The 63,850-nt window shown below is 53.3% G+C and overlaps 3 protein-coding genes and 1 long non-coding RNA gene across 17 annotated transcripts; 3 read left to right on the top strand and 1 right to left on the bottom strand.

The window, feature by feature from the left end:
• The first annotated feature begins 1,617 nt into the window (after positions 1–1,617).
• Positions 1,618–9,935, top strand: TOR1AIP2 (torsin 1A interacting protein 2). 4 transcript variants are annotated; one of them, XM_033004472.2, is made up of 7 exons: positions 1,618–1,776; positions 2,052–2,156; positions 2,742–2,951; positions 4,692–4,979; positions 5,127–5,429; positions 5,824–5,988; positions 6,826–9,935. In XM_033004472.2, exons 3-7 carry the CDS (start codon positions 2,918–2,920, stop codon positions 7,590–7,592), a joined length of 1,557 nt encoding a protein of 518 aa, XP_032860363.2. In that variant the 5' UTR covers positions 1,618–1,776; positions 2,052–2,156; positions 2,742–2,917; the 3' UTR covers positions 7,593–9,935. The 4 variants fall into 4 exon arrangements, with proteins under 4 accessions (XP_032860363.2, XP_032860362.2, XP_042641667.1 ...); XM_033004471.2 differs by lacking the exon at positions 2,052–2,156; XM_042785733.1 differs by lacking the exon at positions 1,618–1,776 and having other exon boundaries at positions 1,801–2,156.
• A 6,303-nt stretch (positions 9,936–16,238) lies between these two features.
• On the top strand, positions 16,239–38,376 carry LOC104365263 (ADAMTS-like protein 2). 7 transcript variants are annotated; one of them, XM_042786288.1, is made up of 19 exons: positions 16,239–16,478; positions 23,278–23,420; positions 25,525–25,600; positions 26,111–26,213; positions 27,189–27,334; positions 28,078–28,201; positions 29,439–29,519; positions 29,944–30,119; positions 30,397–30,820; positions 31,444–31,450; positions 31,595–31,864; positions 32,700–32,806; positions 32,993–33,122; positions 33,471–33,684; positions 34,320–34,475; positions 34,851–35,021; positions 36,748–36,924; positions 37,585–37,729; positions 37,834–38,376. In XM_042786288.1, exons 1-19 carry the CDS (start codon positions 16,413–16,415, stop codon positions 37,950–37,952), a joined length of 2,835 nt encoding a protein of 944 aa, XP_042642222.1. In that variant the 5' UTR covers positions 16,239–16,412; the 3' UTR covers positions 37,953–38,376. The 7 variants fall into 7 exon arrangements, with proteins under 7 accessions (XP_042642222.1, XP_042642205.1, XP_042642200.1 ...); XM_042786271.1 differs by having other exon boundaries at positions 31,444–31,864; positions 32,996–33,122; XM_042786266.1 differs by having other exon boundaries at positions 31,444–31,864.
• A 175-nt stretch (positions 38,377–38,551) lies between these two features.
• Positions 38,552–56,104, bottom strand: FAM163A (family with sequence similarity 163 member A). Of its 5 annotated transcripts, XM_042786330.1 has the most exons (6): positions 54,646–54,689; positions 44,121–44,243; positions 43,487–43,583; positions 42,928–42,950; positions 42,306–42,420; positions 38,552–41,608 (listed from the first exon to the last, which is right to left on the bottom strand). In XM_042786330.1, the coding sequence occupies exons 5-6, from the start codon at positions 42,396–42,398 to the stop codon at positions 41,195–41,197; spliced, it is 507 nt and encodes a 168-aa protein (XP_042642264.1). In that variant the 5' UTR covers positions 42,399–42,420; positions 42,928–42,950; positions 43,487–43,583; positions 44,121–44,243; positions 54,646–54,689; the 3' UTR covers positions 38,552–41,194. The 5 variants fall into 5 exon arrangements, with proteins under 5 accessions (XP_042642264.1, XP_042642272.1, XP_042642271.1 ...); XM_042786338.1 differs by lacking the exons at positions 44,121–44,243; positions 54,646–54,689 and adding an exon at positions 55,904–56,104; XM_042786337.1 differs by lacking the exon at positions 44,121–44,243 and having other exon boundaries at positions 54,646–54,676.
• Positions 51,557–52,770, top strand: LOC116964552. The gene is made up of 2 exons (XR_004408791.2): positions 51,557–51,793; positions 52,521–52,770. It is a non-coding gene; the product is annotated as an uncharacterized LOC116964552 (long non-coding RNA).
• Positions 56,105–63,850: the final 7,746 nt, after the last annotated feature.

The following is a 63,850-nucleotide window of genomic DNA, read 5'->3' as shown; positions in this document are numbered from 1 at the left end:
GCCTCTGCTGCACCTGGTGAGAGGTTGGCCGTGATAAAGAAAAAAAAAAAAAAAAAATGTGCTGACTCTTCCCCGGGGAAGTGAGTGGACTCTGTCCCCTCCTGGCCACCCCCAGCAGGGTGGCTCTGGGGGCCACGGAGGAAGCCGCTGCCTTTCTGCGCTGCTGGAGAGAAGGTGCAATCCTGCTGCCGTGCCCACGCTCACACCTCACGCCGTCCTGATACCACCCGCGCCAGTGTCGATGCTCGTGGGCACGCTCACCCCTCGTGCAGCGTGGCACGTGCGTGTCTCATAACCGAGCGGTTACAGTACGGTCAAGGGACGGACGCAGAGTTGGCCGTAGGGCGGGGGACAGCTCGTGGAGGTTTGGGGAGAGAGCGAGAGGAAGCAGGGCACCCTCTGGCCAGCCCTGCCCAGGGCAGGGGGGGCACACAATGGCGTCTCCCACTTCCAGGTGCAGCCCTGTACTAACTGCTTATCGACCTGCTGCCCACAAATGAGACTCGCCCTTTTTTGAACCTCCTGACACTCTGCCTCTGTGGCCCCTGCGCCAGGAAGGTTTCCTGCACGCAGCATAAAGAAGTATGTTGGGTTTCTGCCCATTTGAACCCAACCTTCTACCTGTTTTACAAGCGTCTTGAGTCCTAGTGCTGGGGGGCTTTACTGAACTCATTAGTCAAATCCCACCCTTCAGCTTCCTGCTCTCTAAATTGAGGAGTCTCAGCCATTTAGTGCCTGCTCCTTACCAGCTTTCAATGACCTTTCCTCATGCTTCATCTCAGCCATTTGCCACTGGGCTGCTCTGGGGATGTCAGTGAAAAGGCTGCAAGCTGAGTTTGGGGAGGGGGGGGGTTGCAGTCTCTGCATTGCTCTTCCTTGTGCTGAAGCTTTTCCTGTGACATGCCCTGCTCCATGCTGCCTGCTTCCCGTGAAATGTGTCCTGGGCAGGGGGGGAATAGGGAAGGCGTTGGACCATACCTGTCTCTTGTGCAGGCACAGTAAGGCACAGCATAATTTTTTTTTTTTTTTTTTTAAATCATTGCTCAAATGAGGCCAGGAGCAGCTACACACACTCTCTCTAACCCTCTGCCTGTTGCAGTCTCTGGACCACACCAGAAGGGAGATCCAGGGGGTCTCCCCATCCCTTGCCCTCCGGGCTGATGCTAAACACACTCCATTTCACAGCACGCAGCTCCTCACCCTCCCTGCACTTGCACAGCATGACATTTTCAGAGTCTGGGGCTTTCCGGCTAAGTGTTCGGGTTGTTTTTCTCATCTTTTCATCCTCATAAATCAGTTCTCAAAACCATTCCCGCCTCACTGCCATTTAGTTGTTTAAATCTGCAACGCTGTTACTTAACGCAAGCAGCAGCCCGTCATCCAGTTTGCCTGAAGGAAACTCTGCGTGACTACAGAGTTCCTGAAATACAGAACAAAAAAAAAAAAAAAAAAAAAAAAAAAAAGTGATAATTTCCTGAATGCTCTCAAGAACGACTGCGGTTCACTGGGGAAAAGCTGTCTGCCTTTGGCGAGGAGGACGGAAGGAAAACTATTAAACTACACCTCCCAGCAGCCTGCCGGGTGTCTGTGGAAGGGCAGAGTTCACCCTCACGTTGACAGGGGAGGATTAAGGGTGTGCGCTGGGGGCACGGGCTGTCCTGCCACCAGCAGAGCCAAAGGGCCTCTGTGAAGGGCAAGTGGAGGGGACTGTGCTGGCCACTTCTTGCTGCCCCTCTGCTTCACTTCACCGCCCTGACCGGCTCTGAACATGCCCGGGTAAGCGTCCGACTCCTCAAACCACTTTATTCCTCTGACTTCCTCCTTCTGCCAGAGCGTCACCAGCGGGAACAGCACAGGGAGGGGAGGGACGAGAGAGCTGGGCGGCAGAGAGCAGCAATTATACCCCCCCACCTCCAAATCTTGTATTTAGCAAGAAAATTCAGCTGTAGAGACAGCGTGGGTGGGGAAAGGTGCCCCCCTGGGCCAGAAAAGCTGCTGGGAAGGCTGGGCTTGAGATTTTTGTACGGAAATCCACATGAACCGCTCTCCAGCAGGGAAAGTTTCCTGGGAGTTTTCCATGCTGACTAATTTTCTACGGGCAGGCATCGCGTTCACTCCTGCGTGGCTGTCTGGTCCCAAAGAGCTTTAGCAGAGGGGTAAGTATTGGGAGGGGGTGTGGGGTGTGGGGGGGTGTGAGTGCAGGAGGGTCAGGCTGCAGCTCCAGGTTCACAACACCCAGCCAGGTCACTGCTCGGCCCTCTTGGATGGGCACGAGGTCAGGTGGGGGTAACGCTGCTGCACAGGGGCTGGGCAGTGTTTTGGCCAGTGACTTCGCCTTCCAGCATCACCATCTCCTGATTCGACACGCCGGAGGCGGGAAGGTAAGGTGGAGCAGGTTCACTGCTCTGTGCCGACCTGGCTGAGAGGTACCAGGTGCCCAAAAGCACACGGGGCAGCCTGCCGAGCCCCAGGCACCAGGCCTGCTGTCTCGAAGCACAGACGAGTCCGTCCGGAGGAGAAACCAGTGCCTCACCCCACTGGCTTCTCCCAAGACAACTGCAGTTTGTGTTAGCCCCTGGACTGCTTGTAGCCTGCCAGGAAGCAAAAAAGCCAATAGCCCGTGGGCTGAAGGTTCACAGTTACCAGTGGCATCCATCCACTCTCCCATCACCTTGGTAATCGTGGAGGGAGGAACCTCCTTCTCCACCATAAATCATTGCTCCTGTGTTTCTGCTTATCAGGTTTATGGGCGTTTAGTTGCAACTCCCAAGACCAAGACGGGATGGTGTCTGTGAGGGAGGTAGAACTTGGTCAGCCACTCAAACAGCAGGGAGATATGTCTCCTTATGACCGAAGGAGAAAGTGAAACATAACGGTGCAGAAGCCAGAGAGCTCCAGAAAAAAAAAAAAAAAGAAAATGGAAGAGAATCCAAGCGTGGATCTGTCTGAAAGTAAGTGAATATTATGCTTACTCCATCTACTAGGAAAATCCCTTTGCAAGAAGATTCACCAGTGACGTGGGAAACCTAGGCAAAATAAAAATAAAAAAAATAAAAGAATCCCCTCTTTTCCAGGCCAAGAATAGCAAACTGCCATCTTTTTTTAAAGGATGAAAGATTAACAAGTTACTTTCAGTTTTGGATTGCCATCTGCAACAGGCTTAGACTCTGTGTCCAGGATGGCAGCACGAGGAAGGCTAAAGTTGGAGCTCCAGGCTGGGAGAGCTTTCTTCCCTGAATCCCAGTGCTTCCCATCTTCAGATGCTTAAATAATAAGCCAGTTTTCTACCACCCATGGATGGGAAACTTCTGGAGGAGGCAGGGCAAAGTACTGTTTCTGCCCAGCTTGAATAGCGAGATTCTCCCAGGTTCATATTTCAGTTTCTACCATGTACTTCCATTCTCCAGGTGCCTTGTTGTAACTACTGCACATGAGTATTTCAGTGATACCCTGACGCTGTCACCAGATCTGTCCTAGGCAGTCAGAATTGTTCCCGTAATACTCAACAACAAGGAATGTAAAAATCACGGTCCGAAGGACGGCGTGTCCTGACATTTGACAAACACAGTTTTTTCTCTGCTTTCAAAGTAGTAGGAAGTTTTTTTATGAGAGCTTCTACTCTAATTTTAGCATAATAATTTCTATGTCGCTGTAGTGCTTGATCATTCATTAGCAATTTTTCACCTGAAATTTGAGCTGCACTGTTTGGTTTTGTAGGTTTCAGAATATGTTGCAAATGCTTATGTTCAGCATCAGAATTTCTCTAAATTATGCTCCAGTGCTTGCTTATTAACTATATATTACCACAGCTCTTTGGGAGAGCAGCTCCAGAACAGGAGCAGAGAAGGAGCACAAGCAGAGCTAACATTTACAGATGGATGCTTGAAGTGCATTGGTTAACTGTTCTGGCCAGTACTCAACAGCAGCCTTAGAAATGCTTCATATCCATCACCTTAATATACCAAGCTAGGAAAACCCACTGCCTGTGGAAGATGCAGTAACATACCTACCAGTCAATGAAACAATTGCCTGCCCACCCCACATGGGACAGTGTGGGACATAGGCTGGGATTGAGTTAACTTTCCTCATAGCAGCCTGTACAGTGATCTGTTATGAATTTGTGGTTTTTTTTTTTTTTTTTAAAAAAAAAGTGTTGATAACACAGCAGTGTTTTGGCTATTGCTGAACAGAGCTGGCACAGCATCGAGGCTCTCTATTTTTCCCCATTTCCCCCTACCAAGTAAATAATCAGGCGTGGGCAGAAGATCAGGTGGGGAACCAAGGTGGGCAAAGGAATATTCCATACAGTATAAATACCATCATGTTCTGCAATAAAAACTGGGGTACAGGAAGAAGGGAGGGGGGGCTGGCTTCCCTGGTGGCCACTGCTTGCAGACTGGCCTGGCATCAGTCTGCTTGTAGGAGGTGGTGAGCAGTTGCCTTTGCATTGCTTGTGATTCCCCCACCCCCTTGCCTTCACCTATTCAACCGTCTTGATCATGACCCATAAGTCTTCTCACTTTTGGTCACCCTATTCTCTTCCCCATCTCACTACCTCACTCCCCCCCGCCTCACAGCGGGTAGATGTTTCTAAATTGCAAGAACTGGGAGTTTGACAGGGTGGTGGTAAAGCACTGGGTATCTTTGACTCCTGTACAGCTAGCTGAGCTTGTGAACTCTGATCCCAACAGCTGGGCCAGCCCCGGGTGAGGGGGGGAGCAGCGCAGAGCACCCTATGCACCAAGAGCCCACCCAAGAAACACTTGAGCACCAAGTGACAAGCAGGTTGCCCGAGACCTCCTGCAAACCAGAAGAGGACTCTTTAGTGTGTAAATCACCAACTGCTGATGGAGGAGAGACGACACTGTCAGATTCAGCTGGCCCCACGGTAGAGGAGAAGGTTCCCCAGGAAACTGAAGTATCACTGGAAGTATCTGGTGTCTCAGAAAGACCCCAGGAAGACGGCGACTTGGATGAAGGTGAGTCTCTCCCCTTTTGTGTGCACAGCATTTCCAAAATGCTGATAACCTGGGCCTTTGGTTAGTGAAGGCAGAGGAGGAGGAAGGGTTGTTGGTTCTTGTGCTGAAGAAGACTAAGCACAGGTCTGTGAATTTTATTCCCTACAGCCAGTCTGGCTCAGTATAAAGTGGACAGCAAAGGAGACAGCCCTGTCCACCAGGAAACAAGCAAGCAGTGTGAAAGGTCCTACACAGCAGGGGAAGAAGCTTCACTGAGAAGCAAGTCCCTGAGCTCTGACAGTGAAGTGACACATTTGGATGTGACTGCCACAGAAGATGTCATCAAGGGCCTCTTGGCAGAGAAGAGCACCAGTGCCCCTCTCCTACATCAGGAGCCAGAAGAGCACACAGAGCAAGAAACATCAGTGAGCAGATCCCAAGACACATTAAGGAACAGACACGGGACCAAAGGTGAGTTGATGGCTTCACACTGCTGCTCTTCCACCGTGCACATGCCTACGCTCTCCATAGGCACTAGAAAAACAGTATGGTGGGCTCTTTAGTGCCTATTTTTAGTTTACTAGAGTTGAGCAGGAAAGAAGGTACAAGAAATTAACTGGTTTCTCTCTTTCTCTCTCCTTTGGCTACTGTCTTGCTTCGAAAGGCATGACACCACACTTCATTCTGCATCATCTTTCTCATTCCCCTTCCCAAAAAAACAGAGTGCGCCATGACTCAAAGCAGTATTCGCTTCTAACTCTTTCCCCCAGCTGGCAGCTCCTGGCAGCTCTGTTGCTTTTCTTATTACGGCTCAGTTTACCTGTTCCCTCAAAGGTGAGTGGTACATTTCTTTCTCTTTCTGTAGGCCACACAGCCCCAGAGCCAGAGGCTCAGTCCTGTTTGCAGAACATCACCGCCCAAAACACAGACCAGGAGAAAGCCAAGAAGTCCCTCTTGATGAAAGGTGAGGAAAAGAAGCTTCCCTTGCATGTTACTCATCGACCAGAAGGCACTGATTCTCCAGGAACAAGTAATGAAACACATTTAATTCTTCTTCTCTCTTAGGACCTTTCACAGTATTTTCTGAGGGTTTGAGGGAAAAAACATCCCTTCAAATAGGCTTAGTTTGAACCTGTAGTGGCAGCTTTCCCTCCAGCTCTCCAGTCTCAAAAGCAGGCACGTGGTGTTGAGTGTGCTGGAAGCACCCTGCCATGTCCTGGGAGGTCTGAGGGCCTCCGATGCCGATGGTCCCCCTTCCCAGGCCCGCTCTGTGTTGTGGGGCCTCAAGCAGGAACCGCGATGTTGATCTGCACCACACATTTCTCCTGGTAGAAGGAGATCCTGCTTTGCCACAGAGAGGGACACAAGCAGTTGTGTCTGGATCTCACTGTCCTCCTTTTCTGGGCAGAAGCGCGGTAGCTTTTGTTCACCCAGCAGAGCTAAGAGGAAAGCAGCAAACACAACACTTGAGCTGGGTCAGACACCTCCACATGTGGAGGCAGGTGCTCCAAATGGCTGCAGACATCAAAGAAAACAGAGGAGGGGGAAAGAGAAGAAAGCTTGTGGCCAGCTGCAATTTCCTCAGGAAATTTTGCACCTCAACAGCAAAGCTGTAGCCTTTCCTCCATCTCTGGAGCTGTAGCCCCCTCATCTGGTGTTTAGGAGCATGGGTCTCAACACAAAGCAGGCAGTCTCTTCGCCTTTCATGTGCCTCCAGAGACCATGCCAACCTGAACCACTTTCCCAGCACAGAGGGGAAGGGCTGAGAGGGGAAAAAGAGCCCTCATAGCTACTTTTCAGTATATCACTGCAGGTCGCTCGGGACTGACTTCTGTTCCCCATCTCGGGTCTCTCCCCTCTTGAACAGGGCTTGTCGTTGTGAGCCTCGTACTGCTTGGCTTCTGCATATTCTGCTTTGGCAACCCGGCCTCCAAGTCCCAGCAAGCCCCCAGGAACCCCACCGTGGAGGCATTCCTGTCCCAGTTCAACCAGCTGCAGGACAGGTTCCCGGGGCAGAGTCCCCACCTGTGGCTTCGCGGGCGCAAGTTCCTGCAGAAGCACCTCAATGCATCCCACCACACGCAGCCGGCCATCATCATCTTCACGGCCGCCCGCAAGGGTGAGCGGACCTTGCGATGCCTTAGCGCCCGTGTGGCTGACACCTACTCAGCTGCCCTGCATGCCAGCACGGTCCACATCGATGGCACGGATAAATCCGAGCTCGAGAGTGACCAGGCCAAGCTGGAGGTGGACTCAGAGCTGAGCTCAGCTTTCCAGGCTGGGGGCCGCGCTGCGGTGATACATCGCTTCGAGCGGCTGCCGGCGGGGGCCACCCTCATCTTCTACAAGTATTGCGACCACGAAAGCGCCGCTTTCAAGGACGTGGCCCTGCTGCTGACCGTGCTGCTGGAGGAGGAGACGCTGGAGACCCACATCAGCCTCCAGCAGGTAGAAGAGAGGGTCCGTGACTTCCTCTGGGCCAAGTTCACCAGCAGCAGGACCCCCAGCTCCTACGACCACATGGACTCTGACAAGCTGAGCGGGCTGTGGAGCCGCATCTCCCACCTGGTCCTACCGATCCACCCGGTGCAGACCATCGAGAAGGGGGGCTGCCACATCCACACCAAACCCTAGGGGCAAAGGCTGCCAGAGCCCTGGGAAGGGTTGGAAAGATGGTCCTGGATAACTTTGGCGCAGGTAGAGGCACAATCAGTGCTATTTATCTTCAGTTTGTTTCTTGTATCTTCCTGGAAAGAGTTTGACAGGTACAAGTTGATCCAGGCCATTTGGCCAGCTGAGTCCTGGAGGTGATAGATCACACGCTTTCTTCTGGCAGATGGGAAGAGTGGATATTTTAGATTGTTAATTGCACAGGAAAACATCGGTGTGTGGGGAGGTGGGAGGGAAAACAGGACTTTGCAGGTAGCATTTCTGTCAGGAAGTATACAAATAACATACACAACTAGTACACCAGAAGGATACTTCAGTTCAGTAGCTCTTTTCATTTCTCTGTGCCCCTCAGTTTGCTAATGTTGCATACATCAATCTCATGATGTACTTTATCTAGAAGTCTTCTCTGTCTTTGCAGAGAGCTGCTGGAATGCAGGAGGGTCAAATTCCCCAAAGCCTAATTTTTTGAAGGTGTGCTTCAAAAAGAAAACTAGTGTGCTCATCAAGGGTTTGACCAGTCAGTCCTGATAGAGTCCCACTTGCACAGACTGAACGACACCCAGCAAACACCAGATCCTAACAATAGGATGTTCAAACAAACCTGCAATTCAGAAATCCCCTAAATGTCAATTACAAGACATTTCAGGTTGTCAGCACTTAAATGCTGCACTTAAGGGGGGGATTCTGTATGGCAGATAATAAGCTCTGAAGACAGAGCGCTGTGAAAGAGACCACCTCGCTGTCGCTCTGATAGTGCAGCAAGGGATCCCCTCAAGGGATCGCACAGGTGAAAGAATGAGTAATACAGTTTAACTCAATGCTACCTCTTGAAAAAAATAGTCTGCTCTTGATCCCTTTGCCACTACAAGGCTATGACCATATCTTTGGGCTGATGCATCAGCTTTGGTCCTACACGATAGATTGACTCTTTACCCCGATCTCTGATCTGTGTGCATCAGAGGAAGCCGTCTGCCTGCCTCTCCACAGCTAAGTTTTATTGAAGAATGTAAGTGTTAATGTTGATATTTATTTCAAATCACATAGGGTAACACACCAGGTCCTTGCTCTCCAGAGGTACATTTGCCTCCCCACCAGGCAGCTAGTGCTCTGGCGTATGCTAAAGCAACTAGGAGCAGAGCTAGGATTAGCTGGTAAAGACAAAAATCTCTGGGGTTAACACTACAAATCCTCAACAAAGCACATTGCTTTCTTACTGTGCCTCCTCCTCTTCATCCCAGGAAGAGAAATCAGAGTCCTGGTAATCCTGTGGTGCCCCAGCACACTGCATTTCTGCAGTTGCTCTAGAGGCAGAGCAACCAACTCAGGGAACATCTGGGGGGCATGTGCAGGTTACAGCATTTATAGTGACCCAACAGTCAGCCCCAGGTGTCAGTCCCTTGTGCCGATGGTGCTGCCTGCCAGAGAAGGAGCAGCTGTAGCAGATCACGGCTTATTTCCGTATAAGCAGCACAGACTGGGGCCCTGCAAAGCTCGGCTCTGTGTCTGAACAAGGCATAAATTGAGAACACGATGGTGTTTTCAGAAGCAGCGCACCTGAGTGCTCCTTACAGCAACTGGACCCTGGTGTTGGCCGGGTCTCCTGCCAAAGGTGCCTTGCTGACCTGCCCCACTGATGGCTCAGCTGAGGCACAGTCCTGCTCCCTAAAACCACAGCCTGTCTCTTCTTTCCTCCTGCCGTGTGCCTTGTCCTGTCTCAGGAGATTTGTGTAACTGGGAGGAGGGGAGAAAATGAAGGAAGAGAAAGGGGTTATTTGTTTGCATTCTAACCAAATAGCAGAGCTTTTGGTTGGTTGGGAACGTAGAGACAAGACCACAGGGGTTTTAACCATGACAAGCACTGGGCTAAATGTGAGAATAACCTGCTGGAGCCCAGCATCAGCAGGGCAGCCCAGAGCATGGTTTTGTACAAGGTATGGGTTGCTTCCTTCCCTTCCTCCTTTTTATTGCTATACACTACTTTGGTAACAGAAAACACTGTTTCTGCTCTGAATGGTTCAGTATAGGTGTTGATGTAAGAACCAGCGGAGCATTAATCATGTTATGTCAATATCTTGAGGGAAGTCTGTTTTTTAATATTATCTTGCTCTCAGTTTTAGGTACTGTGTCTGTAACGCATAGCAAAGGTATGCAAGGGTAACTTCATGCTGCTTGAGCACATCACTGTAAACATCATCCACCCCAGCTGTTCTAATACAGAGATATTTTTATGACCTTTTAAAAACAAAATCTCTGCTTGCTTCTGAAACAAGACTTCTATTTAAAAATAAATAATGTGATTGTGAAAGAAACCAGCAAAGTCTTCAAAGTGGGACTGTAGTCTTACTGTGTTCTGGTTTTTTTGGGTTGTTTTTTTGTTTTTTTTTTTTTTTTTTTTGTTTTGTTTTGTTTTGTTTTTGTTTTTGTTTTTTTTTTTCCTAGCTATTCTCAGTTCATTAAGCATATCATCATATCAGACAAAGTTTTATTTTGGTCAGGGCTGTAGTTGTGCAAACAAAGTGAATATCTGTTTTTTTATGAAAAAACTCCAAACATTTTCCTCAGTTGTTGGGAGTAAACATTCACAGCTTTTTTTCCTGAGTTGTCAGGGGCAAACATTCGCAGCTTTTTCAACTAAGGGAAAACTAAAAACAAACCCCCAGACAGCTGCTGAATTCAACCCAGACTGAAACATATTGAGGTTTGCATAATACTTAGTGATAAGAATTAAACTGAAATCCACCGACAACTGAAATATTTTAGAAATACAGAAAGCAAATATTTGTCATTTCAACACCTTTGATCAGATCAGTTCCACCCAATGTCATATCACCTCAGTATACACAAATTTTTATGTTTGTGGTGAGTTATTTTGCCCAGCTCTGGCCTAAACAGAGAGGGGGCTGGAAAAAAAAATATATATATTTACCCTGTTATTCTGGATTTTCTTCAGTCCCTGTCTAGGCTCTGGCAACCTAAATACTTGTAACATTGGCATCTATTTTCACACAGATGTTCATGTGATTGATTGCCAGAAGTAAACATCACTCATCTCTTGTTGTCCGATGCGAGAGGATGAGATTTGGTCCTGGCCCAAAGATTCAGATTAAAATTCAGCGTCAACTGGTGCAGTGATTGCTGGATGCCAAAATCGGGCTGCTTTTTTTAGTCTTGCACATGAATCCAAAAGCGAATTGAAAGGGAGCAGGTGAACGAGCTCCAAGAGCGTCTCCAGGCAGAAGGGTGCACCGATGGTTTTGCCCTAGATACTGTGCTCGCCATGATCTGTGTTGGTAAACGGCATCGTCATCCTTGTACCTGCTCCAAAACCCAGGTTGAACCGAGAGTGGGGGCAGTGCCTGCTGCTGAAGAGAGGCAGGGAAACCCGGGCAGGCAGGTCCAGAGGCTGCTCAGCAGTGATTGCACTTCTCTGTAAACTTGGGGGGCTAAGTCTGCAGCCCATTCAGAGAAAAGATCTTTAATATGTACCAAGCAAGAGCCTCCTGCGAGTCCCTGAAATGGCCGAGCAGTGCTCTCCCGAGAGGAGAGATGCCGACGCAGAGGTGCGAGGCCGACCTTCCCACCCGCCGTGCCGAGCTGCAGCATTTCCACATCACCCCCTTCCCCCCGCACCCCGGCGGGGCTGGCCCTGGGGTCACTGCAGGGGGCACAGCAGGACCCCCAGCCAGCTATCTCCAAGCCAGGGACTCGGGTTCCCTTCTTTTTTCCCAGAACACAAGTTAATTCAGAAACGCTGCGCTCCGGCGCCTGCTTCCCCAGGGCATGGGTGCAGCACCTGCGGAGCCCCCCGCAAGGGAGACCACCACAAAGGACATGGGGCACAGCCCGACCCCCCCTTCCCACCAGCTCTCCGGCAGCTGTGACAGGTCAGAGCAAGACTAGGATGGAGCAGGACATGGTCCAGCTCTGCACCATCTGAGGTAAATGAATTTATTCCTCCTGGGCACGGCACCACTTCCCCCTGCGCTAAGGACAGCTCTTCCCTTCAGCTGTCCCCCGGGCACCTAGTTCATAATCAGCATCTCTACCTGCATATACAGACACTGCCCAAGCACAGCAAGGCCATGGGTTTGGCTGGAGCTTATCAGTTGCTTGCTGTTACATCAACACTAATGCTAAATTATTTTTCAATTTCTCATCTACAAAAAAAAAAAAAAAATTCTTCTTACTCTACTTGGCCTATTAAACACTGCATCCCCACCCCAACTATCTATCTTTTTTTTTTTTTTTTTTTTTTTCCCCAGTCCCACTCTCTGCAGCAGTACTTCTGCTGCCACAAGGTGCTCGGTGGCTCTAAAAATTACCTTGAAAATTACACAGCAGCTCAACTGAGGGGCAAAACCACTTCTGGAAGGCCATTCTGAACTCCTCCACCACAAAATCAGCACCGATTATACACACGAGCGTGCCGCTGCCTTGCGAGCGGACATAAACTCGTCATCCCCAGCGTTTGAAGGCGAGTGGCCCAGGCAGGTCTGCGCAGGCTTAGCATGGCACCCCACCCTGCCTGCAGCACCCCTGCCCCTGCGACAGGCACATCGTGCCACCTCTCTTTTTACCCCTCTGCGCCAGCATGGGCTAACACTGGCAGAAGGCGGGACACAAAGAGACAGGTGGTGAACCCAGCTGAGCCACCTCTGTCCTGTTGAGCTTTAACCTCTGGGAGCCGGTCTGCAGCTCAACCCTCCTGCCGGCTCTGCCGCTGCAGGGCTGGTCCCCTGGGGGGTCACTTTCAGGCCTATGAAACCTCCACTGTAAGAGAGATTTGCAGATATCAGGAGCTTAAAGCTCTTTTTCTTATTTCCCCCCTTCGCCTCTCCAGGGGAAGCAGCCTTACAATATGTTGCACAAAGGAGCTTGGCCTCAGCCTGTGGGATGTGAATCCAAGAGCCTGCAATGAAAAGGCTTGATGAATGCAGCCTGCAAGCGTGTTCCCAGCGCAGGGAGGGGGCAAAGCCTGGAGCAGACCTCCCGCTGGCCTCTGCCCGCTTTGGCTGGACGGCACGGTTATGCTCAGGCCGAGGAGAGGGCTCTGCAGATCCCTCGCGAGGGCACTCGAGAGCTGAGGATCCTCTCGGAGCCAGAGCAGAGGCAGCGGCATGGTTGGACAGGAGGGATGGAAACAGCCTCTTCACACCATGCCTCCTTTGAGGTCTGCTCCATCCCCTGCCCCAGCACCCCAGGGACCACTTAGACATCTCTGGGATGCAGTTTCTGGTCATGCTGATCTCCACAGAGGAGCAGACCTGACCTCTTCCCACAATTACAGCTCAAGCTGAATGAAGCCACTGTTTTCTTTATGTCAATAGAGCCGAACTCTTGAAGCTGCTCAGATCGCTAGAGAGAAGGACCTGCCATTTCCCTGTCAGACCTTGTATCTGCAGAGGGGGGCCTTGGACCACACAGGTTCCTCCTCAGAGGGAGAGCAAAGTCCAGTTGTTGTTTCTGCTCCCCAGGATCAGGAGGGGGACATCTGTGCTGGGGCAACCACCAGGTGAAGCCAGACGAGTTGCTGGGACTGTTCGGCCAGAGGGACGAACTGAAAACCCAGTGCAACGTCCTGCAAGACTATCAAACACAGGCTCCCTCCAGCAGCTTGGTCAACAGGAGGAAAACACACACACAGGGAACTAAAGAGGCGTCCAAAGACCTTTACACTCCCGGCCAGTCTCCCACATCCATTTTTCTAAACTCTCAGCCTCTATAATTATGATCCCAGGACTTTGCCCATGGGAAGACAGCTGCTGTCTGTGACATCTGCAAGTGAGTCGTGAGCAGAATAAATCCCTTCAGGTCCTGTTAGAGGATGGTCTACTCCAGTCCCGTAGGACCTTCTACAACAGCAGCCACAAACACTGGTACCCCTCACCAGAACACATGTTCTTTGATTCCCCTCCTGAGTGTGTCTGGAAGCTTTTTGGAGAAACAGTTGGCTGATGAAACCCAATTCAATGAAACAAGGGGTTGAAATCCCAGGCAGTTTCCAGAGGGCAGGGGATGAGTGCAAGTCAGCCCCCTGCGAGCAGCCCAAATGTCTGAACGTGGCTAGCACCTACACACTGGCTGGCCCCAGCTCAGTTCTGGTTATGGGGAGACTGTCAGGGTAAAACCATGTGGCTCTGCTCCTGGGTGCTAATAAAGGAGAGATCCTCAACCTCCTGACCCCTTTAAACATTCCCTGGTGGTGTTACAGACCTACTTTCTCTTAACAGGGCACATGAAACTGGGAAGCAACTGGGGAAAAGTCTCTCATAATGGTAGGGCCGAATGTAAAACCACAAAGGGCTGCTGCACTTACAGAGCTCACGCATGTAATAGAGCCCACAGCAGAACGGGTTGGCCCAGTTAGAAAGTGACAATTTTATGATATAAATACAGACAGTAGGGAAAAAACCCCAAACATATTGGGAGAGGTGGATTAGAAACGATTACAAGACTGGAAGCTGGTTGTGATGGCTGGTGATAGTTTTAAATGCCTTAATCAGTTCAACAGCATGATCAAACCTTTCCATACACTGGTTACCTGGGGTGGGGGGGCAGGCTCAAGACTACAAGGGAACCTGTATCTCCCATACCCTTGCTCCCACAATGACTGAGAGTATTCAAAATCTCCTCTGAATGTCAAGAAAACCACTGCACTTCCTAAACTCAGGATGTAAAATGGCAAGCAGCGTTTTAGCATTGTCTTGCTGCCTTCCACGCTGCACTCGCATCACCCCTGTGAGCAGAAGGGGCTCAGGAGCTGTGCTTGCGGGATGAGAGCAGGACTAGCAAGAAAGGGCAGGGCAGTGGTGGCACAGAGGGGCCCTGGAGGGGAGAACATCGCAGGCCACCCGGATTTTCCCTGTCACGCTGCCTTAGTGCCTCACACACAGATCCCCCTCCCCAAATCACCCCTGCACTGGGCGGCACTCGACAGCTTGCTTCTGCCTCCCAAGGCTCCTGCTCAGACATGAGTTTTGAGTGGGTCTGAAGAAGATCAGACCTCTGAGACCCGAACTGCTACTGACTCCCTCGCTCAGCTGGAGCCAGCCTCCACTTTTCTTTGTAGGCACAGCCTCCCCCTACCTCTGAGCCTCTCTGCAGCTTTGCTTATCTGCGGGGCAGGAGCTGGCTCCTGAAGGAGCATTACACAGGGCTGCAGCAGGATAGGAAAGCCAAGAATAGACTATGAAGCTCGTCCCCCCCCGCCTCTGTAGAAGGCAGATCATGGCGCAACCGTGTTCTTTGTCAGTGCTCCTCACCCTCATTTTCTCTGGATGGGTCAGCAGCAGATTGCCGTCCGTCCCTCCTTGCCCTCCGCCTGCTAGCAAACAGCTCTCATCAGGAGTCCCCCATCGCTCCTCCCTGCTGACACCCCTCCAACTTTCCTCTCCCCCTCCCTCCACCTCGAGGCTGAAACCCTCGGTGGGGGAGATGTGCGGAGGGCTCGGAAGATCACCTTCCCACACTCGTGACGGCACATCTGGCAGGCAGAAACCGCTGCTCCCCAGACGCCCGCCCCAGGCTGGGGGCACCTGATGCCGTTTTCGCGGAGCCTCTGCCCGTGCCTCCCAGCAGCCTGGCTCCCGGGAGGGCCGAGGTGTGCTGGCCCAGAGACGTGCAGCATCTCGCCGAGATCCGCCTTCCGATCACAAGCAGAGCAAAGCGGGATCCAGAAAGGAAGGGGGGACGGCACCAGCAAGCAAATGAATTCCTCTTAAGTTGCACAGTTGACCGTCTCAGTGTGCCAGCCCGAAAGCAGCACCTAGAGACGGGGATTGACAGATTTACTTTAGCCTGGACAGTCTCCGAGAGCTTATGGGGGCTTCTGAGGTGCCGTTGCATCATCTGAGAAGGCCTCAAGCAGAGAGCAGACGGCTGCGAGTAGGTCCAAAAGGTCTGATTTTGCAGCGTGCTTTTTGCAGTTCAAGGCGGGACGCCCCGGGGTAGGGGTGGTGGTGAACAACTTTCATGCAAGACTTAAGCTGGGCTTTGGTACTTGGCTGAGAACTGAAGCCTGCGGGCACCGACACCCTCTCTCAGCAAGGGCCAGGTCCATCGGGCTCACTCGCCGTGCGGGTGTGATTCCCCTACGACGCCCGTAAGAGCAGCCCTCCACGTCCTGAGTGATGTTTCCTTCCCAGGATGGCGCGCTGCCCTCCGGAACCGCCAAAAGCCAAGCCCAAAGCAAAGCAGCTTGCCCCAGAAAAGGCAGGCAAGGTGACTCGGGGAGCAAAGGGGGTTTTGCTGCAGGAGGAAGCCAACGGCGGGCTCCTCCTGGCAGCGAAGGGTTTGCGCGGGGCAAGCCCGGCAGCCCCAGACCGCGGGTGGCTCCGCAGGCAGCGCTGCCCGGGGCGGCGGCGGTGGCAGCTGCGGGAAGCGCCGACCCGTTCGCGGGGAGCCGGGCGGTGCGACGGGCAGGGCGGTACGAGGGGGTGTGCGTGTGTGTGTGTGTGTGTGTGTGTGTGTTTTTCCACCCCTCCGCGCCCTCCCCACAGCTCGCAGGCGGGACGCGGGGGGGGGGGGGGGGGGGGCGAGCCCCCGGGGCGGCGGGGCCTGAGGAGCGCCCGGCCCCCCCCCCCCAAATCCCATCCCCCGCCCCGAGCGGCCGCGCCGCGGGTCGCCGCCCGCCACCCGGCAGGTTGTAAAGTCATTAACTCCCTCAGCCATGCCGGCCCGCGCTCCGGCGGCGGCTGCTCCTGCGACCGCCGCTGGTGGGCCGCCTCGCCGCCTCCTCCTCCGCGGCGGCGGCGGCTGCAGCAGCGGCAGCGAGAGCAGCGCGGCATGGCCGCCGCTCCCCGCCTCCTCCTCCTCCTCCTCAGCGCCGCCGCCGCCCCCCTCAGCGCTAAGGTAAGCGGCGGCGGGTGGGCCCGCGGCGGCGGAGCCTCCCCTCCCTTTCGCCCTCCTTCCTTCCTTCCTTCCTTCCTCCCTTCCCTCCCCTCAGGGAGCCGCGGCGGGGCCCCGGGAGGGGCGCTCCGAGCTGGCGGGGCCGGGGCAGGGAGAGGGCGGCCCGGCCCTTCCCGCGCTGGGGAGCTTGAGAGTCCGTCGCCCTTCCCCGCAGGTTCCTGCAGGGGATGGCCTGGACTTTGGGGGGTGTCCGTCCCCCCCCACCCCGCACCCTGCGGTCGTCCCTCACTCTTGGGATGCTTGAGAAGGGGGCGGCGGGGGGGGGGGGGGGGGGGATGTGTTGTGTCGCGTCTCCCTCATATTTTACCCCGAGGACCCGACGCTTTGCCCGCTCCCCAGAGGCCTGGCACTAACAAAAGGCCAACGGGGGGTGTGTGTGTGGCGGGGGTGTGTGTGTGTGTGAGGAAGCCTGAAGCGGCTTCCCAGCATCACCAGAAGGACCGTGGGGGAGCAGGGCCTTTCCCTGCTTGGGGGTTCGCTGCTCCCCACCTTCATCCCTGACAGAGGGTTGCCTCCAGTTAAGAGCTGAAAACAGACAAATTCTCCTCTCTCCTTCCCGCCACCCCAGGCAGGGGGTTTAGGCAGCTGCGTTCCCCGCTAACTGTGGGGCGCGCGTCTGGGCGCCGCAGCCCCACGCTCCCCTCATCTCTGCTCCCCTCCACAAAGGACCTCCTCAGCCTGGCCCTCCTCGTGGCACTTGTCTCACAGCTGCACCAAAACCCTTCTGCCTGTCCCTGTCCCCTTCCCGAGGCCCAGCCTGGGACAGTCGCCCCCGGGACTGTGGCCGGGGAGGCAGGAATCCCAGCTCCGCAGGGCGCCGGCTGTGCCCTTGCCTTCACGGGTCACTGCGTGCATTGTGGCTCGGCGCTCCCCGAGGGGAACCCGGCTGGATTTCTTTGCTGCTGAAAGGATTCTGCTCTGCTAAAGGAAGAGGGCTTTGGGCTGTGTTTCCCACCCCCACACCAGACCGACCCCGTGGCTGAGGTGAAGCAATCTTGCATGAGCTATCTTAAAGACAGAGAAAAGACCAGGCACCGCAGCTTTACTGCGGCTAACCCAGGCTTGAGGAGCGGCGGTGTCTCTTGTTCTGGGGTTGTCTTAATTTTAAAACTCGTGTCTCATTTCCACTTTGTTTTTACCTTCACGCACGTTTGCTGCCTGTTCTGTTTACCCTGTAACTGTAGGGCTAAGTCAGAGAGAAGTTTCAGGCAGAGCAAGCCGGGTCAAGCTAAACAGATGTGAAGTCCTTCATTGGGGACTGACCTGGATGGACTCCTCCATCAACGTGTGTACACAAGCCTTGGCTGCTCGTGGTGCTCCCTGCCCCCAGCAGCTGTGTTTGTACAGCACCTAAGACAGGGCACCCGGGGCTGGGCGGAGGGCTGCTGAGCCCTCCCCGGGACAAACGCACACCAGTACTGTTGCCAGGTCTGCCCCGAGGACTCCGTTGCTCCAGGAGATCCCCGCAGAGCGGTCTGATTGAGGATTGCGTGGTGCGAGTTGGCCTGGCAGACATGGTTGCTGGGTATTGATCCGTATCCCTGGTGCAAGACAGCTCACAAAACGGTCATTAGGGGATTAACCTGCAGTTCCTCTTGCTATCTGTTTTCTATATACAACATGATTATGCAAAGAGTGTCACAGAAAGCCTCAATCCATAGATGGGGTAAGCAAATTCCTTCCTACGTGGGGTTAACAGCATCCAATGCCCCTGAAAAACCTGACTCTCGCTGCCTGTTACTCCCTTCTTCCCTTCTGCAGATTTCCATCCTTTCTACCGGCTTGCCCCGCTTGAAGTTAGGTTATCACCTAACTGGCTTGCATCAAGTATTTTGTAATGACATGCAGCACTTGCTTGTGAACTTTCTGTCACACCAGGATTGTGAATGGTACTTGATAGTTCTACACTGGTTTCTGTTCATCAGTTTTCTAATGTGCTTCTCAACTGCACCTCGTTACATGTCCTGATTTTTGTTCCTTATTTGCTGCAAATATCACATCTTTAGCAAGCTACCATTTTTCCCCAGATTAGTGCTCTTCCTGATCCTGTAAAAATTATTCTGCATTGCTCATTTTACCTCAGGATACCTTCTCCTCATGGAAAACTTCCTCAGATATCTTGTTTCAACTTTTCTAAGGAAAATCTGGTTTTGGGTCTGCTTCCAGCATTAAATCTCTCATGCAAACCATCTAGTCTACTCAAATAGGATAAAACAATGGCAGGATGAGAAATAGCTTTACACAAACACCAGTTCTTTTGTAAAACATCAGGGCAGAATTGCAAATGCTATTGTTTCTTTCAGGGCTGTGGTAGAGTCTATCACCACAGCTTTAGTCAGAGAATGTCATGGGGAGCCCAAACCGGGGGAGGTGAACATGGGCATTCATTTCCAGATAATAATCTGACATCCATTCCAGACATTAAGGCATCTGAAGCTACTTAGTATTTCAGTAAGTATGTGGTTTGCTGTAAAGAGAAGCCCTTAAATAAAGGGATTGTGGAAATTTTTGGTAGAGAACATGCAGTTAATGGCCTCAGAAAAGGTCTGTGAAGAATTTATTTAATTTTCAGCTTCTGTTTCTAGTAGTCTCGTAAGTTCAAGCAGGGTTGAGCAGAACAGTTTACGACAGCTACCGTGCCCTTCAGTGGTGGGCCAGCCCTTAAGGCATGCCAGGCTGCAACGGAGAGCCTTCCGCTCCTCCGTTAAGGGAACTAGACAGGCATGTTTGTGGTCTCTTGTCCCAGACAGCTTTTTTCCAAGACCCAGGCTCTAATGAATCTCAAGATTAGGCACAACAATAAGCAACACAGGAGACTGGGCCACCGACACAGTGATTGAGGTTATTCCCAGGTTTCTGGGAAACCCAGCGTAGCTCAGAGCTGATCGTAGAACGTGACAGAGAGTCAGCAGAGAATTTATTTTATCCCTTTCAGCTATTCAGAAAGACCGCCTGGAAATCCGATAGGATGTCAGGCCAGGCCCACCCTTCTTTGCAGGGCTGAAGCACTTTGTTTATGGCAGCCTTTGTTTGGCAGGGGGGAGAGGGGAAGCAGCTGCTGGGTCTTTGGTTAGACAGGAAAAGCTTTCAGCGGTGCTGGCTTAGAGACTGATGTTTCTGTCATTGATATTGGCAAATCCAGAGGCAGATAGTTCATCCTGGAAAAGTTCCCTGCAGGTTGGGGTTCAAAGCTCTGGTCCCCCCAACAAGGGGACAGGAGGGCAGCCCTCGCCTACTCAGTTAGTTGCATGGCCTCCAGCATAGGTGCAGAGGCACAGAAATAACTTGGTTAGCCTCAGAGAGGAACTGCAGCTGTATAATCACCCTGTGCCAAGCCACAAATGCCTCGGGGGAAATTCTTGTGGAAAGCACCTGGCTGAACTGGAATATGGGCTGTCTTTTCTATGGATGGGAATTCTAGGCCTTATATTCCTCATCATGTAAGGAATCGTACCTCGTCCTCTTACCTTCTTTAAGCAGAGCCCTCACCCAAGCCCAGGCAGAGCCAGCCTTGTAAAGCCTGGATCTATGCGCATCTCCAGCTCCAGTGTTTCTAGCCAGCTCCATTTCCATGATTCTGCAGCAGAGTACAAATAAGAGAAGCTCCGTCATCTTCTGTAACCAGGAGAGTGCAAAAGAGTTGTAAAGCCCCTTTGATTTCTCCTTCTGCAAGGAGGAGGCATGGGGCAGGGCGTGTGGTGGGATTCACTTGGCCAGAAGGTAAACTCTTGGGATTTGCTGAGGGGCTTGGAAAACTAAAGCTAGGAGCTAATCTAATCTGGAGTCTGTCCCACAGTCCTTAATTTATTATCTGGAAATTTGGAAAATGTGAGTATCTCTAATTAAAAACAAGAACCATTTGTGTGTCATGGTTAATGCAGATTTATTTCTGACAATACAATAAATTCAGTGCATATTGGAACCAGCTGCCCCAGCTCTAAGTATCTGAAGTTTCCCCTCCACATCACCAGGCCTAGGACTCAGGTGCAGTCACGCTGTAAGTCTCACTGGCCGAGGGGACAGCTCAGCATTGTCCTTGCTTACACAAGAAAATAAACGCTCGTAGGCAAGGACTGGCAAGGGAGCTCGGTCATGGTAAACCTGAGAGCCAAATCAATCTACTTAAAAAGTGATTGATTCCTCCAATGCAGAGAGGAAGCAGGAATAGGGCTTATGGGTATAGGGGAACACATTTTATTAAAAAAAAAAAAAAGTCTCTTTGACTAGCATCCTTCAATAAATCTTCATTTGGGCTCCTGTCATTCATGAAAGTCGCAGTGCAGCAAGAAACTTACCCAGTCCTAACTGTAACACAGAGACACACAAAGGCAGAGATGCTGATCTTCCCCAAACCCAAGTTCTGCCAAGTCTCCTTGCATCCAGAGAAAACACCCAAGAACAGTAACCCTGAAAAGGAGCCTGCAACTTCCCACCACTCCAAATACACAGAGTCTTTATTATATCCAGGGGTAGGTCAATAGAACAGACTATTTCGCTTCCCTTCGCCCGTTTCCCTTCTGCCCTGTCTCACCTGTTTGGATTTTAAGATTTTTAGAGCAGGACTATCTTGCAGGTTACAGCTGCGGAGATCTTTATTGCCACCTGGGGAAAAGCTGGGTAAATATTTCAGCTTTTGGTCCACATGCCTTCCCTCCAGGCAGTCTGTGCGCCTCATGTAACTACTCAGTGAAGTGGCAAGACACCACCTTTGATTATTACCCCAGCTATGGGAGACTCTCTGTTGTGCCGAGCTCACTGCACAGACACCAGATAAAATCATTGGCATTCCCCTTCCTGACAGCTGTGAAGAGCTCTTCCTCCGCAGGCCCTGACATGCTTATCGTAGAGAAGGACATAAGGGGTCAGGGAAAGATTTCAGCTGAAAATACCTTACAATAAGAGACCTTTGGTTTCTTTTCTTTGTAAATGTGGGAGCTACATACTCAGCATTTCAATTTACAGTCCTGTAATATATACTCAGGCAAAAATTCTCATAGGGAATAGGTTGAGATGATCATTTGGAAGAAGAGAAAAAGGTATTTTTGAAAACGTGTCTGTTCCTTTTAAATTTAATTTTTCTCTTGAGCAACTCAGCTGCTGGCCATGGCATTTGGTCCTTGTCAGGCCAACAACAGGAGTCGGAGTTTGGTCAACTCCAGCCAGGAGTTTTAAGTTCAGCAAAGAGTTTTGTTGTATTGTTTTAAAATTCAGTGATTGTAATCACTAGCAAGTAAAGCATCAGGTAACATGGTGCTTTTTCTGCAGCAGAATATGTTGTTTTCAACATGCTCTGGCTGTGGTATCATCACCAGGAAGAGGCGCTACGCACATTTCAACCACAGTGAGTTACAACTTAAAAACATTTGCATAAAACCAGCTGCATCTCCTCTGCCCAGAGGATGTTCTGTTGGCAGACACTGTAGAAATAACAAGTTCTCAGGCAGGATTACTCTACAAGATGCAGAACGTTTTGGCTTTATTACACCATGAAAGAGCATAAAGCCAAGAGACAGTCAACCAAAATAGTGAACAGAGCACATTTAGCGACGAGCAAACCCTGCTGAGTTTTCTTTCATATCCATCAATTACACTTTGCAGACCAGTTCTTTGCAACAGAACTATCAGCTGCTGCCTCAAACCAGCATGTTTTGCTAATAGTAGCACCAATACAACTTCCCTGAGCCCTTACTTTAACGTAGAAGACTTCACACTCACACACGAATTACTCATTTTCTTCTACTAATACTGAAACACTGTCAGCATTTTCAGCTGGATAAATCCCTTCCAGTCACTGTCCTGTGTTAAACTCATTGCTGCATTTAACACTACTCACAGCTGTATTTCAGTAAACAGTAAATTAACTCCTGCATAGGCTAGTTTACCAAAGTCCCTGGGAGATTTTAGACCACCAGACACAAAACAGGAAAATATTGCAAGGGAAAAACAAACAAACAAACAAACAAAGAAAACCCAACAGCTAAAACACAGAATCCCTTATCTGCTAGAGAATTGTGGAGGCACAGCCAACAGCAGCCTGCTGCGATGACCACATTGGGGCCAAAAGAGCTCAGGTTTGCCAAATTGAAAGTCTCAGCCCCAGCGAGGCACACTGGGAGAGGGAGCAACCCTTCCCTGAGCACAGTGGGGAGCCGAGGGACAGGGGACAACTGCAATTGCAGGAAGCTCTGGTTCTGAAGCGCTCTTGAAAATAACTTTTGTGAGGGTTGGAGGGCGAGGAGCTTGGGTCTGAGCTGATTTAGTCACAGAGAGAAGTTAATTTGTTGGAACGCAGCTCCAGCAAGTGACCGATGGGAACCCCCAGCTTCCCTGCAGGCGAGCCTCCGCACGGCCCAGCGCCGCGGCTCGTCCTCTTCTCTCCTGACCCGGGCGGGCAGCGTGAGCTGTGATCTGCTGGTCTGTCTGCCCCGGGGCTGGGAGCGATGCTGGCGTTGCTGTCACGCGTGTCCGGCCTGACAGCCCTTCTCCACTTTGTGCCGTGAGATCCCAGAGGCACCCTCCTTCCCATACGTAGCTCAGTTTTGGAGGGAAGTTTGGATTTTGAGAGGGGTGAGCCTGGCGTGGCCCCAGACGGGCTTGATCCTGCCACGGTTGCCCCAGTGCTGCCCATTTAGAAGGCAGCCAGGTGACGTGGTCCCTGTGGGAGCTGCCTTTGGAAGGCCCTTCTCTGCCTGGGGTGGTGAGGAGCCAGGTTCTCCAGCTAACCGTCTTCTGTTTCTGTCAGGACAGTAGTGAGGCAGCAGATGGAGCTGGCCCCTGGGATGAAGAAGTCACCAAGTGGTGGGGAGAGTGGAGCTCCTGGTCCACTTGCTCCCGGTCCTGTGGGGGAGGCGTGATGTCCCGGGAGAGGCACTGCTTGCAACAGAGGTGAGTTGTGCCCCAGCCTGAACCCTTGGCCAGGTCTCAAGTGTCAGAGGGGAAATACAGTGCCCCCGACGTGCGTTTTGGGTGCCCCTTGAACACATCACCCACTCAGCCTGGCTCATCTGATGAGGAGCAAGGGGTTGATCCCCTCTTGGGGTCTGTGGGAGACATGAAGATGACAGGGTTGTGGGCTGGAGAAGGCTAGCTCTATTCCTCTTCCCCTTTCCTTCCCAAACCCTCACTCACTGTGGCTGCTCTGACCAACCTAACCCTGATCTGTAGCTAGTTCCTGCGCTAAGGATGTGGGTACATATTCCCGGACACCTTACAGGGACTTGATTTACTCCTGGCAGCAGCCAGCTCAGCCACGTCTCAGCAATTTCCCTTCTTTATTCCCTGCAGAGCTTGCAAGTTTTTTTTCCCCTCTGTCATTTATCTGGCTGTCACCTGACAGCATCTCCATTTGTCCCCTACGGCCACATTTGTCCCCTACAGCTGCTACAGTCCTGGTATCAGTTGGACTGGGTTTGTGGGAGTGGGGAGAGCTGGGGAACTTCAGCTGCCTGAATTCCTGCTGTCCCCTCCCGGTCACCTTGCCACCAAGCACTCCTCCTCTTCCAGCACCTCACTAATATGCTACTCCAGGCTCCTGAGATGTTAATGAGAGCTGGCATCCTGCAGCACAGCAAGCCCACGGGGTCTGCCCACCCCACACTCGGCCCCTTTTCCTTCTATGTGAATGCACCTCTGAGCGGAAGAAGCTCAAGCAAGGGCCCCCAACTTGCTCTCCTTCCTGCAGTGGAAATCTTCTGTTGTGTGGGCTGGTTGGCAGCACGGTGAGGGTCCAGATGTGCTGCAGTACCTTCAATCTGGACGTGGCCTCCCTGATAACTGGGATTGCCAGTGTCTCTGCCACTGCTCCTCCTCCCCAGCACACTGTGGCCACCATGGCAGAGCAGTGTGAAACGGAGGGCGGGAGGGAGCCTGGGGCTGTCCCACACCCCGCACAGCCAGAGCAGCCCTCCTGCACTTTGCCTGCTGCCAGAAGAGAGATTTTTCTCTCCATTTGGCATCTGCTTTATCCTTGACTCCACACCTGGGGAGGCGAAGCCTTTGCTGTGGCATTTTACTCCGGGGATCAAGTCTGAATTTACAAAAAAACCCACAAGCCAGCCAACAACACAAAAAACCCAACAAGAAGGTTTCTGCAGCTTTTAGGAGAATGGCTTAAGTGTGAGCCAGGTATGCCCACAAAACAGTTTCTGCCTGAGTCTGCAGGCAGCCTCTGCTTCAGCTGAAAGGGATGGCAGTTTTCAAGCCTTTTGGGGCAAATTTAGGCTTTGCCTACATCAGTTAAATCAGTGCTCTGGAGGAACAGCTGCAGTACCTCTAGCCAGTCCAGCTTGAATATGCCTGTGGCGTTCTTCATTACACAGTGCATCCTAAGTTCCCAGTGCTGTTAATGCATTGTTTGCTGCTGATCTTTACACAGGCCATATTGCCTTAATCTGTAGTCTCATCCGTTCTCTGTACAACTGCTCAACTTTCAAGAATTTTTTCGCCTTTGCATCAGTCAAAGACTTCAGTATCCCCTGGAAAACTCCTGCTGGCCAGAGCTAAAGCATCAAGTGTTGAGAAATCCCCATGGGTTTGGTCCATCATCTGCACCAAGCCTTTCCTGCTAATCTTTTAAAGTAGCCAGTCCCCATGAGAGGTGCCATCTCTCTGCCTACTGCACAGTGAATCCTGAAATCAACTCCCCTGGTGACTGCAAACCCTGGGTGCTTCCATGGGAATGATGGATCATCAGGGTCTATTGTCCTTTTGTCACACCAACCCTTTTGGAGCCCAGACGTGAAGGGACACAGGGGTGGTGATACTGCAGTTGCTCCCTGTCTGCTCAACCTGCCCTGAAATAAGAGTAGTCTAAAATCAAAGTCCACCCAAAAGCACTGAAAATGTCTTTCAGAGATGTCAGCTAGTCTAGATCCAGAAAGCTTTCCTCTGGTAAAATGCCTGCCTTGCTTTTCCCCCTTAAGTCAGGCCTGTCATCCTTAATACCTTAGTACTTCACAGACCTCTAGCTCATTTTCTTTCTTCTTTGCAGACTCCAGATGGCCCAGGGAACAAACAGCACCATGTGTGCTGGTCAAGCCAAGCACTACCAACTGTGCCAGCAGCAGGTGAGACCCACTTCCAGTACTGCCTGGTCCTCACTGGGGGACGTGCGAACTCAGGGGGTCACACTTGATGCTGCAAGAGCACCAGCACTCAGGGTGCGACTGGTCCGTCGGAGGGGTGCAGACAAGGGGTACCATCCACTCCTGGAGTGGTTGGTGCTGTGCCTCTGAAGACGTGGGAGATGGGCTCTACTCTCTGGGACTGAGAGGAGGGGGAAGAGGATATAAAAACATATTTGTCGTGGGGTAGGGGGGAGGGACAAAGATTTTACAGCATGCTTTTCCCTTTGCTGGAAATAATTTTTGCAGGACTATTAAATACAGCTGTCTGAGGGGCCCTTGGCAATGGAGGCCTGGCCTTTCTGCCTTATTACGGCACCTCAGAGTCCATCACTGATTCCTTCCAGGGTGGACAGGGCATTGTCATCCTCCAGGGATGCAGCAGGGACAAGCAGCTGTCACAACCACGGCTGTGACATAGGGAGCTTTTGATCACATTTATTCCCTCCGTAGCCCTGCCCAGCCAACACAGCAAGCTTCAAACAGCAGCAGTGCTCCAGTTTCAATGCCAAAGCCTTTGGGAAGCGCTACTACCACTGGATGCCTCTCTATCCAGGTGGGTTTTCACAGCTTCACACAAAGGATCAGGGTGAGAAAACACCCACAGGATCTTGTCAGACACAGGAGAAGGGGAAGGTCCCAGGGGACAGGGGATGGATGCTCCTGGCTGGTCTAGAAGTGCTTCCCTATGCTCCCTGCTTTGGAGAAATCATTCCCTGTCTCTTCACAGAACCGCTCCACCCAGCCAGGCCTCCTCTCTCACCACATTGCTCCTGTTTTGGATCCTACATCAGCAAGCACTGGTGGGCAGACAGGATGCAGGCTTCTCTGAGTTGTCTTGGCTAACCAGCAGTCTTCTTGGCAGAGTGGGTGTTCACGCTCTTTGTGCCTTCTACCATTTTGGCTGCCTCTGTCACCCGGCATGCTTCCCACTGGGTTGGTGGTGGGTTGTTCTGAACAGGGCGCCCATCCATTTCCTGCACAGACAAGACAGATTGCTTCACACGGGTTGCCAGTTGTCCCTCGAGGGCCAGATTGAGCTCATCTAAGATACTACCCTCTTTCTGGACCCACCTGTTTTTCTCTTTACATGAGCTGCCAAAGGGACATAGATCATCTGCACCTCTGGCTTCAGTTACTTAGCTGAATGGGGTGTAGCTGGCCACAGCCCCACACAGTCAGTACTCTTAGAGGTCTTGCTTGGTCTTGTGTATTTATGTGTGGCCTGGGATTTGCTGATGCAGGTTCCCATGTCTGGCACAGGGGACGGTACTGCAAAGGGGAGAGGGTATGGCAAGGAAGAGGGTTTGCCAGCAAGAAGTATTTCTGCTAGGCATGGTCCCCAGCTGCAGCCTCATGCCATGACCCCTTTACTGCTACAGAATCTGTACCTTGGGGTCTCATCTCAAGCAGCGGGAACACCCAAGGTGACATCAAACCATCAGTATGGATAAGAGGAAAGTCCCCTTCCTCGCTGGCCATCTCTGAGCACCTTGATCTGCCTGGTGACTTTCTGCCTCTGTCCCTTCAGATGACTACACCAGTATCTCCAACAAGCCATGTGACCTCCAGTGCACCACCCGGAGTGGAGAGAGGCAGCTGATGGCCCGAGCACAGGATGGTACCTCCTGCAAGGACAGGACCTATCAAGGGGTCTGCATCAATGGGAAGTGTGAGGTGAGGCTCTGGGAGGAAGTAGTACGGAAATTGGGAGTGTAAGTGCAATCCTGGGCCTCCTGGTCATCGCAAGCCCAGGGGTCCCAGCAGAGAATTGAACCCAAGGCCTGGCAGCAATGGATTAATTACATTCACTCTTGAGCACCTGTGGGCTAGAGGAGAGGAGAGGAGAGAGATTCACACAAAGGGAATTATATACATCCACATGTTCCCACTGAGTGACAGCACTTTACTCCCAGCACAGAGAAGGCTAGAATTGCACGTTTGTTTACGGAGTCATCTAATTAAAAAAAAAAAAAAATCTTGCGTTTGATTTTCAACTCATACAGCAAGGATGAAGGTGTATATAGTGTTACAGAGAGTTGCCTTACAACCTCAGAAAGGCCTGCCTTTGATGCAGCATCTTGTGGAGAGAGATGTTGTGTGTCATTATTTCAGTGACAAGGATTGGCCTAAATACAGAGCTAGAAGGAACCAAAACAGCTTACTCGAGTCTTACTCCATTCACCTACACGCATGAGCCCCTGCCCCAGGGTCAGGGGCACAGTGGAGGTGGTCACAAGTTACACAGGTGAATTGCTGCTGCTCTTGGATTCGTTCATGACTCCACTCCAAGCTAACCTGCATCCCCCTGCCCGCTCCAGAACCTCACCAAAAGAGCATGGTAGCATTTCCTTGAAGAGACCCTGACCTGTGGAGATAAGCTGGCCCCAGGAACCCCTCTCTTGTTTTATTCTTTGCAGCCAGTTGGGTGCGACGGAAGCCTGTACTCACCCCGGACGATGGACAGATGCAGGGTGTGTGGAGGGGACGGCAGCACTTGCCACCGTGTCTCGGGCAGCTTCCGAAAGGCAATCTCACAGATAGGTACTCCCTGCTACCACAGTCCAGAGACTTCACCTGCTACTTCTTAGCACCAGCTGGCATGAAGGGTGACTGGCTTGAATGCGGGTAGGAGTTTCCCAGTTGCTTGGTGGAAAGAGCTGAAGAGTGCCACCGTTGCTTAAACGCCTGTGTTTTGTCCTTTTCACTTAATCATCAGAGGAATTTGGTTTGATGTGCTGTATGTTAGGCTGGTAAGGTTTCACTTCACCTCTTTACAATAGGAAGCAGCTGGGGATCTATTTGTTCCTATTGATTTTGGTGTCTTGCCCACCTCTGATGATGTGAAGAGATCAATGAATCTTCTTTTATTTGTGCTACGTGTTCATTTGAAACTTAAGCTCCTATGATGAGGGTCACAGCATTTCTTTCAGCCTGCACTCGGTCTCCTGCTTTCCCCAGTCCTATGGCTGGCACAGCTGAGGGACAGTCCCTTCTGAAACTGGGCTGAGATTCAGCCCTTGCAACCTCACGGCGCATTCCTCCACCCACAGAAGGAATAGACTGTGGATTGCTCATTAGTAATTCATTAGCTGTGGTTTGAGGATGTTTTGGAACATCATTTCACACTGTTGTTGTTTGACTAGTCTGCCTCGCTCTCTACAGACACCAGACTAGAAAAGCACTCAGGCCCCTTTCCAGAGCAGGGGTTTTGGCCTCCCATTCCAGTCCTCATAAAATCATACAGAACGGACAAGAGCTGCATTTCTAGCAGGAAAGACAGGCTGCCAAACCGTGCAACTTTAAGAGCCTTCTTATTTCCTCTCCCTTTAAAGGTCAATTTTTATGCTACTCCTGAGACAAACTGTGTTGAGTCAGGAGCTGAGGGGACCTATTGATCTTTTCCATCCTCTGTTCAGCATCAGCCCCGATCACTAGTAAGCTTTTTCTGTGCTCTTGCCAGAAAGAGCGTAAGAACACATTCATCCACACACCTTAAAGCCACGGTGTTATACTTGTGCCGTTCCTTCCTGGCTCCAAACCCAGCAGTGCTCAGATGGAGCCTTAGAGACCCGTAACAGTGATCTGAAGTGGGACTTCAGAGGGGATCTGGGCTTAGAGCTCACAGACTGGCACAACACACGTCTCTGTCCTTAGTGCCCTGCCCCTGAAGGGCAGCGCTGCCCTCCTACACACACGCTTGTCCCACCAGCTGCTTTTCCTACGTAGACCTTCTTTATTCTGTCCTCGGGGTTTCCTCACCCTGTGTTCTGTTCCTCAGGTTACGTCTTCATCACCAACATCCCTGCCGGTGCCACGGACATCCTCATCATTGAGCGCAGGAAAACAGAAAACATCCTAGGTAAGCAGAGGAACTGGACGGACCTGGAGATCCCAGTTCAGCTGCTGGGGAGGTGGGAGGAGGGCTCTGTGCACTCCTGACTGCGCTGCGAGCGAGCTCTCAGTGAGCATTTCCTCCAGGGTAGCACAGGGCGCTTCATCTCTCCATAAAACCAAGGCCACCACATCTCCAGCAGCAGGAGGGACATTTGGAAAGGAAGCTCGCTGTGGGCAGTCCCTGTTGTGAAGACATTGGTGCTCTTGTTGGAGAGGGAAATGAAAGCAGCAGGCGTTGAACACCGCTGATCTGACCCGAGGCGGAAGATGAATGCCAGAGGGCCTACGGTTCTTTTTCTACCGGGCTTGTCTTTGCTCTCCTCAGTGCCAGCGCAGCCCCAGTGTTCTGCACGGAGTATCACATCTGTCCCTTTTCTCTCTCTTTGAAGCACTTGCAGATGAATCTGGGCATTTCTTCTTCAACGGCAACTCCGCCATTGACAACCCCCAGAACTTCAGGGTAGCTGGCACGATCTTCAAGTACCGGCGGCCCTCGAGCCTGAACTCGGATGGGCTGGAGTATATCATAGCTCATGGGCCCACTAACCAGTCTCTGAATGCCATGGTATGTGAGGAGCTAGTTTTAGGCTTTCCTGTCTTGCCTGTCCCAAAAATGTAAGCCTCCCTCAGACAAAGGGAATATTAACCTGGTTCCCAAGCCAAACCTGAGTGTGTAGGTGGCTGAGGAAGCCAGATACTGTCTTGGGAGGTTTCTTTGGGTTTATGAGGACGATGTCTTCTCTTAACATCCATCACAAAACGGATGTGGCTAGAAGAGATCTCTGGGAAATATATGTCCTTAAAATAAAAAGGGTTTTGTTTTCTTTCCCTGTTGCCTCCAGTACTATAACTTTAATGGGAAAATGCCACACATAACTTATGACTACACTGTACCACGGACACCACCTCTCCGAACTGCAGCCCCTGCTGTAGACAGACCTCTCTATCATCACCTACCGGAGACCAGCCAGAACCATCCCGTTCCAGCCAACTCCAGAGCTGCTCAGGACTTCAATGCCACGTGGCTCTCCCTGTCACCAGATGACACCAGTGAACAGATTCCTCTAAGAGAAGGGCATGAAGATTTAGGCTTCGGCCACCCGCACTTCTTCCAAACCAACTCCACCAGTCAGACTCAGGACTGGGGCTGGGAACAAGGTGAAGAGAAGGAGAAGTATGACTTCCAGATAAGACAGGTCTACCATGCAAACACAGGAGAGGAAGAGGAGGAAGAAGCAGCAGCAATTGGTGGAGAAACAGAGTTGGGTTGGTTGCTTTGTTTTTCCTTCTGTCCTATTTTTGTTCTTTGAAAGCAGACATCCCACACTGGTCGTCTTGAAATCTAAGGTGGCTTTACCATCAGGGCAGCCAGGAGGGAATGATGATTTATAGTGGGCTGGAGACTGTCAGGGAGCAGCAAGGGCCAGTAGCTCCGTAAGGGGAGCTGGGAGTGAGTGCCCACCATACAGATGCAGCAGTGCCCTCTCGGGCAGGGCAGGCCCACGGCACCCGAGCTCGGCAAGCAGGGCAGCGACACCAACAGTTCGTAGCAACAGGCCAGTGATCATCAGGTGAAAGCAAGGTCACAAATCAAATCTGAGGTCAGTCTGGGAAAGCCAAAGAATGATTCAGGAACAAAGTACACCTGCAGCATTGCCCAGGCCAGAAATTAAGGCCCAGGCCTGAGCTCAAGTGGAGCTCCTGAGCACTGGGCAGAGCATGTGTGAAGTTGGTCAAGGCAGTTAAGTGTTGGTGCACCCTGGTGGCAATTTATGATTTTGAGGCCAAATACTGAATGTTGTTTTGTTTTTTTTTTTTTTTGCCTTGTTAAATACCACATGCTGAAGTACAAGCCATCCAGTATAAAGCGTCCTCTGTATTTCTTCCAGCTCTCAGGTACAATCAGATTTCCATCAGCACAGCTGTACCCTACAGCATGAGGAAATCCGAGCTGTCGGAGAACAGCCGGGTAGCATCCTCCAGGCTTCGTCTCTTCAGGCGACTGTGTCACCGAGACCCACACAACACTGCCTTCTGTAGGGAGCTGCAGCACCTGGCAGCCCGGCTGGCCCCGAGGAACTCCACAGCAGGACTATGGACCCAGACAGCTGCCCGGTGGCCGCAGGGCCTCCACAAAGCGCCGGCCCGTAAGAACTCACTGGAGGACTTGAAGGTGGAGGCATTTGCTGGGAGTCAGGGGGAAGCAGCCAACATCAGCATGATGGCATCTGTGGAGAGCCCTCTGCTAGGTGCCAGCCCAACCGCGGACATCGGCCAGGCAGAGCCCCTGCAAGCCCCTGGCACTGAAAGGTGGCACTTGATTTCCTGGGCAGAACAGGAGCGTGGTTAGCTGGGGTGGGAGGGTCAGGCCAGTCCTCTGGTAGTCTCACTGCTGTCCTTGATGTCCCTGTTCACCAGTGTCTATCCATGGCAGCTGCTGTAGATGCTTGACCACTGGTGTGTCCTTCGAAGACTGATTGTCACAACTGGCCTGACACGGAGCTCCCAGAACGTATTTCATGTCCCCCTGCCTCTAAGGGCTCCATTTAAATGGATGCTGAAGGACCTGCGAGGCCAACACTGATGTGGTTGTAAAGGAGGCCAGGAGTCTATAGCATGTCACATACACACATTTACCACCACATCATGCCCCTTCTGTCCCATTTCTCTGGGCTCTTAAGCTCCTGTAACCTCAGTAAACATTTGGCAGGAGACTGAGGGCCAATTTTTAAGCTTTTCTGACAAGCCACGTGTGAACTCTCCCACCACATTATATGAGAAGAGGGACCTTCCTTGAGCTCCCCTTTCCAACCTAATGTCATACCTCTCAAAGTGATAGTATAAGCTGAGGCTGAGGGCATCAGTGTGGTCGAAAAGCCATAATACACACGAGAGTTTCTATGAACAATGCCTCCTCTCAGAGGGATGTTGATCCACGGCTATCCACAGCCTTGCTAGTTGAATTCAGGAGGTGGGTCAAAGCTTTGTGCTCTGTTCATCAGTGGCCCATCTTGTCCAAGGTGGGGGAAATGGAGAGGAGAAACGCTGAGTTTGTTCCCATCTTCAGAGACAGGGAGAATTTCACTGTATTTTATGCTTGCAACAATTTTTCATTTTTAGCTCACGCCGCCTCCTTTTTCGACAGCAATGAGTTCGATGTGAGCCCTGTGGGCCACGACGACATCAGCTTGGCTGACATGTATCGGTGGAAAGTCTCGGCGTACGCTCCCTGCAGCTCCACGTGCACTTCAGGTAGGTTTGGCTTCAAGTGACTGATCACGTGAAGTCCTTTTTGGCTGTTGATGGAGGGAATACTGGTATTTTTTAAAATGGCAGGCAGAGTTTCAGATGCAGTGAGCCCTCCAGTAATGTAATCATGGTGGGAGGAGACTTTTGGATCTGGTGAAGCCTGACCAAGAGAGGGTCTTGATTGCCCAGCAGGTATCAGCACCTCCTACGCAATGTGTGTCCGGTACGATGGAGTGGAAGTAGATGAAACTTACTGCGATGCCCTAACGCGACCAGAACCTACTCACGAATTTTGCACGGGGAGAGATTGCCAGCCTAGGTGAGTGGAAATGGCATCAGCTGTCCGCGGGGACAGTGGATCTTTGTGAGGATCGTTTTCTGCTCAGGGTATATGACCTTTTCTGGGCTGGAAGATATGCTTAAACAGCTAAGCCCTTGCATCCCCTTGTAAGCAAAAAGAGGGAAGGAATTCGCTGTCTAAATTGCCAGCTAAGGGCAAAGTTGGCTTTGAAGACCAGTGTCGCCTTAACGCAGACATACACGTGATGAGCAGCCGCTGGGTGAGGGAGTCCCAGGCGTGCAGGCACTCCCCAGCTGCCCCGTGTCCCCTTGTCCCCCTTACCTGGGTTTTTCTTTATGCTTTCTCTCCTGGGGACTGCTCGTGGAGGTGGGAGACCAGCCGGTGGAGTGAATGCTCCAGGACCTGTGGTGAGGGCTACCAGTACCGCACTGTGCGCTGCTGGAAGATGCTGGCTCCAGGCTTTGACAGCTCTGTTTATGATGACCTCTGCGAGTCAGCTGGGCTGGCCAGGCCCATGGAGAGGAAAGCCTGCAAGAACAAGGCCTGTGGGCCCCAGTGGGAGCTCTCCGAGTGGTCTGAGGTAGGTGGCAGGGAAGCTTTGCTCCCAGAGGTAAGCAGCTGGGGCCTGGAGGAAGGTGGCTGGCAGATTTTGGGCGCTGAAGAAGCCCCTGGCCATCTGCATCCTGGGGAAGCAAGGCCTGCCTTTACCCACTGCTCCCCCGTTCCGGCACTGCCCAGCAAACATAGGCCATTGCAAAACAGTTTTTTCTAAGGTCACTTTTCAAACAGGACATCGACCAAATGAAAGCCCTGCCAGCAAGAGGCTTTGCTTCTCTCTTCCAGAGGATCTAAACGATTCCATGATTCTGTCTAAGGGTGAAGGGGAAATGGTAGCGTGGAGATTCAGAGAAGCTGAAAGCCAATCGAAATCCCATTGACTGACTTTCCAGAACCTGCCTGGGACTGGGCCAGTGGCCCAGTGACTTTGAACAGCAGCCCAGGCATCAACATCTTGGAGCGTCGGAGCTCTAGGACCCAAAGTAAATGAACAGCAGAGATAGAGACGGACCCATCTTTTTCTGTCCCTGCTGGGGCCCTTCCCTTCTCCCCCAGGTGCTGCAGGAGGGAGACAGGAGGAGGCATAGCCCCCTCCCTTGCCTTTGCTTGTCCCGCCTTGTCCTCTGCTTCCGAGCTGACTCTGTATGGCCGTTGCAGTGTTCGGCCCGGTGCGGCTCTCAGGGGACGATGAAGCGGGAGGTGCGCTGCTCGGTGGAAGCACCCCTCTGCGACGAGTCGCGGAAGCCCAGCAGCGAGAAGGTGTGCACAGGGCCCCCCTGCGACCGCCGCTGGACCGCCTCGGACTGGGGCCCGGTGAGTCTGGGGGGGTCTGCTTCTCCTCGCACCCGGCGGCGGGGGTCAGGGCTGGCGGGAGGGAGCAGGTGGGCTGTCACAATACTGCTCTCTCTGGGCTTCCTTCTGGCAGAGGCTCAGCTAAAGACGCTAGAATAATCGGTATTTTTGCCTCTCCGTGCTGCAAATTTTGATGAGCTGTGAGGCGAGCTCCATTCAATAATCTGGGAAGCTCACGGCACCTGCAGAATGGGAGTCCCTTACCTCTAAAGACCCTTGGGATCCAGTGCCACAGTCCCAGTGGCAGGGCTGGGCTCTGGTCTCCTGGCACCACCAACCCTGACCTCTTCACTTTCCTGCTTTCTGATGTGTCTAAATGCCCTTTATTCCTCCAAGTGCTCAGGTTCGTGTGGCGAGGGACGCATGAGCCGCTTCATTGCGTGTCGCAACCTGGAGGGGAAGGTGATCTCCAACTCGCAGTGCGACCCAGCCACCAAGCCCCTGGCTGTCCATCCATGTGGAGACAAGAACTGCCCCGCACACTGGGTGGAGCAGGAGTGGGACCAGGTAAAGCCAAGCCCAGCCCTGTGTCCTCAGCAATCCTTCCCACCCCAGATCCCACAGGAGATGGTGGGAGCCCTGCTCCCTCGGCGGAGCAAGGTTATATGGTACGCCCTCCAGCCATGGAGCTGCACCCTTGTAGATCCTTTAGATCATTTTAGAAAGGGGGAAGGAGTAACGAATACCACAGCTTTACCCACCCATACCCTATAGACCACCCCAAAGTTTGTGGCATTTGCTGCCTTCCCAAGGACCTCCATTGGAGGGCAGCAATGTCCTAAGGAAATCCTCCTCCTCCCCCACCTCTGGCAGTTGCAGACACCTCAGCAGAGCTATTTGTTCAGAATGTGCACTCACACCCCTCAAGATTTTGGCCCCACCACTAAAGAGAAAGCCTCAACAAAACCAGCTTCATATCTGATAAATAACAGCCAGAGGTAAGCCTGAACCACAGCCCAGATCCCTGCCCTGGAAGTCACGTCTGGGCCATGACTGTGCACTTGCCTCAGGACTTAGAGTCCAGTGAACATGGTCTGGGTGCCCCGTTCTACCAAACGGTTGGGCTCTGCCAATCTGCTTACTCCTCTTCTGTTGCTTAAGGCCTAGAGGCTTTAGGCTTCCTGATACCGGCTGGTCGGAATCCCAGAGCACCCAGAAGAACACGTGGAGCCAGTTGTGGGGTTTGGGCTTTTGCCTTGAGCAAAATAAGGATTCAAAAAGCACTAAGGAAGAAGGTTTCCAGAGAAGCAGCTGAGCCCTCTCCCCTCCAGCCATAGCTAAACCTCTCTTCTCCTTTGGCTACCCTTTATAGCTGTTGACTACATTCAGCTGAGTCTCCCTCCAGCACTGGTAACAAGCACAAACTGGTCAAACCTTGGGAGCCATGGCAGTCCCGTAACCCCCTCCCGCTCTGGCCTACGATGTGGGTCACACAGTGCTGCAGTGCAGTTTTTCAGCTGCATCCAGGCTATTAAACTCGCCTGAACTCTGACAGACCAGCTGAGCTCGCTGCTTTTGTGCATGGCAGCTGCTTTGCCTTCGCCGCGTTCTCTCAGCTGATCAGCTCTGCGTTCACGGGATGACTAAGGGCAGACCCAAGCCTGCTCTGCTGGCCCTGCCACGGTGAAGAAGGGGACAAAGCAGTGAAATCTCAAACTGGCGACTGCCTTCATGGGCATCAGGGAGCAGAGCTGAGCTGGAATCCCAGCCTGCCTCCTGCTGCTTCTCTTGGTGCTGTCCTGAGAGAGCGACTCCTCCCACCTAAGCCTCGAATAGCTTTGGGCTCGGCAGTACTTGTCCATGCAAATCACCTGAAGTGCATCAGTTTGGTCCCCTTAGGCCCATACAAAGCTTGCCAGTACTCCAAGATGTAGGTTGCTACGTGTTTTTTGAGAACATAGATACACGTAAAATTAGGCAGAAACAGCCTCTTGTAGTCTTGCCTTGGCAGCTCTAGGTCCCTTGTGGTAGCTGCTCTCAAGGCCAGCCAAGGTGAAGTCAGCATCCCCAGTGCTGCCTAAACACAAATTACCAGCTTCTGTCCCCACCCCCTAAGAAAGTCAGCTCGTTTGCGGACACCCCTCGCTCCTGTGACCCGGGCAGCACTGCCTCCCTTAGACTGGTGTTAGCACAGGCATTCAGCACCTTGCTTCCCAGCAGGATGCCATCTTCATCAAAGCCCTGCAGCTGATGATCACCATTTGTTACCTGGCTGTTACGTTCTCGTTTCCAGTGCGATGCCAGCTGTGGGCGAGGGATGAAGACCAGGGTCGTCTTGTGCGCGGGCCTGGAGAACGGGGTGTACAGGGAGTACCCCGAGAAGCGCTGTAAAGCCTCTCAGAAACCCGAGGAACAAGCTGCCTGTTTCAGGAGGCCGTGTTCGACGTGGTTCACTACCTCCTGGTCTCAGGTAGGGCTCGGGGTGGTGAGGAAGGGGGAGAGGAGGCCTCATAACCCTGGCTGGTGGAGCACGACCCTGCGCTGAGGCTTTCTAGCAGCCTTGTTCTGCCGAGGGCTCTGTTCGGCCTGGATGGGACCACGAGCTCTGCTCTTCTGCAGACCAGGCAGCAGGCGGAGGGCCTGGCACACGCAAGCTGGAGAAAACCTCGGAGCATGTGGATTATTGCCTCAAGCAAGAGCGTGCACCACACTGCAGGCAGACAGGATACAGCCGTGTCTCCTCCTCTGCCACCAGTCAATGTTCTGTCTTTCCCTTGATTTTAACTGGTGAGCGTTTAGGGAATGGGAGGTCAGGGGAAGCCGGGCCTGGCTCACAGCAGCCATTTGCTCCATCTTCTATCACAGCGTCAACACTCGAAGCAAAAACAATTCCAAAGTGCATTAGAGAGGTGAAAGCAAACTACTCCCTTCCTCTGCCCAGCCCTGGCTCAGGGAGGCTCTCCTCCAGCAACAGAAAGGGAGCGTAAATTTGGGATTTGAGCCAAACCTCCTTGAGAACAGTCTCCAAAGTAGGGATGGGCAGGCCTCACTGGAAGAAAGAACATGGGAACTATAGAAAAATTAAAAAAATGCCTCTCACGATCCCTTTCCTCTCTCTTGATCCCGACAGTGCAGCAAGACGTGCGGTGCTGGTGTGCGACTGCGGGAGGTGAAGTGTTACCAGGGGGACACGCTGGCTCAGGGCTGCGACCCCGCTTCCAAACCAGAAGCCAGGCAGGCGTGCCAACTCCAGCCGTGCCCCACAGAGGCACCAGGTAAGACCGGGAGGGCAAGGAGCCCTTGAGAGCCCTTTGCTCTGTCCCGCTGGGACAGCACATCACCTTTTTAACCCCCTTCTGTGGCTGCTTCTGTTCCCCAGAGGAAGACTGTGAAGACAAAACGATGGCCAACTGCGTGCTGGTGCTGAAGGTGAAGCTGTGCTCTCACTGGTACTACAGGAAGGCTTGCTGCCGGTCATGTCGGCTCAAGTCACCCTGACTGCTGCCAGGCTGTGTGTTCCATCCAAGTTCAGGGGCAAGAGCCCCCTCGAGCCAGACTTTACCACTTGAAGCCACCCCACTTGGCTTGGCTGCGGAGCCAGTCCCTGTAGACCAGCCTACTCAGCGAGGAAGGATTCCTAGGACTTAGTCCTCACCGTTCCCTCTCCACCAAGAGGATTTTACACAAGACAAACCATCACTTCCTAGCAAGCTACTGAGAAGTGAGTTGGGCAAGCCCGTCCCTGCTGTCATCACCTCTGAAGAGCTCTCGTTGGAGGCGGTGGGGTGCGGAGGCCAGCCCGCAGCGGGGCACAGGGGACAGCAGCCGTCTCCGGTCTGCCCTGCAGACTCTTCCACTACAAGGGCAATTTCCAAAACACACTGAAAAGTTCTGTGTCACAATAAAGAGCTAAACTATCAAAGTGTAGTTTTGGGGTGCATGTGCCTAGGCCAGAGGCAAGGGAGGAGGAGGGACACAGGAGCAAAAGCAGGAGCAGGAAGGGTAGGGAGGAGAAATCCTTGCACCAGTAGAGCTTCCAGGCAGTCCTGCATAAACCCCATTTTGTGTTGACTACCAAAGAACAGAAACCACTCCTGTTTTGTATTTCAAAGTCCTCGTTTATTTCTGACATTGAATTTGGACCCATAGCTGAGCAACAAAGACAGAGAATAATAACAGGAGGAATCTGAAGTGGAAAAAAATCTGGGATCCCTGCCCCTATCCCGTCCTGTTCCTCCACCATCCCCAAAACCTTCTAACCTGCAGTTGCGTCTCCTGTGTTTCCAGCCCTTTCAGACTCAAGCTGGGCCAGACCCAGGGCGTTGTGTTGGCCGTGAGGATAACCCTTGTCCTGGCCATCCAAGTGCTCTGGAACTGCCTCTCCAGCCCTTGCCCTTCGTTAGCGGGCGACAGCTCACGCTCCGTTTGCTCGTGACGAAGGTGACGATGCGGTTGCCTGCCTTTCACCAGAAGGGTGACCCCCAAAATTCAAAGCCCCCCCCCCCCCCCCCCCCCCCCCGGTGCCATTCCCACCCTCCGGAGCTGGCGGCCCGGCCGGTGGGAAGGGGAAGGGGAAGGGGAAGGGGAAGCCTTGGTGTGTGCCGAGAGGCGGCGCTGGGTGCCGGGAGCCGCCGTGCCGGCGAGCTGGCTCTGCGCCCTTCGAGGGACGGCAGCGCAGGGCCCTCTGCCAGAGCGCACCGGGACCGATACACTTCTGGCTCCCAGCAGGACAGGGAGCTGGCTGAGCAGATGCTCCAGGGGGAATGGATGGAATTTACTGAGCTAGCCAAGGTTTTTCTCCCCGTCACAGCCTGTATTTTCAGGGAAGACTACTGGCTGGATGGAAAGCAGCAGTCCATAGCTCTGTCGTCCAGTGGGATCCAGAGAGCTTTGCTGCTTGCTAACTCATCTTCCCTCCCGCCTGCCCTCAATGTGAGAGGACATTTAAAACCTGCTATCTCTATTCGGAGAGTGGAAGGAGGCTCTCTAAAAGAGATGCAGCTTGACTGAGTCTCAGGATAATGGAAATGCAGTGTCTTTCTGGGCCAGGGGTGGGGGAGACGGTGCATAACGTTTGCTCAAAAGGCTGTGTAAAATGCAGGCTGGGACAGGGTGTTGGGTTACCAGGAGTCACCACATTTGGCGTTCGTCCGGCTCCTCTCCTTCGGGTACTTTGAGCAGAGGTGCCAAGGCATGAGCAGGTCCAAAGTGTAAACCAGCCTCTCGCCTGATAACGTAGACAGCTGAGGCTCACGTAGCGTGCGCGCGCGCCTCCGTGCCGAGACCTGCTTTTTCCACGCGTGAACGGGGAGGTTAAGTCCAAACCCTTCTGTGAGCGAGCAGGATGATTTCTAAATTGCGGTGGTGAAAAACAAAACAAAACAAAACAAAAAAAAAAAAAAAAACAAACCAACAAAACAAAACACCCTACCGCTCCCATTTCTGAGCAGCCCTACCCTATATTGCAAAGGCACGGCAAGCGTTTCCTGCCGTTGCCTCCCGCAGCATCCGCACGGCTGTGGGGATCGTTGCTGCCCGGGTCCCTCCCCCCGGCCAGGGATGGGAACCGCTCAGCCGAGCAGCCCTGCACCGGCTGCTCTGGAAGCGCCGGTGAGCGATGGAGACATCCTTTTAGGCATTTTTCACCTAATTTGATTTATCAAGGAAGAAGGAACTTTCCCACATTCATTCTTGCAGAAAGGCAGAGTCGCTGACTGTCATTACCGAGCCACAGAGCCGGTGAACCCAGGTTTGGGTGCTTGCACCTTCTTCTTCCAACAGCAAAAGAAGGGGGGGCCCCGACACCACCAGAGCCTCGCTGTCCCGTGGGACGTCGTGGGCCCCGCAAAGGAGGAGACATGACCTGGTGAGCTCTGCTGTTGCTGTCAAAGGCAAAAGCCGTCCTAAAGCCAACCTGCCTCTGGCTGTCCGGAGCCGTCAGGGTGAGGAGGGCTTCGAGCGCTGAGGGTGACCAAAACTGCAGTTATTTAAGGGATGTGACTCTTGTAAATAAAATCTCACCATTTTAACGGGTCCGAGTTAAAATCACTAAGAAAGCTTGTGAAGAGTAGAAGATGTGGGGGCTTCGGCTGCAGAAGGCTCCGCCTGTGCCTGTTTGCGTAGGTGAGCGGTTTTTGCGAGCAACTTGTGCCTCCCCCGGCAGTGATCTAAATTCATGTCTTGAACTTCTTCAGCACGTGCAAAGACCGAAGCGGGTGGGAGACGGTGTCCTGTCTTACACTCAAACATAAAAGCTAACCGCTAGCGGCGACGAGGGGAGCAGGATGATCCAGACCTTCCCTTCCCCATCGCCGAGGAGCGCTGCCGTTCCCAGCCCGGCGGTGGGATTTACCGGGTCGCTCCGGGCGTCCCCTCAGGAGTCTGCGCGGGGACACCGAAGGCCTCGCTCAGGGGGTTGGGGGGTAATTAAATTAGGTTGTACTGTACATAGCCCTCGTTAGACAAGTCCCTTCAGGAGACAGAGTAGAATAATAATGACACGATGGGTCCGGAGGTGGCCCTCCGAGGTCTCTCTCGTCTTCTCGCCCGTAAAGCTGAGCCGCGCCGGGCGGTTTGGCAGGAGGACCGTGCTGGTCTTGGGCTGGGCTTATGGGGTCCTCTCTGCAGGGAAACACCCCACCACCACCCACCCCGCCCCCAGCTCCCCAAAGACAAGCGAAAAGCCCCTTCCCTCGAGCCGGCGCCGGCCGGGGGCACCCCCGTGCGAGGGACGATGGTGTCTACACCTCCGTGCTGACAGCCCGCGGGTTCGGGAAGCTCTCGCGGAGGAGGCCGTGGCGGCTCACCGGGTAGCTTTGCAGGGTGGCCATGTTGAGGGGCGGCCCCATCTCCTTGTAGCACGCGGGGGCGAAGGCGACCCTCTCGCCCCCGTTGCGCACCATGTCGGCAGTCCGGATGTAAAAGGGGGAGCTGTAGGGCGAGCAGGTCGGGCAGTAGTTGTGAGCCCCGTGCTGGTTGAGCTCGCTGGGGTCGGGCGCGGGGCTGCCCCGGCCATCCACCACGCGGGACTTGCAGGCGTTGCACGTGCCGAGGTGCGAGTGCGGGGGCAAGTCAGGCTCTTCCTCTTCCTCCTCCTCCTCCTCCTCCTCCTCCTCTTCCTCTTCATCGGAGTCATCTTTCTTGCAGCAATAGTACTGCGCGAAAGGGAAGGGGCTGTGTTAGGGGGAGCGGGGCAGCCGGCGGGCAGATTCGGCTTCACAGTCCCCTGCCCCGGGAACCACCCGCCGGCCTCTCGCTGCTCTCCAGCGGTACCTGGGTCCTGCAAAGCAGCAGAAGCCCGACAAAACCTGGGACCTGAGCGCAGTGCGGGAGGCGGCTGCCAGGGAGCTCGTCCTCTCCCCTCCCCACGAGGTTTGCAAGGGGAAGGGATTTTACCCTGCCAGGTGGAAACTCCTCCAAGTAACCGCTGTGCTTTTCATCGCAGGGGCGCTGCTGCGTGGCGCGGGCTTCACATTAACTTTTAAAGAGCAGGAGGCTGTAAGCTAGCTGTTGTTGAAAGCCTCCTCATTTAATTTACAAGGGGAAAAAAACAAAAAAACAAAAAACCAAAAATCTAAAAATCTCCATCTGGTATTGCAAACCCAGCCAAGCCTACACCTAAATTAGCAAGGGCTGCAGGTCCTCAAAAGCCTTAGGGGAGTTCCCCCGGCAGCGGGAGGAGGAAAGGACGTGACTCTGCGGCACCTGGGGGAAAAAATGTTTCAACTCCCTGCCCATCGTGGGCAAAAAAAAAAAAAACCTGAGATCCCTCCTGCAGTGGCAGTTCAGCCCAAGGAGCAGCGACGCTGCTGGGGTTCGTGACAAGAGAGGGGGGGCAGCCGTGGCACTCACCTGTAGCCTACAGTAGCAGAGCACGGCGATGATGCACAGTAGGATCACTGTCGCTAGGATTCCCCCGGTGATAACAACAGTTCCCGCTGTCATCCGACCGATTCTCCATCAAACTCTGAAAGGCAGAGCCACGGGGACACGCGTCACCCTGGGACATGACAATCACCTACCATGGCTTCATCATCACGGCACAGACGTGCCGCCCATGAGGCATCCCTGGTCCTGTCCCCCCAACCAGAAAACCACCCCCCCAATATCATCCCCCTCCTCTTAGTGAGGGGATGCCTGAGATGCAGCATCAGGTCTCATCGCTGCCATCGCTGTCTCTGCCTCGGGGTCTTCGAGAAACACCCCGCAGTTCACCCGCAGAGCCTCCCCCCTTGCTGAGCCCAAAGGGCCGATTTCCACCCTGCCAGCAGAAAATACAGCTTCTGCTCCAAAACACAGAAGCGAACCTGGGTTTCCAGCAAGAAAAGCCAAAGGGGGGGGGCCTTTAAACTCCACAACTTTGGCACTGTGAGTCCAAAAAAATGCACCCCGGCTGCCTGCTGGGCACCAACAGGTCTAACATGAGTTTGGCACGAGCCAAACAGCCCCCCCCTCCATCCCCCTGCCTACTTACGTTCAGTGACGGAGGCGTTGGACCTGGAAGGAGCAGAGGGAGAAGTTAGCCGTGGCCCGCCAGCACCCCTTGCACCCACTCACGTTTCCCCACTTCCCAAGAATTTGCCTCAATTTAGGATCTGTGGGAAGCCCTGCCTCACGTCCCGCATCCCGCAGGGATGGGGCTCAGCACGTGTCTGCGCCCCCGGGAGCCTCCGTGGTGCAAAAAGCATTTTGGGTCCTGCAGATGACGATGATGACCGTGATGATGGTAATTATTAGAATTAGGATTGTTTTCTTTAATTTGGAGCAGGGAACGGAGGCGTTTCCCAAAGTCGGAGAAACACTCTGCAGGACAAGGCTATGAGCAGCTCGTGAATCACGCAGCTTCGCAGGGCGAAGGCCTGGCTTAGTCAGCACTTGGCCTTTTCCTCTTTAAAATTAATTATGGAGGAGGCAGATGCATCAGCTCACAAGTGGACAATGTTTTACGTGCTGCTGGGAAAGGGGGTTCTCCCCTCCACCCCCTCTGGGGCTGGCGAGCCCCAGCACCCCCCCGCCACCCCCCGAGCACCTACCCAGAAAAGGACAGGCAGGACGTCGCGGTCACGCCGGCCCCGGGGCGGCCGGCCGGGCCAGGCAGCGCTGCATGGCCACGCGGAGACGCCGGCAGCCCTGGGAGGGAGGACAAGGAGAAAAACCCACCACCGTCAGCTCATCCCCCTGCCCAAGGGGGGGCTGCCCAGTGTCCCCATCCCCGCCGGTGCCACCTCCGTCCCCGTGGCGGGGCTAAACGCATTCCTTCTTTCGGGAGACGGGCGGGAAAGGCGGGTGCTGCAAAATAAACCCAAACCGCCACCGAAGGACAATCCCGCGCCCAAAACTTGCAATTTCAGCAAAAGCGAGAGACTTGCGCCCAAGAAGTGGGTGCACCCTTCACCCCCACCCTCCGTCGATGCCTGGCACGACCACATTTCATTACTGACCCCACATCCCGCTGTGCCTTGTCCAGAGCAAGGCTAATTGATAGGGCCCGAGTGCCAGCCGGTTGCAGCCAAGGAGATGTAATTACCTACTCGCCACGCAGCCCTGATTGACGGAGGGAGGTGGCAGCTTCCAGGCGAGACCTGCCCAACTCTGCCCCAGCCCCTTGCTGCCACACGTTCTGGCGGGCATCACGAGGAACCCTCCCCACCCCCCAATATCACCCACCCTCCTCGCTCCTCTGCAGTGATTTGCAGGATCCGGCCTGACACAAATTGATTTTCAGCTCTTGGAAAGTTCCCGTACGGAGCCAAAAAGCGGGAGCGCATTGGATTTCCTCCTTGAGCCGCTCTCACACACGAAACAAAGGGAAAAAAAAAAAAAAAAAACAACAAAAAAAAAAACCATGAGAAATCAATAGGTGCATAACCCAGCTAATACCTCCATCCATCAAGGAACCCAATACAGAGCTAATAATAGACCCTGGCACGCTCGGCTCCGGCGCCCTGTTACCAAACTGCACCCCAAAACGCAACCAGGGATGGTGTGGGGAAACACTGGGGGGCCTTCGATGGAGTTATTGCCTCCCTGGGTGGCATCTTTAACAGGGAAAAGCTGATGGTGGTGGCTGGAAAAGGCAAACGTTGACCTTCGATGACCCCCAAGAGGGATGAGCCATGAGCCGGGTGATGATGGATGATGCAGGAGGCCGTCCGTATCCAGAAAACTTCATTTCACGGGGGCTGTGATTTGATTTAGAGCTCGGGGAGCAATATCCAATTAGCCTGAGGTTTGGAGCGAGCAGGCGGCCTCGGAGAATGACCCAGGTGGGGACAGACCGGCCCTGGGGACCTTTTGGTCATGTCCAAGTCTGACCTCGAGGACCGCTGCGCTTCCACATGCCCCATCCCCAGCATTCCCATTTCTGGGGCTGCTGGGATCAGCATTCCACCAGCCCCGCTCAAGAGCCAGGCTCTTCCTTATTAAAATAGTGAATGTTAAAAAGAAAAAAAAAAAGGCAATATTTAAAACGAACCAGAAGAGAAGCGCTGCCTTTCCTTATCTTTTTGAAGGTGATGCTTTCAGAGAGGAGGAGGTTTCCTCCCCTTCTCCCCCCCCACCTCCTGCTCACAGCAGCCTAGCAGTTCTTTTTCTACCCAGTTTGTGCCTATAAAACATTTTGCACCTACAAAACAGCCTTCTCTAACCCACGGCTCTCCTCTGCAGGGATGCAGGAGGGGATGTAACACCTCCCACCGAAGGAGCAAGAGCCCCAGCCTCATGAGTAATTGAGGTCTTGGGAATTATAAGGTAAATATGCCTGGAAAGGGTCAGGACAACTACAACAGCCTTTTCCAGCCCTTGCACGAGCCACACTACAGTCGCAGCAGCCACTTCCCTGCTGCCGGGGATCAGCCCATCTCCATTTTCCACCCGCTCCCCGCAAGCACATCCCAACCTGCCAGGAAAGGGGCATTTTGGGCTCCGCTGGCTCACGTCCCCCCAGGCTCGGGCACCGCACAGCCCCATCACCCCATTTTTAGGGGTCCCCGAAAGGCCTGGGGCTGCACCGTGAGCCGAGCCCCGCGGCTGCAGAGGCATCGCCGGGGGGATGCACATCCTGCAAAGCCAAACTCCCCAGGGCGCAGTCCCAGTTCCCCTTCTGCCTTAAAAAGGGAGTTGTGGGTTGTTTAAATATTTAAGTATCCCACGCTGAGCAGATGCCTTGGTGCTCACCACTCACCTGCTCCTGGGCGGCTCAGGAGGGGGGGCTATGCCCCAAGGGCGGGCACGGGGACCCTCTGGCACACAAACCACTGCTGAATAAAATCAGGATTTATACGAGTGGGGCTGCGTTACCCTCCCTGCACCTCGCTGGCTTTCAGGAAGCTATTTTGAGGTGCTAGGCAGTGGTGTCACACTGTCCCCGATGGGGATGGGAGCGGGCGGAGGGAGGGTCCCCGGCCGTATCGAACTCCTCCGGGCAGGCCTGCAAAACCGCTTGCTGCAGAGATACATTTTCTTTAATTGATTTCGCCTCGTAGCGCACAGTTACGGCCTGAAAAGTGACTCTGGGAACGAGCAGCATCTCAGGCTTCTATATTTATTCCCCTCCAATGACGTCCATCACAGATTCGCACGGTTTGCAAGTTGCTGGGAGGTTTTTGCCAGCTGCCAGCACTCTCAGCCCAGCTGAGAAACTCCCATCCTTCCTCGCCCGGTGCATCCCACCAGCCCCGAGCTCACCCCTGCACCCAGCAAGGGTCAAACACCAACACGAGAGCTCAGGAGCAGGTTTTAGGCTCGGGCAGAGCACAGCTAGTTGCCGCCAGCATCATGCCAAACCTCACCGGCCAGTCCTGCCCCAGCCCGGGCTCTGCTCTCCCGGTTTTGCTCTGCAGCTCACGGGCTAATTCAATGAAATGTCTGCCTGGTAAATTAGCCCGGCTGCTGCCTTACCAGAATCATCTCCCAGGGCCTAATTGGAAAAAAACAGCATCAGGGGCTGCCTTTTCAAAACAGATTACGGCAGCAAACAACAGGGCAGCTCCCGGGCGGCTGCAGCCTGCCCCTCATGGGCTCAGCCCGGCGGGATTTGGGTGGATCAATCCACGGTTGCAAAGCTCGGCGAGGGCAGGACACGAGCAGCACATCCCTCCCCCTCGCCCCCTTGGGTACACGAAGAGGGCTGAGACCCTGCAAACTCGTTGCATGTCGGATGCTGCAAGGCGTAAGGGGACGAGCCGAGTCATGGGGGAGCAGAAACCAGGAGAAGCCCCCCCCACCCCGAATGAGCAGAGTCCAAATGAAAGTCCAAAGAGCAATAGCAATGTGGGATGCAGGAGGATGTGGTGGCCCCCCCAGAGCCTCCCTCCAGCCCCAGCACTCGCCCCCGGGGTTCTTGCCCAGGTCCCAAACCACTGTGTCACTTTGAAGCCTTTAAACTCTTAATTAAGGGATCCACGAGGGTCACCAGGGAGCTGAACCTGCTGCCCGCCCTAGGCCTCACAAACACTGATTTTTGGAGGAGTTACAAATTGCTGCTTTGATTTACCCTTGCTTAAGCCCCATCATTTTGGGGGGAGGGGGGAAGGGCCAGGATGGAGCCAGCCCCTTCTGACTTTTTATATGTTGTTAATAAATATATTGAGTAAAAAGCATCTTTAAGGCATAAAAATTGCCCGTGGCACTGGGTGACCGGAGCAACCCCGCTCCCCTTTGCAGCAATAACACCCCCGGGAGCGGCGCTGGTTCTGCCCGAGTTATGTTTGAGTTCGGACCAGCCTGCGGACAGAAATCACAGCAGCGGTTGGGAAAACTTTGATTTCAGGCTGCTGCAGAGAAAACCAAAAAAGGCTTTTCCCAGCAGAAAGGGTGTTCTGCGCGGCCCGAGGCTTTTTTCTCGCCGTGACCCCTTTGGTGCCTCCAGCCGTGCGGGGTTTGGCCCGGCAGTTTTGCGAGGGAAACCGCAGCAGGGCCCCGGCTCCTCGCTCCTGACCGCCGCAAGGACAGCCAGGTCGCAGAGGTGACACCGTCCCCCAGCTGTGGCTCTGGCGATTTGCAGTCAGTCATCAAAACCGAAAATCCCGTGCCCTGCCGCAAGCCTGCCCTTGCTTTCCCTCCACCACTCGCCCCAGCTCCCCCGGGGCTCGCCGCCGCTTCCTCCCGGCCCTGCTCCTCCCCACCTGAGAGACAAGAAAGAAGAAATACTGACAAAGTTTTGAAACCAGCTCCTTTCTTGCAAAAGCTTTGTGGGAAAGGCAAGATATTAATTGCAATTAACAAAAACCAAGCCACTTCATGGGTGCAAGCCGCCAGCCAGAGCCCAGCTCCTGGGTGGGCACGAGGAGCTGCGCTCCTGCTGCTAACACCACGCTGCCGACCCACCGAGCCCAGGAGATCCCCGCTCCTGGGCATCAAACTCTGCCAAAACACACCTTCTTGCCAACTTAAGTTCCCTCACCAGGCTGCACCCTGCCCTGTGGGAGCCCAGTGGACCTTCCCCACCAGCAGTAATCGCACTTACAGCCACGTAGGACTGGGCATCCCCCTCCAATCCCCAGCCGTGGCACCGTCAGGTGTGCGAAGCCCCGGCACGTCCTGGGACCGGCCGGCACGTCCGCATCCCTGTCCCAGGGAGACCTCCTGGCACTTCACAGATTTTTTGAGGAAGGGTGGCTTTGCAGCCTGGGATGTCTCAGGTGCGGATTACACCACTGTCTCGTTACTTGGGCATCTCACCTGCCCTTTATCTCCCTCAGCGACTAGTCAGATCCTGTCTCGCCTGCCTGCGTGGATTAACTGGAACCGTGTGTAGGGATGGAAGGACATGGAAGGGACCGTCCTGTCCCCCCTGCAAGCATATACTTATCAACATGGTACTGCAAAGCCTGTGGCGTGGCCAGGGCTACACCTGGATCTGGGCAAGTCCCTGTATAATTACATCCCTTCTCTATCGCAGGACAATGACACCTCTCTCCTCATCCCTCCACACATCTCCACGCTCTGTTTGCTCAGCCAGCTCCCGATCAGCCCAGCCTGGGAGCCACGGTGAGTGGGTGCAGCCCCAAGAAGGGGTGAATGTGCAGCCCCGGACAGGGGGAAGGCATCAGATGTGGGCAACCCACGGTGGGACGCGGGATGGAAATGTCCCTGGCCTGACCCACATGGCTCATCTCCCGCTGCTGCCCGCGGGGTCCCTCCCGGGGCCGCTCCCAGCAAAACCCACGGCCAAGCCCGGGCACACGTGCCATGGTCCCAAAATAACCAGGGACAAAACTGGCGGCATCAAGCCAAGTTGCACAGAGAAGGGTTTCTGAGATTATCCCGCACGTCAGAACCCCATGGGCTCTCCAGAGCCAGCCAGGACCTGGCCAGCGTCCCTGCCGCAGGCACCGTCCCTCCCAGCGCCCCGACAGCCCCCGCGACGGGCAGCCAGGGCAGCAGCGTCCGTGCCGGGAGCGGAGCGAGGCCGTGCAGAGCTGGGATGCTGGGCATGCTGCAGGTGAGACCGACCCTCGACAAAAAGCCGGAGCATTTTGCCGCACAGGAAAGCTGAAGGCTCGGGACTGTGCCCACAGCCACGGCCAGCAGAGAGCCGGAGCCCAGACTGGATCCTGCCGTGCCGTGGATCCCCGGAAAGCAAGGACTTGGGTCTGATTTGCACCCTATGTTGCTCCTAAATCCCCCTGTCACAGCAGCGCCCAGAAAGGAGCGGGAAGGGTTATTTGCTGCCACCCCAACGTCACCCTTGGTGTTTGCAGGAGCTCACTGCACCGGTGTAGGTATCCCACGACTGACTTAACCCTGTGGTAAAGCGCCAGCCGCCTTTCCCCTGCGTCCGCCAGCGTTCCCAGCACTTGCCCAGGAGAAGGTGAGAAGCTACCAGCCAAGCAAAGCGGGGCAGCAGGGACCTCTTTAAAAGCTCTCAGCCTCCAGCCATCCCTCACCGAGGCCTCAGGGCCGAGGAGGGTCCAGGTGATGGATCAGGGTCCGGCTGATCCTGCAGCCTGGAGATCCTCCCCAGCAGTGTGACGGAGCCAGCCTCCCTTCAAGGATTCCCAGCCCTGGGTCAGTATTTCCCCAGCACCCCCATGGCTCCAAGATGAAACCTTCATCTCCTCAGCACCCATTTATTTTCACACCACTGGGCTCTTCCCATCAGGGCAGGGAGACAAAGACCTCGGCCGGATCCCCCCGTTCCCCAGGGGCTGCAAACACACCCTGTGGAGATACGATCTTCCCCCCAGTTTGATTTTCTCACTGCTCTACCACAGGAAGGTGAGTGCTCTGCTCCCCAGTGGGGATAACCCCACCGGGGGACTTGGTGACAGAAAATGCTTCTTCATCCCCAGGCACACACTGGAAGAGGAGGATCAGTCCCAGGAGAATCATTGTGCAACAGCCAGGAGCATCCCCACCAAGATCCAACCAAGCACAGCAGCGAGTTTCCCAGTAAAGATTTTTTTTTTCATTAAGACAGTTTCTCACTGGCTTTCTTTGAACCAGCCCCCAGGACAGCTTCTGCTCCAAGGCACCACTTCGTTATCTCCCTGCTTGCCCTGGACATCAGTGCCACCTCACCCTTTCCACCTTATTTCCATCATTCCCAGGAAAATCCTCTGCCCAGTTTCCCAATTCCCACCCAGATCTGCCCTCGCTGCCCTGTCCCCGTTCCTCCCAGCCTGATGTATAAAACACAACTCGTGCAAAACCTTTTCATGTAGCAGCAAGCTCTGCTCCCAAAAGCAAAGCCCAGGGGAAAAGCTCTGGCTGAGGCTGGAGCCTCTGTAATCCCATCGGCTTCAGCCCCCCCGGCGCGGCACGCTCAGGCAACGCGGTCCGAGTCGCACCAGATTGGATCTGTCGTGCCTCAACGTCACCCAATTTATCCGTTTTGCTAAAATAAAATAGAAAATAAATTGTCCTGCTCAATCCCTGGTTTTAACTCGTGCCCTCCTGCAGCCTGGATAACGTTATGGGGCCGGTGGCTGAAGGAGCGACTGTGTGTTTGGGGGATGCTGTTCCCTGGGGACGCGCAGGGGACGTCCCCCCCCGTGTCCCCCCCCAGCATCTGCCCCCCCGTCTGCCCGCGAGCGTGCCAGTGAGACAGCCACTGCGGAGGGATTAAATTAGCAAAGACATCATTAGGGGTAACTGGACCATTTACCAGTTGGGTGGCAGGAAGGAAGACGAGCCTTGTATCTGACCAGGAGGAGAGGGGCCACCACCACCCCTCTCTGCTCACGAGCTCTCTTTAAATCCCATTTACATCTAGGAAAACTATATGGATGTCTGTCAGTGGTGCACCACATTTTCCCTTTCATATTTCGGTGCTCGCCTGATGTTCATCTCCCTTCAGCCCCAGATACGGGTTAGAAAGGACACGGCCATAAGCCATCAGCATCTTTAACAAACCAGGAGCTGAAAACCAGGGCTGGTTACATCTCTGCCCACTTCTAGCCAGGCAAGTGCCCTTCAGCATCAAGGAGCAGATAACCTTCAGACCACCGCTCCTCCAAAACAACCAACCCCAGGGCTGGCTATAATTTAATCCCATTCCCGCAGTAGCTGCAAACCTGCATGGTGCTTGGGAAACGTCCCTTTTTTCCCATGGAAAAAGGAGATGGAGGGTGCCACGGCCCAGCCCTGGGGAGGAGGGCGCGGGGAAGCGCAGCCTCTTCCTCCGCATGATGCAAGACCTGCTGCTCCAACTGTCAGCATCCCCCCGGCATGTTCGCTTGGAGTAGAAACAGAGATTTATTTTAATGACTCATTAAAGCCTAATTGCATTCAGGCAGCAATACAGAGAGAGGAGCCTCCCACGTGAGGCAGTACTACAGTCAGGAGGGCTCTCAAAGCCTCCCCGAAAGCGCAAGGCAGACAGACTGTCTCTTTTCGGTGGGGCCAGGCAGCAGGGCCAGGTGCTGGCTCTGGAGCAGCGTGGCTTCGTGATCGGGATCCGAAAAACAACCCAGAAAAGTCTCTGTTCTTGTCTTTGTTTGCCTCCGTCTGCCCAACGTGAGGGCAGCCACCGGCTGCTCCCTCCCCAGCTCCAGGGAGGAGAGGCGACCTGCCCTGCACCTTGGATGCCCACCTCCAGATCTTCAGGCCGGCAGCTATTTCAGGGGGTGGCCATCTCCTAGCCTTAAAGACACTTGTGTTTTTCACTCCCCTGTGCTTTTAAGAACCCCACAGCAGGAGCAGGGAGTTCAGCAGGGTGGGATTTGTGCGGGAGCCACCACAGGTCACCCTGTCAGAGAGATGGACACGGCACGGGGAAGGGACGAGCTGCTCCTCTCAACTCAGGGGCTCCCTGAGTGGGGGATAACAAACCCATCATGCGAAAAGCCAGCCAGCTTGGAGGGGAACCAGCCAAAACCCCACTGCCTGCAGTCCAGGTAACCCCCCGCCGCCGACACCACCCATGAGGAGCTCTGGGGTCTGCCTCCTCTGCTTTTTTGGGTGCTCCAGCTAGCTCTGCTCACGTATCTAGTCCTTCCCGGTGGGATGCAGACCCGGCGACAGCCATGGTACCCATGGGGATGGGAGGTTATGATCCCCACCACCAGAACGCACGCTGGGAAGCCCACCCTGCCCTTCTCACCCACGCAGCCTGAGTGGATCAGTTGTTACCAACCTGCAGCTTTCTCCCTCCTGGAAAGCTGCCCCACTCAAAGCACGGGCCCCCCTCCCCACCCTGCGATTCGGGTGCCGGCAGTACCCACAACAATCCTGACCCCCTGCCGTGGGAGGACAGCCCGCCTGGGGACAGCCACCCCCCGGGACGGGCGCGGGTCCCCAGCCACAGCTCCGCTTCCCAAGAACAGCAATTCCTCCCTCCGGGATGGCCCGACACAGGGGCACAGTCCGACCCCAACCCCGCTGTTAGGAGTAAATCCAAGCAGACTCACTCCAGGATCAGGTCCAGGAGTGACTTTTCCATGGGAAAATCTCACCCACGGCTGCTTTATGAGCCCACTCACACTCTTTTTACCCACCGCATCCCAGCCGGGGCAAGGAGGCGCAGTGCAACCAGGCCCGGATGGGGCAGCTCTGCAGAGCTGAACTCTTTGCTGGATTTTAGACCAGCTCTTTTTTTTTTTTTTTTTTTTTTTTTTTCTCTAGCTGATTTATCACACAGCAGGGATACAGACTCATCCATTGCTCAAGGTCCTCCACCTCGCCCAGGCCACGCTGCCCGGTCAGGCAGGAGCGGGGCCGGGATGGTCACGCACACACCATCATCACACGCGCCCAGCGAGCAGGAAAACCCGCCGTGAAGTCTCTTAATGTCTCCTGCAAATGAAGTGTGAAACGCGCTTTCAAGAAAACAAGGGTAACGGAGACTCAATAAATATTTCATCCTGGTGGGAAAGCAGTGATGGGGAAGGACGGGCGGGCAGAGATGCCGGGAGGGATGGGGGACGGCGGGGACGGAGGCTGGAGGGGGAAAAGGGGGAGGCAGCCGGGGCAGGGAACAACAGGAACACCATGGCATGACCTTATTTCTGTTTGCTGCTTGCCCGGGGGGCTACCGGGTTTGAGGCGGACCCCAAAAAGGGGAGCAGCTCTCGTGTTCCCGTGGGTAAAGTCGGTGATCCCGCTCCAGCCGAGAGCCAAGCTCCTCCGAGCTCCCCGTCCCAACGCTCCCCAGCAGACAGGCAGCTGCCTGGGTCTCCCGTCGGTCCGCGCACCCAAAGTGCTCCCACGCAAAAATGGCTGGAGGATACTCGGTCTTTCTCCGCAAGGGAGGGTTTGCCGAGTGGAAAATTCTCCGCCACCTGATTTCCAGCCTGTTAAAGGCCTTTCGGGCTGGAGCAGAGCGGGGCTGTGCTGCCTTGCCTAAGCAGGGCTCCCCAGTCAGCTGTCCTTAGGCCGGGCTGAAATCCAGCTCTTTGGAAAGAGATGGGAAAAGATCTCACGTCCCAGCGGAGATGTCGCTGGAATGCAGTCGGACTCACTGATCCGATGCGCACCACGATACAACAGCCTACTGCCACTCTTCCCTCTTGGCTTTTCAACAGGTGAATAAAGCCCTTCCTAGAAAAAGCCTTTTCTCCCCCTCCCTGGCAAAGCCCAGGTTAGAGCCCATCGGATCCCGCGGGGTGACATTAAATGCCAGCCAGCAGCCCCAGTACACCCAGTGCCCCAAAACAGAGACTTGGGCTCAGACAAGCAAGGGGCAAGGCTGGGGGGGGGCGGGAAAAGAAGCCCCCCGGTAATACAAGCCTCTGCTGGGATGGAATATTCCACCGCACCTTAGAAAATCTCTCTGCTGGAGAGACAATCAATAGCACACAAACAAAATCCAGCTGAAAACACTAAATGTTTCCACATGCCCTTTTGGAGGGAATAAAATCCTCCTGGATAACCTTAAGAGAAAACAAAAGCCAGGCGAATAACTGGAGCGCAGGTCTCCTTTAATTACCGCAGCACGGTGAGAGATAAAACAGAGATCCTCCGGGATAAACAAAAGGATTTGATTTCCTCCACTTCAGCAAAGGCAGCCACCATTTCTGCGGAGAGGTTCGGCAGCGAGTGTCAGCCCATCATGTCTTTGCTGAATGGCAAAGCTTTGGGCTGCTGCCGAGGGAGCAAGAGGCTGAGCCCCGGGCTTGGGACTTTCAAAACTTCTCCTGGCTGCGAAGAAGTAGGATTTAGAGACGGGCAAACTCGGTCCTACCCACCCGAGGAGCCAGAAGAGTTGACGGTGACTGAAAAAAACCCAGCTCAGCACAAAGTTGGACAACGTAACCCTGAGAAAATAAGTCAGGAGCTTCCTCGGGAACCACAACCCTGGAGCTTCACCTGGACGAAGCTGCGGCGCAGGGGCTCGGCGCAGCCCCCGGGGTGCCGGGAGCGGGGTGCTGGGTGCAGCCCCGGGGTGCTGGGTGCATCCCAGCCGGGCATCCCCCCCCCCAAACCGCCCGGGCTCCCCTTCCCACCGCGGCCCCAACATCCCAGCGTGAACCTTTCCCTTGGCCCGACCCCTCCGCGAAGCTGCGGTGCCCGAGGTTTTGGGGATGGAAGGCGGTGGGGTGCCCGAGGTTTGGGGGACGGAAGGGGAGCAGCGGGGTGCCCCGGCCGTACCTGGGCGCCCGGGCCGGGCAGGAGCGAGCGGCGGAGCCGGGTCCGGGGGAGCCGCGGCGGCTGGAGGGGCAGCGGCCGGCGGGGGGGGGGGGAAGGAGAGGACCGGAGAAGGAGAATAAGAACAGCGGTGATAATAAATAAAAGGAAGAAGAAGAATCACCGGAGCGGAGGAGCGGGAGAGCCAAGGCGGGTCCGGCCGGCGGGGGAGGAGTTTGCCCGGGGGCCGGAGCTGCCGCCCCCGAGCGCCGCCCCCGATCCCCCCCCCGGCTGCAGGGGCGAGCAGACACGGGCTCCCCCCACCCCTGAAACTCCTCTGTAAGGGAGGCGGGCCACGGCCCCCTCAACCCCCTCGGGCGCTTGCCCCACGGTGGGGAAAACGGGAGTGCACCCACTCAGCCTCTTCCCCCGCCCCCCCCCCAGTGCCCGCGGGTCTCCTGGGGGCGAGCACACACTGGCAGCATCCCCTGAGCACCCCCAAAACTCCCGGATACCCTCCCAGGGCATCCGCAAAGCCGAGCCCTGCAGCACCCCCCAAGCCCGGGTCCTGCAGCACCCCTGAGCACCCCAAACCAGCTCCCCCCACCCCGCCAGCGTCCCCGCTGCTGCCGCCACCACCGCCTCGGCCCAGAGAAACCCCTCGGGAGGCTCCAGCTCCTGCTTCGTCCATCCCACCACATCCCAGGTCACGACACCCCTCCTGCCGCCAGCACAGGCTGGGTGGGCTCCGGTGCTTGCAAAGACCCAGGAGAAAAACCCGCCGCGCCGCTGCGAGAGGGCTGAGCCGGGGCTGGGGGGAAGGATGCCAAAGCCTACCAGCTGTTTTTCAAAGCCAGATGGACCCCCCTCTTCCTCCCCACGGCTCCCCGTCAAACAGAGCCGACCTTGTAGCGCACGGCGGCTTCCCAGCGCGAGGCCGGCGGCTCCGCGGCGCTGCCGGCAGCTCGGCCCAGCGCTGCGTGACCCCGAGCACAGGCTGGGACTGGGGAGGCACGAGCAAACGCGCCCACACCGAAAGGTGTTGCCCCCAGTAAGTAAGTGTTTCCACCTCTGAAGCTCCAAACTGAGAGTTTAAGCTGGGGAAGGTGCAGCTTGCAGCTGGCATCGCCTTCGGAAATGGAGAGCCGCTCGCCTCTGCGAGCTACGATAAAAGATAATCTAATCTCATGCCTTGCACCGCGAGCTGGCTGCTGTGAGGGTTACTGTGCGAGGGGGACACGTGTTCGTCTGTTTCTCTCTGATTTTGGTCTCTGTGGGGCACGAGAGGCACTGCAAGGCAGCGCGGCTTCGCGGGATTACACTACAGCCAGTCAGTTGAACGCTCCCGTGCCTCAGTTTCTCCATTTTTAAGTAAGGGACACCACCAATACTTTTCGTCCCTGTAGATCAAGCTCTAAAGCTGGGGAGAAAACACCACTCACCTTCTCCTCCCTTACCCTCGCCGTCAGTCAGGGCATCCCGTTGCCCACGGATCGCTCTCCCCGTGGTTCCAGCCCAGCCCTCACAGCAGCTCGGTGCCAGGAGCCCGACCCGCCGGTTTCTCCCCGGGATCCAGCGGCAGAGCTGAGCTGGGAGGAAATAAACACTCGTTTGGATGCAAATGGCTCTGCGCCTCGAGCAAAAGGGCAGGATGAATTATGAAACGCGAAGGCGAGATAAGTGGATCCTGTCACAGCGCTCACCCTCCGTGCCGCAGGATCGAAGCGGCTGCCGGCTGCGAAGGCACACACGTCCCCGCACACAGCCCGGCCCAGGAGGGAAGCCTCCCTACTCCCCTGCTGATAAAGAATTCCACATTACCAACTCTGGCACATCAGAGGGCCGGGAAATACGGAGAAGCATCGTGCCGAGAAAAGCGAGCACGTGGAGTGTTTCTGAGGAGGGTAGTAGAGATGCATTTTCCCTCAGCTGGGCTTCAGAGCTGTCAGAGGGATGGGAATTAGGGGCATCCAGGCGAGCACGGAGGAGGAGGAGGCCAGGAGAAGTGAGAAATTAATTTCCTGGGCTGCTCTGGGCAGGATGAGAGGAGTGACGACAGCCCAGGACACAGGGAGAGCCGCTTCTCCGCTCAGAAAGTGCTGCCGGGGCCACGGGAGGCATTCTTACAGCTGAGTCAGGATCTGACATGTCGCTGCTTCTGCGGATGGACGTGGAAAAGAGTTTCTGGGGGATTAAGGAGTCCCTTGGCTAAGGCCGGGCTGAGACTGCCCAGATCCAGATCGTGCTCTGCCACCACCCCCTCCGTGGCTCCGGCCCAAAGCAGGCGGGCGCCGCAGAAGATCACGACAAAGCGAACGTGAAACAGCATCGCTCCGGCGAGCAGGGTTATCGGCTCGTGTGATTTCGCTGCCGGGCTCATTTCCCTCCCCTCCTCCAAGCCGAGTTTCCTATTGTCGTTTCATTATTTTTTAAAGCAGGCGCCAAAACGGAACACAAAAGGTGGGATTCCCGCCTCCGTGGTGGTCTGGGAAAAGCTCGGAAACGGGAGCGCCAGATGCTCCGCAGCGGGGAAGGAAATGAAACCCACAGTTGTTCTTTTCAGTCGATGTGGTTTTAAATAAAACACATGGTTTGGGAAGCCCAGCTGGCGTGTTTGGAGTGCTTGGGGTTAGCACTGCTGGTAAATCGAGCAGCAGTTTGATCCAAAACACTTTCCAAGTCCTTATCGTAGTTTCTTTTGGGGCAGGGGAAACACAAAGCACCTGCAAAGCGTCCCTGCCTGGCCGGCATCTCGGTACCTGCCATCGCCGGGGCACCGCACGCAGCTCGGCGCTGCTCAGGCCCCGGGTGCACGGGTACCCTGGCGACACGGGGATCATAAACCTGCCAGGATCTCACCCTCCGCAGCCCTCAGACATTGCAGTACCCACGTGTCCAATTGACTGTAAAGCTTGTAAGTATTGCAGCTAAACTCATATCAGCCTGGGGAAGCTCGTGTGAGTTTTATGAGATTCCTTCTTCCCAGCGCCGAAAAGGGTTTTACTGACTAGTTTTAAAAACAAAACCATAAAATACTTTTATTCCCTTCTGCCTCTCCTCTCTTGTAAAAAAATCTAAGCCTGCAGACTTCACTACTGCACACTGATACTTCCTTATTTGTTAAGCTGAATGTTCAGCTAAATAACACAGCGAAACCTTGTTTAGGTCCTTCTCCAGTGATATCCGCACGTGCAAACCCTGTCAGCCTTCCACGTGGGCGCACACACAGCCACAGCCACGCTGCAGAGATGAGGAATGCGTCTGAAGCCCTGCGCTTGCGGGTGTCCTTGCGTTATTACATCTTACACCCCTGCACTTCAGCACATCAATAATTTCCTTCCTGTTCAGGCAAGCGTTTCCACCCGCCCAAAACGCTGATGCCGGAGGATGCTCAGGAGCTGAACCTGCAGCTGCTGGCACGGGGATTTATTTTGTTCTATGTCAGATTTTGCTTTTATTTTCATTTTTAGCAGAGGCCGGAGTGGCTGTATCAATCAGAAAAAGCCTGACAGTGCAAAACGCCATCCTCACCGGCATCCAGCTCGCTCCTCACAGGTTTGAAGCTATCCAGTTGCCTCGTGCACTCAAGAACAGGGCTGCTGGGCTGTAAAGGGGGGCATTAGCCCGTGGAAAGGACCTTGGGAGTCAGCCAGAGCAACCTTCAACCCTCCTGTGTTTCTGGCTGGGGGTAGGAGCTCGCACAGAGCTGGTTACAGCGTCTCAGCGTGATGCTGCGGTGCCCTCACCTCACCTCCTTCCCTCCCAGGGCGGCCCTGGGAGCACATCACTGCCTCCTCCCAAACCTGCCTGCTCCCCGGGGGAGGGCTCTGGGGAGCTCAGAGTTAATGCACAGCTTTCCCCTCGGCAGCACATTCCCTCCAGATGTGGATTAGTCATTACACACCTCGGTGGGCTCGCTTTTGCCTGCACAAGCACTGGAAAACAAGCCCAACGGCCCAAGAAACGTTCAGCAGCAGGAGCTGCCCAGCAGCCCCGACCTCTCCCCATTGGATCCGAGCGAGGTGGCCGGGATGCGCCTCGCCCACATCAGTGTCACAGGACAAATATCATATGTTTAGGGGACAGCAGAGACAACCCCCCAATCCCGGTGGGCTGGAGAAGAGACCTGCCCTGGTGCCTGCGCACCCATTTAATGGGGCAGATGGTTGTTTTCCCCTGGGAGCTGGTCAAAGGAGGGTGCATTCCCCAAAAAAAGGATCCTTCTCCATCACATGCGACCACCGAGGAGCTCCAACCTGGGTGGCGAGGGCCAGGGCTGCCCACGAGACACGAGGGGACACGTAGGGCTGCCTGTCGTGGTGACATCCGTCTCTGCAAGAAGGAGCCTCGGGTAATGTTGTTAGGCGAGAGTTATGCTGTCTCCTTCCCAAACAAAGATAAATGTCATTAAAGCTCAGCTCTTGTGTATTTTACATCCAGAGATACAATGAATGTTCCCCCTCCCGGGGTGGGGGTTTACAGTGGTGGACTGCAGTTAGGCAGCAGCGTAGGATTAACCCATCGCATTCCCGGAGCATCAGTCTGGGAGCAAGAGCTTTGCCCAAGAGCCTCTTTGACTTCTCTCCTTGAGCTGGCTCAGTACCCCTGTCCCAGGAACATGGGAAGTGGTGGGAGAGCTGGAGGGGACCCAGCCACAGCACTTGAAGCTCCCAGAGGGGAAATCTGTGCAGCCCTTTGGGTGCACAAACCTTCATTACATTTAGACTCTGAAAGCAACATTTTGTTGGTGTCCTGTCCGTGACAACAAATTTGTTTTGCCTATTGACAGGGTAAACACGAAGGACACAGACACTTCTTTTGCTTTTGTTTAAAGCAGCAGAGAGAATAAGCAAGGTAATGCACCTGCTCATTACTACACCAAGTTAACCGTTGTGATTAAGGTACATCACCAATTGCCCTCATGCTTTACCAGCGTCCAGATCCGTGCTTCAGCTGGGGAGTCCCATCACAGCGAGGATCAGAGAACCGTTCCTGGCAATTGGGAAGTCCTGCACAGTGCCTCCACACGTAGGTGAGGTCTCCATCGTCGCTGTGAGAGGGTCCTGCTTTTATACAGTTTAACAAACAAATCTATAAATCTGTATGACAAAGTGCACAGAAACACGTGGTGGATTGGCTCGCCTCACTCGGGCATGTCCAGATCTGGCCAGGACCTCAGGCACGTCCGAGGAGTTCCTTAATTCCTGGTTTAAATTTAAAAGTTACTGTTCCTTCCTATTACTTATTTATAGCTTTCAGGAGTTGTTCCCATAGTCATATTTCATGCTGATATAATGCTAGTTGGGAGGTGCACTCAGAAGTCAACTTTGGTGTGAGGCCTATAGTTTAGGCATTTTTATTTCAATCAGTCCTTTGACTTATGAGTGAAGATCACGACCCCTTTGGAAGAGCCCAGTATGTTCACTCTATCCATTTGATACAATATCATATATAACAATTACATAAAGTAATAATAATAATGATGACTAACAGCATTACAAGAGGATGTATTAAAAAATTCAATGCTGTGGCAACAGATGGTGAATATCCAGTAAAGATGTCCCACCAATGGTGTGCAGTCTCTTTTTCCAGCTGGCTAGCTAATGACATTCGTTGATTCTCTGTGATTACAGTCTGTATCACAGAGTCTGACAGCTTTATTTCATTGTCACAGGTGTCATCACAAATGTTCTGATTGTTCTACGACGGTTTTCAATGGAGTCAGAGATAAGCCGGTTCCATTAAGAACTAAGATTTGGGGGTGCCAATACATGTTTAATTGTTGTTCATGCGCCAAATAAAAGGTATACATCTGTTTGTGCCAAATAACATAGAACGCATTTCAAAGGCATCCCGAAAATGGAGTAGTTAAATTATACATTTTTATAATATTTTTATCATCTGCTACTACACAAACATGCCTAGCACTAATTTCTACAAACATATCAAAGCTTTTAGGCAAGACTGTCCATTTACACAGATTCACTGAATGTTCCAATAAACATGGTTCATATAACTGTGAGCTTTGTCCACACAATACACCGTTTGTTGTGGACATATACAAATCTAATCTATGGGTTCAATTCCTAGAGTCTCCCTCCAAGTGGGGCAGCCAATATTCTGGTTCAAAGGGTGGTTTTTCTCCAGAAATTACAGGCAATACTACAAATTTGCACATGACTTCTGGTTTGCTCACGTTATAGTGAACTATTTGATCAGCACAGAATATATCTGTGCACTGCACTGTATGTGGAGATAATTTGACCCAATGGGTTTGAGGAATCCATTTCTTAAAGATGTTTCTCCATAACAGCTCAGTATTAGCCATTAAGTCACTCGGAGCTTTGTTTCCTTGCATATTGATACATAAAGTCTGCAACGTACATGTTGTCCAATTCATAATCTGACTAATGTTGTTGTCAACATGTCACTGATCGAGTCCTGTTAAAGAGCTTTGAAAATTCTGTATCGTATTTCAGTGACCCAGTTTGTGGGGTTAAGGTAGTTGGAAGCCATTGAGCCTGCAATCTAAATCCTTCTGCCGCATCATAACCAGCATTCTTTGTTGATTAAGGCTTCGGTGTCAGTGGAATTTAAAACTCCCATTCCTGCCCCAGTTCCTCCCAACAGGATGTCATACCAAACCCTTTTCCTTCTATGTGATGGTAGGAGGGGGGAAGGAAATATTGAAATGAATAACATGCTTGTGATATTGCTGAGCTACTTGAACGCAAGTAGGTGGAATATGAAACAAATGAGCAACAGAAATATGGAGCTTAGATTTTGACATGGTGAAGAAGTCACCCCAGTGTGAATAATTTTGAAATACTGAATTATTATGGCACATTAGGGTTTCTATTTCTTCCATGGGAATGGATATTGTATAAGTAGCATTTATCTCATGACCATCTGTTCGATTAACACATTTATAAAAATCTTTCTAACTGGGTAGACCTGGTATGTTACCATGCTTAATAGATACTTCACTAGATATAGTGACACTCAAATTATCTGTAGGACAGGTTACAAAAGCATGTCCATGATCTCTCCATTGTGATTTTGGTCCTGAAGGCCACCAAAGCGTACATGTTTCATTATACTGAGTATTGAAAGTAAGATTGGTTATGATACAGGTAGAATTACCTTCACATGCGAAATCACCTCGTTGTCTTATCTAGGTAGCATTTTTCCATCACCAACTAAAAGGTGTCTCTTGTGGACCTTCCAGTGGCCATCCTGGGGTAAAAGCTTTTCCCAAATGGACCATGATGATAGACAGGCAAATCTATATCAGGAGAACCTAAAAGATAAAATCTTAAAACATCCAGTTATTGTCACAGATAACACTTAGTAGCAGGAACACAATCCCATTTTTCCTGTCCAGATTTCATTATTAAAATGGTATTGTCTTTTCCCGTGGCTATTACTTCAGCTGGTTCAGGAGGTCCACTTGATTTTGGACCCATACTTTAGCTCTGTTATTAAAATTAGTTGATCCAAACCCTTTATCTCCATGAACGGTGGTGACTTGAGATGGATCCCCTTTTTTCACAATTGTTTTTAAAACTGGCAATATCAATAATTGTGCTATTCTGTCATAGGGATGAATAATCAAATCTTGTTCACCATTGTTTATCAGTTTTCATTTCTCCTTGATAATCTGCATCAATCACTCCTCCCGTGACATGAATACTCTTCAAGGCTAGGCTCAAACGAGCAGTTATTAAACCAAAGTGTATTGGAGGAATGTGAATTCCTATTGCAGTGTTGATAGCTCTCATCTGGTTTTGATTTATTCTGATCAATTCCAATGCATAGAGACCTAGTCCTGCAGCCTCTGGAGTGGCCTGGGAAGGGGCCATCGCATCCGGAACAATTTCCCTTGTCTCCTTCCATGGGTATAAATCAGAATACAGCTCCCAATCCTCTTTTTCCCCAGAACAACTGATCTGCTCACAGAGGGCCCGCTGCGTGCAGATGTGGAGTCCCACTGAGGTTCAAGAAGAGCTGCTGTAGGCTGAGTTACCCCTGGATTTTTAGTTTTAGAACTCTGCACTTTCTTGCTAGGTTTATTCAGCCCTCTCTGTTTATATATTTGCCACAGTTCATTAGTTGGAGCACTCTCAATTTCTTCACAAGACATACCATCTTTTAACAAAGCCAGAAACATCTCCTTGTGAGAAATTCTTTTCTTACAGCCTTTAGGGCTGTCTCGAGTACCTCTATTTCCTGCACTTCCTCGGGGACCCCATTCTCCAAGATCACCTAGCTGCTGTACTTTTCCAATTACCTCATCAATGGGATTTCCTATCTTGTTAATCAAGAGAGTCATGATTACATTTTTATATGCCGGCAGGGCAGTTTTAATCAATCGATTCCTATGAGTGACCGACAAGGCAGTTCACATCATCGTGTCAGCATCTCCTGACAGATTGCCAATTTCATCCCTTCCTCCCTCATCCGCTGTAGATAATCTCACAAAGTATACCACAGACATTCTACACCAATCATTCTCTGTGGTATTTATTATTGCATCCCTGGTCAGCCAAGGCTAACAAATTCGTATAATGAGGATTATTTTGGAATGCATCTTGCACAAAGGAGTCCAAACCCAGGACTAAAAACTTCCTACAGTCCCCTGAGTCTAGGGTTACCCGTGATGCTCCCTGGTCGTGCAGACGCACCATCCAAGAGAGCAGGGATTCCCCCAGTCTCTGTTTAAATCTTTCAATTATATAATTTACTTCATGCTGAGAATAATCTTCTATCACATCCTTCCTTACTTATTGCCCATTAATATCTAATTCTGCTTTCCATCTCCACACTGGTTTCATATCCACTAACTCATCTGAGGAACCAGGCTCAGCAGAATCCGTAGAATCCCAAGTATCTCCATCCCATCTATCAGGATCCCACTGCACCCCTGCTTCTGAGATCACGGAATGCACTTTCCTACGATTCACTCCTCCCCTTCTTTTCTTATACTGTGCAACCCATATTGCAGCTCCTTCGGCTACAGTCTGGTAATTATCCAACTTACCAGCAAGCAGCTTGACACTGTAACATTGCAATTTGATTCTGCAAATCACACATTTGTGGCTCTGTGTGGGAGCGCTCTAACAACAGTTTTTCTTTCAGTTGGGGCTGTTTCCGATACGCTGTTAACAAAATCCATCCCCGTCTTCCCAGACCCACAATTTCTTTTCCATTTTTGACAGGAAATTTTTGGATGCATTTAATACATGCAGCGGTTTGGCTTCTTTCAACTGACCTTCCCATTGTTCGCACAGTCCTCCAACCTTAGCCCAGTCAAGAGCCAACGAACTACAGGGAAGTTCTTCCCATCTGGGAATTTTGGGCGGAGCTGATTTATTACGTTTAGAATTAAA

This window comes from Tyto alba, unplaced genomic scaffold (assembly GCF_018691265.1).
Source record: "Tyto alba isolate M040663 unplaced genomic scaffold, T.alba_DEE_v4.0 Super-Scaffold_1000006, whole genome shotgun sequence".
Taxonomy (NCBI): domain Eukaryota; kingdom Metazoa; phylum Chordata; class Aves; order Strigiformes; family Tytonidae; genus Tyto; species Tyto alba.
Note: the sequence above shows the minus strand (reverse complement) of the source record. Positions and strands in the feature narration are given on the sequence as shown.

Bases quoted from the DNA above. Each gene is read 5' to 3' on its own strand.
- TOR1AIP2 (XM_033004471.2), top strand. From the start codon at position 2,918: ATGGAAGAGAATCCAAGCGTGGATCTGTCTGAAA. The intron at 2,952-4,691 runs GTAAGTGAATAT...TGATCCCAACAG, and splicing joins AAGCGTGGATCTGTCTGAAA to CTGGGCCAGCCCCGGGTGAG. The intron at 5,430-5,823 runs GTGAGTTGATGG...CTCTTTCTGTAG, and splicing joins GAACAGACACGGGACCAAAG to GCCACACAGCCCCAGAGCCA.
- LOC104365263 (XM_042786266.1), top strand. From the start codon at position 16,413: ATGGCCGCCGCTCCCCGCCTCCTCCTCCTCCTCCTCAGCGCCGCCGCC. The intron at 36,925-37,584 runs GTAGGGCTCGGG...TGATCCCGACAG, and splicing joins TCACTACCTCCTGGTCTCAG to TGCAGCAAGACGTGCGGTGC. The intron at 37,730-37,833 runs GTAAGACCGGGA...TCTGTTCCCCAG, and splicing joins GTGCCCCACAGAGGCACCAG to AGGAAGACTGTGAAGACAAA.
- FAM163A (XM_042786338.1), bottom strand. From the start codon at position 42,398: ATGACAGCGGGAACTGTTGTTATCACCGGGGGAATCCTAGCGACAGTG. The intron at 41,609-42,305 runs GTGAGTGCCACG...CCTTTCGCGCAG, and splicing joins TCTGCTACTGTAGGCTACAG to TACTATTGCTGCAAGAAAGA.